The sequence below is a fragment of the Mesoplodon densirostris genome, chromosome 18, assembly GCF_025265405.1.
Source record: "Mesoplodon densirostris isolate mMesDen1 chromosome 18, mMesDen1 primary haplotype, whole genome shotgun sequence".
NCBI classification, from domain to species: Eukaryota; Metazoa; Chordata; class Mammalia; order Artiodactyla; family Ziphiidae; genus Mesoplodon; species Mesoplodon densirostris.
Genome location: NC_082678.1, coordinates 41,616,190 through 41,687,899, shown reverse-complemented (window position 1 = coordinate 41,687,899; position 71,710 = coordinate 41,616,190). Strand labels below are relative to the sequence as shown.

The following is a 71,710-nucleotide window of genomic DNA, read 5'->3' as shown; positions in this document are numbered from 1 at the left end:
TTAAGGGGGTATAAAAAAGGATAAAGACAGTCTCTACCCTAAAGGAATGCAAAATTTAGGAACAGTTAAGAGAAATGCTCAAATAAATCTTTGAACAAGGAAGAATAATACAAATTCTGTAAGCATCTAAATGAAGTGTTATGGGGACTTAGAGAGATGATGCTTCCGGCTGAGGGTAGGGGGCTGTGAGGGGTCAAAAAACAAAGGAAGGAGGGAGGGGATGATCCGGATTGTAACTTGGATGCTTTTAGACCAGAAGTTGAATTCTTTGGCAATGAGAGAAAAGTTGTGAATTATGGGCAAGACTTCTTTAAGAGGTCTAGGAAGGGCACTCTCTTAAATATCCTATATTCTCTTGGAGAAGATGAAGGTAGGGTAGCTGATAACTGATTTGGGACTAAGGAATCTCAGTCCAGAAGTTTGTAACCTACATGAAGATCTCAGGATACCATAAGAGTCTGAATAATTTTCAATATCAAATTTAACTTAAACTTCCCATTTACCACACAGTACTTTTATGGAACCTGGGGAACATGTCGTGAAATACCATTTAGTCAGGAAGAGACATTTCAACACTTGCTTTCCTACTTTGGTTGCCTACTCTTGGTCTCTTCGTTTTATGAGTCTCTAATAATCTCCAGCTATATCCTAAAATTCTCACAACTTTCTCAGGAAAAGATTAAATGATTAAGTATCATATTCTGAATCCTTGGTTCAAACGAAATCACACTTGGAGGCAGAACCTCAGTTTTCTAATGCCAGCTCTGTAAAGTAGCTGTTGTAATTTCTTTGAGCTTTGGTTTCCTTCTGTAAAATGAGGCAGATGGACCAGAAAATCCCCAAGATTTCTCTTAGCCCTGTGAATGTATGACAGAAGGTATTCTGGTGAAGATGGTGGCCAGAAATCAAAGCATCACAAGTCTCCTAAAGCTATAGAGTCCCTCTGGGGGATGCTCCTGCAGTGTCAGACATGATCCAGCCCCAAGTCCACAAGGCATGCCATGCATGAGCAGTCTGGAAACTGGTCATTAATAAGCAAACTAGGATGCATTCTGAGATGGATAAAATGCATGAGAGAATTTCTTCCCGCAATCATCTCCCAGAGATCCTGACATAAGAAAAAAATTTACATAACCACAAAAATTTCAAATAATACTTCAAGGCAATCACAGAAGAGATATCACAAATTAGCATGTTTATTAGCTAACTGCAGTTATAATACTGACCTAAACAATTAGAGGGCTAAGTACGCATTATATTCAGCTTTATATCCTGCAGGTTAGTTTTTTTTTTTGGTGTCATAATTGCTTATATTCTTGTCTTTTTACTCTTTGTAGAAGCTTCTTGAAAGGCCTTGCCATCTTGTCTCCCATATTGCCCTTAACACAGTTCCTTACGCTTAGTAGGCCCTCAGCAAAGCCTGCTGTGTTGCCTTCTCTCCTCTCCAGGTAACCTGATCAGGTATAATCACAGCTACATGGAGTAAAAAAGCAGGCACTTGTGAGCACTTACCTTGCGATGCTGCGGTCGAAGCAGTTTTGAAAGTGTGGCCCCCCCAGCTCCCTTTACACTCTCAAATGTGCAAGCCCAGCACTCTAACTTGGCTGTATTTGGGGGATCACCATTTACTCCTTAGATGTAAATGCGTCGTAGCCCTGATCTCTCACTCTTGTTAAGTTACTTGGATAAATGACCAGCGGAGGCTGTAAAATGCCAAGTCAGCTGCGTAGGGATTTTGACGTTGGACACAGATCTTTGAGACTTAGAGAGTCCTAGAGACCGAGCAGAACTGGGGCAGATTGTGCTAAGAAGGTCAGTGAAGGGCAGAGCCACAGGGTGGATTGTCCAGCGATGGGTGATCAATAGCATGGATACTAACTACATCTCCTTTACCCAGCATCGTAAACGTGAGGTGGTGTGCGCCTCTGCTCAGAAATCTCCGGAAAACATAAGATTGGCCATTTAACACATCCATTCTTTTTTTTTTAAACGTTATTTTTTTATTTTTTTTTTTTTTGCGGTACACGGGCCTCTCACTGTTGTGACCTCTCCCGTTGCAGAGCACAGGCTCCGGACGCGCAGGCTCAGCGGCCATGGCTCACAGGCCCAGCCGCTCCGCGGCATGTGGGATCTTCCCGGATGGGGGCACGAACCCGTGTCCCCTGCATCGGCAGGCGGACTCTCAACCACTGCGCCACCAGGGAAGCCCTAAACGTTATTTTTTAATTGAAGTATATTTGATTTACAATGTTGTGTTAGTTTCAGGTGTACAGCAAAGAGATTCATATACACACACACACACACACGTATATATCTATATATTCTTTTTCAGATTCATTTCCCTTATAGGTTATTACAAAATACTGAGTATAGTTCCCTGTGCTATACAGTAGGTCCTTGTTGTTCTTCTATTTTATATAGTATATATATATAGTAGTGTGTATATGTTAATCCCAAACTCCTAATTTATCCCCCCCTCCCTTTCCTCTTAGGTAACCATAAATTTGTTTTCTATGTCTGTAGGTCTATTTCTGTTTTGTAAATAAGTTCATTTGTGTCATTTTTTTTTAGATTCCACATATAAGCGATATCATATATTTGTCTTTGTCTGGCTTACTTCACTTAGTGTGATAATCTCTAGGTCCATCTAACACATCTATTCTTATCCATTAATTTATTTTGTTAAAAAATCCATTGTAGATGGAAAACTTTCTAAAATGTATTATATAGTATCTTGATTTATTTAATCTAGTATCTTGAGTAGACTTTAACTTTTCCTTGATCACTCAGGGGCCTGGGAGGTGATGTAATAAAGTTGTCAGGGATATTATAGTTTCTTCGTGGATTTTACCCTGCACTAATTGTTCCTAGGTTGCAATGAATTTTTGTCACCTTTCTAGTTTGTTTGTTTGTTTTTTTTTTTTTGCGGTATGCGGGCCTCTCACTGCTGTGGCCTCTCCCATTGCGGAGCACAGGCTCTGGACACGCAGGCCCAGCGGCCATGGCCCACGGGCCCAGCCGCTCCGCGGCACATGGGATCCTCCCAGACCGGGGCATGAACCCGTATCCCCTGCATTGGCAGGCGGACTCTCAACCACTGCGCCACCAGGGAGGCCCACCTTTCTAGTTTTTATATCTATACCTTCACGGCAAGATACTCAGCTGTATTCTGTCTGCGGTTAGTGTGTTTGCCTCTGGGAGCCCAATCTTCCTTTTTCTAATCTGCTATAGAATGGGAAACAGATGAGCAGGCTAAAAGAAAAAAAAAAGAAAAAGAAAAAAAGGAATCATAATTTCCATGGGAAGTTCTAGAAGTTCTAATGAAAATACGTGGCCTTTGTGACAACTCTTATGGTTGCTTGGGGTTGTTTTTTGGCTGAAACATAAGTAATGTTTGACTATGTAGGAATTACCGTACATTTAAGAAGTTAGAGCCATTTACAGCAATACAGTCTGACTTGTTTATGTTGTATATGATCAATGTGTACTGAATTATACTCAATATTTTGTAATAACCTATAATGGAATATAATCTGAAAACAATATAACTGAGTCACTTTTCTGTACACCTGAAACTAACACAATGTTGTAAATCAACTATACTTCAATTAAAAAGAAAAAAGATACTCTAGTCTTCCAGTGGGTAGTCTCATATAGGTGAGGCATTCCTAAGGACAGTTTGCATTAAGTCAAAATGAAATTGTGGACAAAGGAGAAACAGATAGGAATAGGACTTCCACGTAGCATTTTCCAAAGTAGATTTGACAGAATGCTGATTCTGAGAGAAACTGTGAAATCAAAGGTCCCGTGGCTAAATGAGTTCAGGAAATGTGGCCAACTCTATTCCCTGTTGTTGGAGATTCACCATAAATCCTAGCATGTTAAGGGGCCTGAGAAGCCTTTCAGTAAAAAAATATGAAGACCTTTTTTGTACCTGGCAGTTTGATATTGGAACACCACCTTACTCCCTGCTTGAGAAAACAAGAGGAGAAGGCTGAAGGCTGCAATCCACAGAGAACTTGTCTCATTCTTAGTACCATTTGGCCCAGAAGAAAGCAACAGAGAGTGATCAGGCATAAACACAGCTGCTTTTATTCAAGGGACAGTCTTTTGTATGTAACAGATGCTCAGTAGATTTTGTTCCTGTGTATAAATGAATAAGGACGGTTCATGGGGAATCTGCGTTGAAAGAGGGCTGAAGTGATAAGGCAGAAAAGAATGGAATCAGACTCAGTCTCACTTAATAGTAATAGTTTATATTTATTAAGAACTTACTACGTGCCAGGCTTTATCCACATTGGCTCACTTAAGCATCATAATAGTTTTGTGGGGTAGGTGCTAACATCATTCCCATTTTATGGCCGAAGAAATTGGGCCACTGAGAGTTTAAATAAACTGCCTAAGGCCAGACAACTAGTAAGTGGCAGAAATGGGATCCAAATCCTCTCTGGCTCTAGAGCCAATGCCTATGACCTTTCACTTTTGCAAGCCCATCACTTTTGAGTGCTGGCAGTGGGGAAAGGAGATATGAAATAGGGGCATTGCTCCAAAGGAGGTGATAATGGACATGGGAAGAGAGTACATAGACACAAAAAGATAAATTACTTTTCCAAGGTTAAGTGCCAAGATGAGTGAGATGCACAGTGGACTAGATGTACGGACAAGGTATTTGAAACCTGTAAGGTATGTTGTGTATGTAAAATATTCTCAGAATTGTTATTAATGATAATGATACTGCTTTGGAGGAGAGAAGAGATCTGAAGGGGGTGGTGACTGTGGAGATAATAATAATACTGCTTTTTGTAGTTTTTTTCAGTTTACATAGCATTTTTGTATATTTTATTATGTTTATTTTTCTCTGCAAGCCTTAGGGGGTTATACTGTTTATATTCGTATTATTCCCATTGTCCATATGGGGAACTGAGGCCTAAGGGAGTTAAGTGATTGACCAAAAGGCCCCACAGCTAGTAGGCAATGGAGCCAGAATTGGGATCCCAGGTTGCTGATTCCAAAGCCTCACCTTTTCCTCTATCCTCCACTCTCTCTTAAAGGAGGCAGATTTTTAAGAGTACAGGGAGGAGGTTCCAGGCTTAGGGAACTTAGGGACTGTGGTTAGAAACAAGACTTCCCAGGGTGTGTTTCAGGAAGGTGGACTGGGCAAGCCTGGATGGAAGGGTTGGGGGTAACGTGGAGGTGAGGCTGGAGAAGTGGGCTGGGCTTGTCTGTGATGGCCTCCCAATGCCCATGGAAGGAGTCAGGACATTATTCTGAGATCACTGGGGAACCTTTCAAGGTTTTAAGCAGAAAAGTGAACATGTGTGTGTGTGTGTGTGTGTGTGTGTGTAGACACACACATATATCTGAAGATTAGTATAGAACTGATGGTAGGATATAACGGAGAGGGAGAACCTGAGGTCCTAGAACCACTTAGCAACTATTTAGGAAATCTTGGTGTACAACTTGCCAAGATGATTATACAGGCTCTGATATGATTTATGGGAGTAGGTGGGCAGTTAGAATTAACCCCTGGATGACCCTATAAATTCAGATCTGTGTTAAAACTCTTCATAGCACCAGAGGGCTGGCTTTCAAAGTGATTGTGCCCTGGTATCTCTGGGTCCATCCTGTAGATTCAAGAAGAGTATTGTGTGGGCTTGAAGTTGTCTGCCTCACTGTCCCGTTTAGGCCTGGCAAAAAGAGAACCCCAGGAGGTGAAAGGAATATGTTTAGCTCATTTAAGACCTCTCTGAGCTCTAGACATTATTATTTTTTAAATATTTATTTATTTATTTAGGCTGCTCCAGGTGTTAGTTGCGGCATGTGAGATCTTCGTTGTGGCATGCGGGATCTTTAGTTGTGGCGTGCACATGGGATCTAGTTCCCCGACCAGGGATCGAACCCGGGCCCCCTGCATTGGGTTCGCAGAGTCTTACCCACTGGACCACTGGGAAGTCCTTTAGACTTATTTTTTGAGGCCCTATCCCACATTATTATATTTAAATCCTCTCAACATATATTAAACGTGCAAGTAATATCTATTTGCATTGAATATAAAAATAATCATGGTGTAAAATGAAGAGGGCCTTGATTAAGCAGTACAGAAATGAGATGTAAAAGGAAAGAGAAAACCCAAGGGATACCCTAAAGGCAGGATCCACAAGACTTTGATGATGCTGCGTTTGCGGAGGAAAAAGGAATCAGAGGATCCTACCTTTCGTCCAGCCCTCATTGCAGCCTAGAAATCTAGGGGCATGATACCAGCCCAGGAGAAATACTGAAGGGGGGGAAATATGAATTTAGATTTTGGACAGATTGAGATTGAGATGATGGTGATATCCAGCTAAGTAGGTAGAGATAAGGGTTCAAAGTTTACAGGAGACATTAAGACTGAAGATGTAGGTCTGTGAGTGTGAGGGTGTTGCCTGTACACCGTTGATAGTTGAACTTATTAAGGAAGTTGGGTTCTCAGAGAAAGGCTGCATGTTGAGGAGGTGAGAGGCAGAAATGAAGACAAAAAGAGTAGAAAAAAAAGGTTATTCTTCAGGTAAACAGATACCTGAGTGAGATCTTGTTGGAGTCAAAAGAGCCACGTGGATCTATATTTTACTTCTGTCATTTACTGCCATGAATGGCAAGTCCCATCACCTCTCTTCGCAGCTGTGATGTTTCCCCTTCCGCTGTAAAATCAGAAACGTAATTCTGTTTCTGCCCAAGTCATGAGGATAGTGTGGGGATCAAATGAGATACTGTCAAGATGTGGCTGTCTCCGCAGGCAGTCTGTTTCCAGCCGGTGCCAAACAGTATGCTTCAATCTGTAACAACCTTGACACAGACCTTGGCAGATAATCCGCTAGCACAAAAAACATAAGTGAGCAATGCAGACTTTACTGAAGATTTTGTAGAGCAGACTAGAAGAGGATTATATTACATCCCCTAAAGTATTCAGTTTCCATCAGCAATGACTTCCACGAAGTCCATTTTCCTTCACACTGATGCAGGTGGTTGATTTCCTTTCTTCCCCTGAGGTGTCTGCCCGACCCCTACAGGTACTCAGTTGTTCCTCTGTTACATGGGGCCATTTAGCTCTGCCATTGACCTGTATTCCTACTCATCTGGTTACTCAACAAAATAAAAGTCGTCAAGTAAAGAACACCACTTCTATCCTTAGAAAGTTTGGTGATCACCTATTTTTACTCACACATTCCCTTTTGGAGCTTCATCTTTATGCCACCACTATGCCCTGTAGTCCACAGCTCACACCCCACACCATCATTCCATCTCTCCCAACCCTGAGAGGACTTCTGTCAATGAGGGTTTTCTCCAGTCTTGTTACAAAATCATTTTGTCAACTCCAAAGTGATGGGAACTTTATTATTAGTGTCAGAAGAAGTCAAGGGAGGTGGTATTTTTGAGAGGGTGGTATTTTCAAGAAAGAGGATATAGTAAAAAGCTCTACAGAGAAGATGGAGAAAAGGAGGACCATGAAAAGGGCATTGGGTCAGTCAGAGAGGTGATCCTGACATTAATGTCAGCAGGATGGTGGGGGTGGAAGCTTTGAAGCCAAGGATTAAAGAGTGAGCAGGTGTTAAGGAGGAGGAAAAAGTTTTCCTGATTTCCCTGGGAGCAAATCTCTCCACCAATCACTGTATAAGGGGCATTCAGAGGAAATGCAGATTTGGACAGAGAAAGCAGCAGCAGGGCCAAATAGAGAGAGAGGCCCAGGAAACAAGTGTAATCAATCAAGTTCATTCTGCTGCAGAGGGCTACTTGAGAAGAAAGGGCAATTAATTGTGCTGATAGGAGGATCATCCCTTACCTGTTACAACTATCAAAGAGCTTATGTAACAGACGAAATTTCCAAAAGCAACAGGAAGTTCCCCAGCCAGAAACAGAAATTTCTGGGCAAAAGTCACAGGACAGGTACATTAGTGAATGATGCAAATTTATATTTAATCGCCTAATTAAAAATATTGAGTGAGAATATTAGATTCCAGAACTAGAGGGGAACCTTGAATATTACCTAATCTAACCCTGATGTTACAGGATCAGAAACTGAGGTTCTGTACAGGTTACCTAATTAATGCTAATTGATTAGACAGACCCCCTTCCCATTCTACTCTCAGATCCAAGAGCGCTAGTTCAGAACCCTTTCAAGTGCAATACATAACCTTCCATACTGCTGGCATTTATACACTACAATTTTGCAAAGCAAAAAGTTGATGGGGGATTATCCAGAGAATTATTTAACCTGATTTTCCTTCAATCAGTGAGGACACATAGATTTATCAGTTTTACAGGTTGGAAAACTGAGGCTTGGCAAGATTAAGTGACTAGTCATACAGCTAGTAAGCGGCAGAATGGGAGCTAGAACAATTCTGGTTTGACTCCAAGTCCAGTTTGTGTTTTCACTACAAGACAGCTGTTTCTGGCTTTGCAAGATCCTATTAAGACACTAACGCTCTCAGTATTATACATGCTTCTCAGAATTACACACAAACGAGACATCCTTCTCTGAAAACATCATGGAGAGAGTGTGTGCATGGCCTGGGAACACTGTGTTCAGAGAAGAAATTCTACCAGTTAGGTCTGGCCAGTAAACTGGAGACTTTCTTATCTGGCCTCATAATCTTGACTGATGCCTGTGAGAGTTAGGGTCTATGTCATTTGCCCTTTTTTGTCTAGTAGTTGTATTTTGGTTTCTTCAGTGCTTAAAGCCTCATTAGAACTTAGAAAAGCGTGATCAATTACTTTTAATTTCAACTATTGGAGTATGAAACCACATAGCCTAAAAAAAAAAAAAAGATTTTATGCCCTTGGCTAGGCATAGCCCAAATGTATATTTACATTGTTAAGAGCTGCATGATAGTGTAGTGACTAAGAGTGGTATTTTTTTTTTTTTTTTTTTTGTGGTACGTGGGCCTCTCACTGTTGTGGCCTCTCCCGTTGTGGAGCACAGGCTCCAGACGCGCAGGCTCAGTGGCCATGGCTCACGGGCCGAGCCGCTCCGCGGCATGTGGGATCTTCCCAGACCAGGGCACGAACCCGTGTCCCCTGAATCGGCAGGTGGACTCTCAACCACTGCGCCACCAGGGAAGCCCTAAGACTGGACTTTGAGAGTCAGAATACTGAGGTTCAAATCCTGACTTCACTATTTAAACTATTTGAATTTGCGCAACTTATTCTACTTTTCTGAGCCTCAGTTTCTTCATCTGTAAAATGGGGATAATAACAGTGCCTAACTCATGGGGTTCTTGTGACAACTGAGTTAATAAATGCATGATAGGCTACTTTTTGAAAGTGACATGGAGTGGGTGAGGCCATGTCAACAGCAGAGCCTGAGACTTAGAAGCCAGGAACTTTCTCTAGAGAATGTACCAACCATTGCCTGTGCCAGAGGGCTCTGGAAGCCAGGACAGCATCTTCTATGTTGTTCTTTCATCTCTTTTTTGTTGCTGTTTGGTAAGGCCCATCAGCTGACCACAGCCTGACTACTGTCCATCCAGTCCTCCCATTCTACCCACTACATATAGCCAATTTCCTCTCCAGATGGCCCAGAACACTCTTAAGTCACTGCCACCCCCCCACCCCCTCATTCCACACACTCACAACAATAAAACAAGACGAGGAAGATGGAGCCTAGATGCCTCAAAGCAGGGTGACCAATCTTCCTAATTTGCTTGGAATTGAAGAGATTCCTGAGACTTCAGTTTTAATATTAGGACAATCCTGGGCAAACCCAGATAAATTTATCACCCGACCCAAAAGGTGGTTGGGGGTATGATGGCAAAATCCTCAAACTTGACCAAGATGAGGCTAGATGGAACCAGCTTGAGATCTCTCACAAAACCAGGATGGTGATGAAATTCACATGTGGAATTGCTAATTTTGAAGCTGTAATGCACAGAGCCTGTAACAGGGAGCATGCACTTATTCAATTGTTTATTCCTCAAACATTCATTGAGGGCTTACTACATGCTGGGAAGATTTTAAGCACTAGGGAACAGAACAGGCAGTCTCTGCCCTCATGGAAATTCTATTCTAGTGTGTGCCTATGTGGGGACAGACAACAAACAAAGATATCAAATGTCAATTAGTGATAAATTCTCTGAAGGAAAGGAAAATTAGGATAAGGAAACAGTGGCTGTGTGGGTTTGAAATAGATCAGTCAGGATAAGTTTCTCTAAAGAGATGATATTTGAGCACTTAGAGAAAGAGAAGCCAGGAGAATATCAATGGGGCACAGTATTCCAGGCAGAGAAAACAAGTGTAAAGGCTCTGGGAGGGGAACGTGCCTGCACAAGAACAGAATAAAGGCCAGTAGGGCAGGGATGAAAGGAGCCAGGGATACAGTAGCAAGGAATGAAGTGGCAGAAGCGGCTAGGGGCCAGATGCTTAGAGCCTTGCAAACTAAGGTAAGGATTTAGGGTTTTAAATGCCAGCTGTTATTATAAAGGTAACGCTATTCTTCCATATTCTCTGCTGAGGGTTGACTCTGTTATCTGCTGTTTTTCTACTCAGCTTTGCTTCGTTCTGTCAAACAAAAAGTTTAGCATCTGCTCTTCATTTAACAAATGGCTTTTAAAGACACTGTTCCAGGCATTGGGGGTTAGAAGTTGGTTCTCTCAAACAGCTTACCATCTAGTTAGGGGAGGGTGGGTGGATCACAGTATTGAAAACACGTGAAAGAAATCAGCAGCCGTGGGCTTCCAAGGAAACACCTGATAACTACCGAGAAGAAACCAGGTTGCAATTTCCCAGAGAGGTGAGGAGTTGCTTCCGGTGCGCCCCAGGGCATCATGGGAGGAGTGCGCCGCGGGGGAAGGAAAGGCTGGAAGGGATTCCGCTATGGTTGGGACCAGCCTGGAGACGGTGAGGGGCCCTAGTCGGTGAGTGTAGGTTTGGAGTTTGTGAGAGAGGCAGGCCTTCCTCGTCAGCTCCGCGATTCCAGAGCGTAACTGTGTGTGTGGTGGGAGGGTGTGAAACCGGAAGTGGCGAGGGAATTCGAACCCCCGGCTCTTGATGTGACTGGGCCACAGGGAAATTTCTGAAAATTCTCAAGTAGCCAAATTCCATTTGAAGTTTTTCAGTACGTTTAGAGGCATTTTATTACATTGCATATACATATACTTATGTAATATATAGGGCTAAATCCATTTTTGGGTACTAAAAACTGTGGGTATCAATAGAATTATTTTTCAGAATATACCGGAAAAAAATATGATTCTGTTGCTCCAAAGATACCACCTTTCCCATCCATCCTCTTAACAACATTTTTCGTAATTTGAGGGCTCCTTCTGTGTTGTACCTCAGTTTCCCCGAGAGAGAGCCATAAGCCATTGTTTCTGTGAGGAGCTGAGAAAATAGCCCGCCCTCTTGGGAAGGTCAGGCTACTATAATATAAGAAAAGCCCTGTTTTGGGTGTGTTCCCCAAGGGGAATGTTTTTCTCCTTCATCAGCGAAGAGGCTTTCTTTTTCTCTCGTGGGCTCCGGAAGCAGCATCTTGGTGGCGCTTGGAGCCAGGAGGGAGGAATCAGGCTGGTAAATTCCATCCTTAAGTAAGTAAGGTTCTTTTCATCTGCCCACAGCTGATTCTTCAGCTTCCCACTTAGGAAAATGTGACCGACTAGGTCCGCAGTGAAGGTGCCTGGGGACACTGGTGTCAATGTAACATGTGCCCAAAACTCTGTCACAGCCAGGAGGCAGAATTTAAGTTTGCTCACTGACAGCTGCTGTGTTAGCCCTGGAATGTTAATGCTTACCGAAAACTTGGATGAAAGGCAACAGCTTTTAGTAGTTGTGCTAATGGTCTCATCCATCAAATGACCCTCTCCTCTTCACCTTTCTATTGTCAGTTATACCTATGTCTTTGATGAGAATTGGATATGAAGTCCTCTTAAGAAGCACGTTCCTTTTAGTTATTGTATTTAAAAAATATGAGCCTTTAAAAAAATTCCCAAAGTGAGGTACACATTGCAGAAAGATCGAAAAACGTAATCAAACATACTGAAGGAAAAATTTAAATCACTCCTAAGATTTTAGCATAGAAGTAATCTCTACCTAAATTTGGATTAAGTCCCTTTACACCTTTTTTTCAAATGTTTGTAAACACATACACACTTTTGTTTTTTTTTAAACACGTGCTTTAAACAAATACACAATTAGGGTATCAGCCTGTAAGCATGGTTTTGTGTTCTGCCTTTACAACTTAACAGATTATGGGAAATTTTATCATGATATTAACTCTTCTTCTACATCATGAGTTTGTTTTTTTTTTTTTTTTTTTGCGGTACGCGGGCCTCTCACTGCTGTGGCCTCTCCCGTTGCGGAGCACAGGCTCCGGACGCGCAGGCTCAGTGGCCATGGCTTACGGGCCTAGCCGCTCCGCGGCATGTGGGATCTTCCCGGACCGGGGCACGAACCTGTGTCCCCTGCATCAGCATGCGGACTGCCAACCACTGCGCCACCAGGGATGCCCTACATCATGATTTTTAATAGTTACATATCGTTCCATCCTATGACTGTACTCAGTTTTCTATTTTGGGGCATTTATGGTGCGCTAAATTTTTTTTCTTTTAAATATTCCTGTAAACATATGTGTGCATATGTTTATGCATATCTTTATGATATTTATAGAATAGACTCTCTGGACAAAGGCTATGACTGTTTTAAGGTTTGCAGTAGTGTAATGCCTGTTATTAGAGTCTCCACAGTAGTGATGTGGCATAAGAAAACAATAAGTATCCTCTAATGATTGTTACGGAGCCCAAGCTCATATTGCTTGCCACACAACAGGTCAACAAATCGAGAGATGAGTTGTTGGGGCAGGGAATAGTGACTTTATTCGGAAAGCCGGCAGACCGAGAAGATGGTGGACTAGGGTCCTCAGGTAAGATGGACTAGAACCATCTTCCCGAGGTAGAATTCAGGCTTTTTTTATACTAAAAAGGGAGGGAGTGTTGTTAGCTGTTGCAAACTTGGTATCGGAATCCTTTTTTCTCGCAGCTGTCCAGGTAGGTCAGGTCATGGTGTTCCTGTAAACCTCCAACAAGACAAATGTTATTCTCTGTTCTGCAACTTTTTATCTCTATATGAATGGAAAAGTGTTACACCTGTAAAGGCCAGAGCCTTGAGAATTGGCTATCCTGTATATTTCAGGCTATAGGCAACATTAAGTTGTAGCAAAAACAATAGAGTACAAAGGTTAAAGTAAAAGAAACAGATCTAATATGGAGTCAGTTTTGTTATTCCCTAGTACATGAGCATGCTGATTATCAAATGTGGTAAATATGCAATAGTCAGTGCAACAGGACTGCAAAATAAAATGACAAATACTGCAAAATTTTCAGAATTTAATGAAGTTGATGAAAGTGGTATTAGAAATCTGCTTGAATTTTGCAAAGCCACTGGTCAGGGTGATGCAGCAGCACTGAACTAGTTAATAATTAAAGTTCTGAACATGGACAATGATGATGATCCAATAAGTGCTTCAAGAGAGTGAGTTTAGGGGCTTCCCTGGTGGCGCAGTGGTTGAGAGTCCGCCTGCCGAGGCAGAGGACACGGGTTCGTGCCCCGGTCTGGGAAGATCCCGCGTGCCGCGGAGCAGCTGGGCCCGTGAGCCATGGCCGCTGAGCCTGCGTGTCTGGAGCCTGTGCTCCGCAACGGGAGAGGCCACAACAGCGAGAGGCCCGCGTACCGCAAAAAAAAAAAAAAAAAAAGAGAGTGAGTTTAGGATCAAAGGATTAGGAAGACCTTTAAAATATCAATGAAGACATCATACAGTTTTTGCAAAAAAGGACATTCTTTATGATTGCATTGCAAAAGTTAAACATAAAGGGTGCCACATCATACAAGACTGTGAGAACGATGTTCCTTTCCTCTCAACTCCAACACTGATTCATTCTTTGTTCTAAGAATTAACAGAGATGCAGTTATAACGTAAATCTTGTGAAGTATAAGAAAATAAATTGATTTCAGTACTTCTGGCTTGATTTTTTTTTACATCTTTATTGGAGTATAATTGCTTAACAATGGTATGTGAGTTTCTGCTTTATAAAAAAATGAATCAGTTATACATATACATATGTTCCCATATCCCCTCCCTCTTGCGTCTCCCTCCCACCCTCCCTATCCCACCCCTCCAGGCAGTCACAAAGCACCAAGCTGATCTCCCTGTGCTATGCGGCTGCTTCCCACTAGCTATCTACCTTACGTTTGGTAGTGTATATATGTCCATGCCTCTCTTTCGCTTTGTCACAGCTTACCCTTCCCCCTCCGCATATCCTCAAGTCCATTCTCAAGTAGGTCTGTGTCTTTATTCCTGTCTTACCCCTAAGTTCTTCATGACATTTTTTTTCTTCTTAAATTCCATATATATGTGTTAGCATACAGTATTTGTCTTTCTCTTTCTGACTTACTTCACTCTGTATGACAGACCCTAGGTCTATCCACCTCATTACAAATAGATCAATTTCATTTCTTTTTATGGCTGAGTAATATTCCATTGTATATACGTGCCATATCTTCTTTATCCATTCATCCAATGATGGACACTTAGGTTGTTTCCATCTCCGGGCTATTGTAAATAGGGCGGCTATGAACATTTTGGTACATGACTTTTTTTGAATTATGGTTTTCTCAGGGTATATGCCCAGCAGTGGGATTGCTGGGTCATATGGTAGTTCTATTTTTAGTTTTTTAAGGAACCTCCATACCGTTCTCCATAGTGGCTGTACCAATTCACATTCCCACCAGCAGTGCAAGAGTGTTCCCTTTTCTCCACACCCTCTCCAGCATTTACTGTTTGTAAATTTTTTGATGATGGCCATTCTGACTGGTGTGAGATGATATCTCATTGTAGTTTTGATTTGCATTTCTCTAATGATTAAAGATGTTGAGCATTCTTTCATGTGTTTGTTGGCAGTCTGTATATCTTCTGTGGAGAAATGTCTGTTTAGGTCTTCTGCCCATTTTTGAATTGGGTTGTTTGTTTTTTTGTTATTGAGCTTCACGAGCTGCTTATAAATTTTGGAGATTAATCCTTTGTCAGTTGCTTCATTTGCAAATATTTTCTCCCATTCTGAGGGTTGTCTTTTGGTCTTGTTTATGGTTTCCTTTGCTGTGCAAAAGCTTTTAAGTTTCATTAGGTCCCATGTGTTTATTTTTGTCTTTATTTCCATTTCTCTAGGAGGTGGGTCAAAAAGGATCTTGCTGTGATTTATGTCATAGAGTGTTCTGCCTATGTTTTCCTCTAAGAGTTCGATAGTTTCTGGCCTTACATTTAGGTCTTTAATCCATTTTGAGCTTATTTTTCTGTATGGTGTTAGGGAGTGATCTAATCTCATACTTTTACATGTCCCTGTCCAGTTTTCCCAGCACCACTTACTGAAGAGGCTGTCCCTTCTCCACTGTACATTCCTGCCTCCTTTATCAAAGATAAGTTGACCATATGTGCGTGGGTTTATCTCTGGGCTTTCTATCCTGTTCCATTGATCTATCTTTCTGTTTTTGTGCCAGTACCATACTGTCTTGATTACTGTAGCTTTGTAGCATAGTCTGAAGTCAGGGAGCCTGATTCCTCCAGCTCCGTTTTTCGTTCTCAAGATTGCTTTGGCTATTCGGGGTCTTTTGTGTTTCCATACAAATTGTGAACGTTTTTGTTCTAGTTCTGTGAAAAATGCCAGTGGTAGTTTGATAGGGATTGCATTGAATCTGTAGATTGCTTTGGGTAGTAGAGTCATTTTCACAATGTTGATTCTTCCAATCCAAGAACATGGTATATCTCTCCATCTATTTGTATCATCTTTAATTTCTTTCATCAGTGTCTTATAATTTTCTGCATACAGGTCTTTTGTCTCCTTAGGTAGGTTTATTCCTAGACATTTTATTCTTTTTGTTGCAATGGTAATTGAGAGTGTTTTCTTGATTTCTCTTTCAGATTTTTCATCATTAGTGTACAGGAATGCCAGAGATTTCTGTGCATTAATTTTGTATCCTGCTACTTTACCAAATTCACTGATTAGCTCTAGTAGTTTTCTGGTAGCATCTTTAGGATTCTCTATGTATAGTATCATGTCATCTGCAAACAGTGACAGCTTTACTTCTTCTTTTCCAATTTGGATTCCTTTTATTTCCTTTTCTTCTCTGATTGCTGTGGCTAAAACTTCCAAAAACTATGTTGAATAAGAGTGGTGAGAGTGGGCAGCCTTGTCTTGTTCCTGATCTTAGTGAAAATGGTTTCAGTTTTTCACCATTGAGGACGATGTTGGCTGTGGGTTTGTCATATATGGCCTTTATCATGTTGAGGAAAGTTCCCTCTATGCCTACTTTCTGCAGGGTTTTTATCATAAATGGGTGTTGAATTTTGTTGAAAGCTTTCTCTGCATCTATTGAGATGATCATATGGTTTTTCTCCTTCAATTTGTTAATACGGTGTATCACGTTGATTGATTTGCATATATTGAAGAATCCTTGCATTCCTGGAATAAACCCCACTTGATCATGGTGTGTGATCCTTTTAATGTGCTGTTGGATTCTGTTTGCAAGTATTTTGTTGAGGATTTTTGCATGTATGTTCATCAGTGATATTGGCCTGTAGTTTTCTTTCTTTGTGACATCCTTGCCTGGTTTTGGTATCAGGGTGATGGTGGCCTCGTAGAATGAGTTTGGGAGTGTTCCTCCCTCTGCTATATTTTGGAAGAGTTTGAGAAGGATAGGTGTTAGCTCTCCTCTAAATGTTTGATAGAATTTGCCTGTGAAGCCATCTGGTCCTGGGCTTTTGTTTGTTGGAAGATTTTTTTTTTTTTTTTCGTGGTACGCGGGCCTCTCACTTTTGTGGCCTCTCCCGTTGCAGAGCACAGGCTCCGGATGCGCAGGCTCAGCGGCCATGGCTCACGGGCCCAGCCGCTCCGTGGCATATGGGATCCTCCCGGACTGGGGCACGAACCCGTATCCCCTGCATCAGTAGGCGGACTCTCAACCACTGTGCCACCAGGGAGGCCCTGTTGGAAGATTTTTAATCACAGTTTCAATTTCAGTGCTTGTGATTGGTCTGTTCATATTTTCTATTTCTTCCTGATTCAGTCTTGGCAGGTTGTGCATTTCTAAGAATTTGTCCATTTCTTCCAGGTTGTCCATTTTATTGGCATAGAGTTGCTTGTAGTAATCTCTCATGATCTTTTGTATTTCTGCAGTGTCAGTTGTTACTTCTCCTTTTTCATTTCTAATTCTATTGATTTGAGTCTTCTCCCTTTTTTTCTTGATGAGTCTGGCTAATGGTTTATCCATTTTGTTTATCTTTTCAAAGAACCAGCTTTTAGTTTTATTGATCTTTGCTATCGTTTCCTTCATTTCTTTTTCATTTATTTCTGATCTGATCTTTATGATTTCTTTCCTTCTGCTAACTTTGGGGTGTTTTTGTTCTTCTTTCTCTAATTACTTTAGGTGCAAGGTTAGGTTGTTTACTCGAGATGTTTCCTGTTTCTTAAGGTGGGATTGTATTGCTATAAACTTCCCTCTTAGAACTGCTTTTGCTGCATCCCATAGGTTTTGGGTCGTTGTGTCTCCATTGTCAATTGTTTCTAGGTATTTTTAAATTTCCTCTTTGATTTCTTCAGTGATCACTTCGTTACTAATTAGTGTATTATTTAGCCTCCATGTGTTTGTATTTTTTACAGCTCTTTTCCTGTAATTGATATCTAGTCTCATAGCATTGTGGTCGGAAAAGATACTTGATACAATTTCAATTTTCTTAAATTTTCCAAGGCTTGATTTGTGACCCAAGATATGATCTATCCTGGAGAATGTTCCATGAGCACTTGAGAAAAATGTGTATTCTGTTGTTTTTGGATGGAATGTCCTATAAATATCAATTAAGTCCATCTTGTTTAATGTATCATTTAAAGCTTGTGTTTCCTTATTTATTTTCATTTTGGATGATCTGTCCATTGGTGAAAGTGGGGTGTTAAAGTCCCCTACTATGATTGTGTTACTGTCGATTTCTCCTTTTATGGCTGTTAGTATTTGCCTTATGTATTGAGGTGCTCCTATGTTGGGTGCATAAATATTTACAACTGTTATGTCTTCTTCTTGGATCAATCCCTTGATCATTATGTAGTGTCCTTCTTTGTCTCTTGTAATAGTCTTTATTTTAAAGTCTATTTTGTCTGATATGAGAATTGCTACTCCAGCTTTCTTTTGGTTTCCATTTGCATGGAATATCTTTTTCCATCCCCTTACTTTCAGTCTGTATGTGTCTCTAGGTCTGAAGTGGGTCTCTTGTAGACAGCATATATATGGGTCTTGTTTTTGTATCCATTCAGCCAATCTGTGTCTTTTGGTGGGAGCATTTAGTCCATTTACATTTAAGGTAATTACTGATATGTATGTTCCTATTCCCATTTTCTTAATTGTTTTGGGTTCGTTATTGTAGGTCTTTTCCTTCTGTTGTGTTTCTTGCCTAGAGAAGTTCCTTTAGCATTTGTTGTAAAGCTGGTTTGGTGGTGCTGAACTCTCTCAGCTTTTGCTTGTCTGTAAACGTTTTAATTTCTCCATCAAATCTGAATGAGATCCTTGCTGGGTAGAGTAATCTTGGTTGCAGGTTTTTCTCCTTCATCACTTTAAATATGTCCTGCCAGTCCCTTCTGGCTTGCAGAGTTTCTGCTGAGAGATCAGCTGTTAACCTTATGGGGATTCCCTTGTGTGTTGTTGTTTTTCCCTTGCTTCTTTTAATATGTTTTCTTTGTATTTAATTTTTGACAGTTTGATTAATATGTGTCTTGGCGTATTTCTCCTTGGATTTATTCTGTATGGGACTCTCTGTGCCTCCTGGACTTGATTAACTATTTCCTTTCCCATATTAGGGAAGTTTTCAACTATAATCTCTTCAAATATTTTCTGAGTCCCTTTCTTTTTCTCTTCTCCTTCTGGAACCCCTATAATTCGAATGTTGGTGCGTTTAATGTTGTCCCAGACGTCTCTGAGACTGTCCTCAGTTCTTTTTTTCTTTCTTCTGCTCTGCAGTAGTTATTTCCACTATAACTATAACAGATAAAAATCTTCCACGTCACTTATCCATTCTTCTGCCTCAGTTATTCTGCTATTGATCCCATCTAGAGTATTTTTAATTTCATTTATTGTGTTTCTAATTGTTGCTTGATTCATCTTTAGTTCTTCTAGGTCCTTGTTAACTGTTTCTTGCATTTTGTCTATTCTATTTCCAAGATTTTGGATCATCTTTACTATCATTATTCTGAATTCTTTTTCAGGTAGACTGCCTATTTCCTCTTCATTTGTTAGTTCTGGTGGGTTTTTATCTTGCTCCCTCTCCTGCTGTGTGTTTTTCTGTCTTCTCATTTTGCTTATCTTACTGTGTTTGGGGTCTCCTTTTTGCAGGCTGCAGGTTTGTAGTTACCGTTGTTTTTGGTTTCTGTCCCCAGTGGCTAAGGTTGGTTCAGTGGGTTGTGTAGGCTTCCTGGTGGAAGGTATTGGTGCCTGTGTTCTGGTGGATGAGGCTGGATCTTGTCTTTCTGGTGGGCAGGTCCACATCTGGTGGTGTGTTTTGGGGTGTCTCTGGACTTTTTATGATTTTAGGCAGCCTCTCTGCTAATGGGTGGCATTGTGTTCCTGTCTTGCTAGTTGTTTGGCATAGGGTGTCCAGCACTGTAGCTTGCTGGTCGTTGAGTGAAGCTGGGTGCTGGTGTTGAGATGGAGATCTCTGGAAGATTTTTGCCGTTTGATATTATGTGGTGCTGGGAGGTCTCTTGTGGACCAGTGTCCTGAAGTTGGCTCTTCCACCTCAGAGGCACAGCACTGACTCCTGGCTGCAGCACTAAGGACCTTTCATCCACACGGCTCCTCAATTTGGGATGATTCGTTGTCTATTCATGTATTCCACAAATGCAGGGTACATCAAGTTGATTGTGGAACTTTAATCCGTTGCTTCTGAGGCTGCTGGGAGAGATTTCCCTTTCTCTTCTTTGTTCTCACAGCTCCTGGGTCTCAGCTTTGGACCTGGCGCCGCCTCTGCGTGTAGGTCGCCGGAGGGCGTCTGTTCTTCACTCAGACAGGACAGGGTTAAAGAAGCAGCCGCTTCGGAGACTCTGGCTCACTCAGGCCGGCGGGGAGGGAGGGGCATGGAGTGCGGGGCGAGCCTTTTGGGAGGTCTGAGGTCTTCTGCCAGCGTTCAGTAGGTGTTCTGTAGGAGTTGTTCCACGTGTAGCTGTATTTCTGTTGTGTCTGTGGGGAGGAAGGTGATCTCTGCGTCTTACTCTTCCGCCATCTTCTGGCTTGATTTTTATGATCAAATCCCAATCAGACTTTTCCCCCACAATTTACCGTGTAATTTCGGACTTCATTTTAATTAATTTAGGTTCACCTTAAGTGGTTGTTTTCTGAGGTACGTGATTGTTGATGTAGAAAATTCCAAAGAATTTCCCCCCAAACTCAGAACTATGAAGTGAGTTCAGTAGGGTTTCAGGGTATAACCTAAACATACAAAAATCAGTTGTATTTCTTTATGCTGTATGCTAGCAGTGAACATGTGGACACCAAAATTAGAAATACAGGGACTTCCCTGGTGGTGCAGTGGTTAAAAATCTGCCTGCCGTTGTAGGGGACACAGATTTGATCCCTGGTCCGGGAAGATCCCACATGCCATGGAGCAACTCACCTCGTGCACCACAACAACTGAGCCTATGCTCTAGAGCCCAAGAGCCACAACTACTGAAGCCCACACGCCTAGAGCCCGTGCTCCACAAGAGAAGCCATGCAACGAGAAGCCTGTGCACCACCACAAAGAGGGGCCCCTGCTCCCCGCAACCAGAGAAAAGCCCATGCGCAGCAACAGAGGCCCAATGCAGCCAAAAAAAAGAAAAAAAAAGAAATACAATACAATTTACAATTACTTAAAAAGAAAGAAAAAGAGTTTAGGTGTAAATCTAACAAAACATGTACAGGACTTGTATGCTGGAAAGTGTAAAACAAGGAAGAAAGAAATTGAAGAGGATCTAAATAAATGGAAAAACATACCTTATTCACGAATTGGAAGAATCAACATAGTAAGTAAGCTAATTTTCCCCAAACTGGTAAATAGATTTAATGTAATTCCTATCAAAAATTATAACTCTGGCTTTAAAGTTTGACGTACAGTATCCTAATTATTATTTTCCCAAAGCACTATAATTGTATTTCCCCCAATGAAAATTTTAACAGCTTTATGGGGATATAATTGATATATAACGAACTGTACATATTTAAAGAGTCTCGACATATGTATACACTGTGACACCATCATCTGAATCAAGATAATGAACATGTCCATCACCCCCAAAGTTTCCTCCTGGTCCTTTGTAATACATCCTACCGTCCTTCTGTGCCTCCCATAAATCCTGCCTTTCTATCCCTAGGCAACCACTGGTCAGCTTTCAGTCACTATAGATTCATTTTTTTTTTTCTAGAATTTTAGATAAATGGAATAATAGAGTCTACACTTTTTTGGTCTGACTACTTGCAATCAGCATTATTATTTTGAGATCCATCCATGTTTTTGTGTGTGTTAATAGTTTATTTTTATCATTTAAAAATTATTTATTTTATTATTTATTTACTGTTTCTGGCTGCGTTGGGTCTTCATTGCTGTGGGCGGGCTTTTCTCTGGTTGCGGCGAGCGGGGACTACTCTTCGTTGCAGTGCTCAGGCTTCTCATTGTGGTGGCTTCTCTTGTTGCCGAGCACGGGCTCTAGGTGCACGGGCTTCAGTAGTTGTGGCTCCGGGCTCTAGAGCGCAGGCTCAGTAGTTGTGGTGCACAGACTTAGTTGCTCCGCGGCATGTGAGATCTTCCTGGAACAGGGCTCAAACCCGTGTCCCCTGCATTGGCAGGCGGATTCTTAACCACTGCACCACCAGGGAAGCCTAATAGTTTATTTTTATCATTTTGTAGTATTACATTATATGGATTTACCACAATGTGTTTATACATTCACCTGTTAATGGCCATTTGGGTTGTTTTCAGTTTGGGGCTATTACAGATAAATATGCTGCGAATATTTGTGTTCAAAGTTTTTGTGTGGACATATGTTTTCATTTCTTTTGAGTAAATACCTAGAAGTGGAACGACTGGAACAAATGGGTAATTTCTTAACTTTTTAAGAGGCTGCCAAACTATTTTCCAAAATGGTTATGCTGTTTTACATGACCACTAGCAGGTGTGAGAAGTCCAGTTCCTCCACCTCTTGGCCAACACTTGGACTTTTAGTCATTGTAATAGGTGTGTTGTGATATCTCATTATGTTTTAATTATTATTCTCCTAATGATTCATGATGAGCATTTATCATGTGCTCCGTGTATATCTTCTTTGGTGAAATGTTTGTTTAAATCTTTTGGCTCTTTAAAAATTGGGTTATTTGTTTTCTTTTTAGTGAAGATATAGATTTCTATATGTATTCTGGACACGAGTCCTTTATCAGGGGTATAATTTGCAAATACTTTTTCTCAGTCGGTGGCTTGTCCTTTCATTCTCTTTAACAGTGTTTTTCAAAGTGCAGAAACTGAATTTTGATGAAATCCAGTTTATCAATTTTTTCTCTCATGGCTTGTGCTTTTGGTGTTGGCATCTAAGAAATCTTTGTGTAAACCAAGGTCACAAAGATTTACTCTTATGTTTACTTCTAGAAGTTTTTGTGATTCTACTTTTGGTTTGCTCTTTGATCCAAAGTTTAATTTAGGAGAGTATTTTGAATTTTTTTGTTTTAAACTGTTATTAATTTTAGACATTTTTGCGATTGAGGCCTGTGCAGTTTATACTGTAAAGGAATGAGGCTGATAGGGGTTGGGAGGCAGGGGAGTGTGGATGGTAGAAGGTGGAAGAGGGACAGGAGTGCATAAAGTACAATTTTTGTCTAGATTGCATTTTTGTTCTACTGCTTCCTCTCTTTCTAGATACCAAACTCCTCATGTTTATACTGCACTAAATCTTTCTTGTCTTATTCTTCCTCTTTTCATAAGTCCTTTCTCTCTCTCTCTCTCTCTCTCACCCACTCATCCATCCTGTGTCAGAAATATGTGCGCTACCTTCACAGTACATCTAGAATCCATCTGCTTCTCGTCATCTCCCAGTGCCTATCTCTTTGGTCTAAGCCACTGTCATATTTTATCTTTTATTTTGCAGTAGGCTCCTAAATGGTCTCACAGTTTCTACCTCTGCCCCCTTCAGTGTATTCTCAATGCAGCAGAGTGATTCTTTTTTTTTTTTTTTAAAGACTTATTTATTTATTCATTTTGGCTGTGTTGGGTCTTCGTTGCTGCACATGGGCTTTCTCTGGTTGCGGCAAGAGGGGACTATTCCTTGCGGTGCAGAGGCTTCTCATTGCGGTGGCTTCTCTTGTTGTGGAGCATGGGCTCTAGGCGTGCGGGCTTCAGTAGTTACAGCATGCAGCCTCAGTAGTTGTGGCTTGCGGGCCGTAGAGCGCAGGTTCAGTAGTTGTGGTGCATGGGCTTAGTTGCTCCGCGGCATGTCGGATCTTCCAGGACCAGGGCTCGAACCCATGTCCCCTGCATTGGCAGGCAGATTCTTAACCACTGTGCCACCAGGGAAGTCCCCAGAGTGATTCTTTTAAAATGTGTGTTAATATCACTCCTCTGCTCAAAACACTCCAAAGATTTCCCATCTCACTCTGAGTGAAGAAAAAAGTCCTCAGGTGGCCCTGAAGCCCTACGTGATCCCTGGGGTCCCAGGTTCCTCTCTTATGCCGTAACTATCTTGCTCATTCTCCTCTAGCCCTGCTGGCCTCCTTCCTGTCCCTGGGACATGCCAAACTGCCCCTGCCTCAGGGCCTTTGCATTTTCTTTTGTTCCCTCTGCCTGGAATACTCTTGCTTCCTTCAGGTCTCAGCTCAAATGTCTTTTTATTAGAGAGCCCTTGCTTGACTCCTCTCTACAAATTACTAACTGCCTCCCTCTTACTTTTTTTATTTCTCATGAGCACTTATCTGACACATTACACAGCTTCTTATTCTTTTTATAGATCTTTTAAAAAATGTTATTTTATATTGGAGTTGATTAACAACTATAGTTGATGTGTTAGTTACAGGTATACAGCAAAGTGATTCATTTATACCCATACAAGTATCCATTCTTTTTCAAATTCTTTTCCCATTTAGGTTATTACAGTATACTGAGCCGAGTTCCCTGTGCTTGTAGGTTCTTGTTGATTATCTATTTTAAGTATAGTAGACACAGCTTCTTATTTGTTGACTGCCTTTCTTTCCTTGCAGAATATAAGTTCCCAGAGGGAGGGAACTATGCTTTGTTCACTGCTATTCCCATAGTACTGAGAGCAGTGCCCGGTGCATAGTAGCTGCTCAGCAACCACCTGTGGAGTGGGTGCATGAGTGTGCCCTGTCTGAAGGGGTAACCTCAGTGAGTGTTTTCCTTAGTAATTTGTAACAATCTAGAGAGATTTAATAAAATTAAGTCCAGTGAAAGATAATTGAGTGTGTGTGTGGTGCAGCTGGAGATGGGAAAGGGGATGCTGGGTGGTGAGGGAGGTACAAATATTGAATGTTCCACAAAGCCATATATAATGTTAAAAAAATAATAGCTAAGTGAGAACTGTGTTTGAGAATAAATAATTTTGGAAATAACTGAGTCTGGTTCAGTTTATCAGTTCACTGTAGTTTTTATTTATTCAACCTGAAGAGAAAAATATCACAAAGCAAGTGACCCAAAATAGCACATTTTGTGCATTTCTTCAGGCCCTTGGCAGCATCATGCACATGTGTTCACTCTTGGCTGACTTTTGTGTGAACCTCCCGGCTCTTCACCCGCAGCTTGTTGACCTGGGACTCGGCAATGTCAGCCCGTTCCTCGGCCTCCTCCAGCTCGTGCTGGAGCTTGCGGAATTTGGCAAGATTAACATTGGATTGTTCCTCCTAAGAATAAAGTTGTGAGAGTTAGACTTTGTGGTTCTCATTGCACTTGTCACAAACAGGATTATTTCCTCAACTCAGATATTTCCTTCTTATGGTTTGTTTGTCATATCTGATTTCAAATCCAGACAGAACTTGTAACTTCAATTACATTTTTTTTTTTTTTTTTTTTTTTTTGGGTACACGGGCCTCTCACTGTTGTGGCCTCTCCCGTTGTGGAGCACAGGCTCCGGACACGCAGGCTCAGTGGCCATGGCTCACGGGCCCAGCTGCTCCGCGGCATGTGGGATCTTCCCGGACCGGGGCACGAACCCGTGTCCCCTGCATCAGCAGGCGGACTCTCAACCACTGCGCCACCAGGGAAGCCCTCAATTACATTTTTTACTCTAAAGAATGAAAGAAGAAACAGTTTTGAAATGGAAGAGACAAGCTCATTATGTCAAACCCATGTATACGTGAAATCTATTTACGATGTATGGACTGGGTGGAAAGGAGGAAGAGACCCGTGTATGCTTGCTCACAGGGGTTAGAAAGTAAATGTAAAGTCAAATTCTAACTTTGGGAAAATGCCAGTTGAAATGTTTTTGCCATATATTTTGACGCTGGTATACAGAGACGCTGCGGGTGGGGGGATGGGGATAGGAAGAAAGTATGCCCTCTGTTGGTTGGACTTACTATCATTCGTGCCTCTCCCTTTCGTGTTCCCTTACCTCTTACCCACTACATTGTGTCTGGGAGAGTGGGGAACAACCAGGAAGAGTGAAGCTGGAGAATCTTCCAACACATCCTAATTTGCTACAGCGAATGTGCAGGGATAAGTCCCTGCTGATGACACTGGTAGCGAGGGAAGGAGTCAACTGGGGTAAAAGATTTCTGTTTGGCTTTTGGGAACAATTGATTTTGTGCATTTCTAGAGGGAGAGGAATATTTATCATGGTGTTAGATTTTCTGCTGGATATTCTTTGCAGCTATCAAGTAAGGTGGGTTATTTGGAATTTTCTTTTTTCCCTCCAACTCCTACAAATTGCTTAATAATAAAAACATCTCGTCTTGAAGTCGTATTCTATAATTAGGATTTGGGGGTAAATTCATATTCATATCATCTCTCTTAAAATAAGAATGACATATTCTTACTTGGTCTCTTTCTTTCTCATTAACACATTCTCTTAATACACTTTCTACCCCCAAAGAAGTTTTCTTCTTCCCTCAGGGGCTTAAAGATACTTACAGCCTCCTCAGCTTGTCTCTTGTATGATTTCACCTTCGCCTGTAATTTATCTACCAGATCTTGCAGCCTGAGGACATTCTTGCGGTCTTCCTCAGTCTGGAAGTTTGAAAAAAATGGTCTGCATTGAATCCAACAAAATAAACCCACTACAGGTGGTGAAGTAAATCACTTTGATATGATGGCAGGTGGGCCTGGCGTAAATGTGGTCAACTCTGAGGCTTCCTTCATAGTATTAACAGTAGCCACTCTTGTTAAATGTCCACTGTGTGCAGGCACTATGTTGGAGATTTATACATGTCTCTAATCCTTACCTCCCTACTCTGGTGAGTAGGTGTTTTTATTCTATTTTACAGGTGATGAATTAAAGTTTACAGTATTAGGTAACCTATCCAAGTTTAAAAAGTAAGAGAGGCCAAACCAGGACTAATACCAGTTTATCTGTCTTTGAAACCTGTATTCTTTCCTCACTTACACTATTTTCTTTCTTTTTTTTTTTTTTTTTTTTTTTTTTTGCATTACACGGGCCTCTCACTGTTGTGGCCTCTCCCGTTGTGGAGCACAGGCTCTGGACGCGCAGGCCCGGCGGCCCTGGCTCACGGGCCCAGCCGCTCCGTGGCATGTGGGATCCTCCCGGACAGGGGCACGAACCCGCGTCCCCTGCATCGGCAGGCGGACTCTCAACCACTGCGCCACCAGGGAAGCCCACTTACACTATTTTCTAAAGGCCTTCCTGATTTTCCTAGCTTAGGAAAGGGTCTGTGATAGGTGATTGGGTCATTTGCCCCTTATATATATATCAAGTTAATATGTAGCTATTTGTGAGTACCACCTAGTCACCAGGTTTTCAATTTCCCTTTGTGCAGGAAGTCTGGATATTCTAGAAAGCTCTTCCCCTTACCTGGTAGGTGAGTTCCTTTACTCTTCTCTCGTGTTTCCGCAAACCTTTAACAGCCTCAGCATTACGTTTCTGCTCACTTTCAACCTCTCCTTCAAGCTCACGTACCTACAATCAAGAAAGATATTTATATAGTCAGTTTTGGGGGATGTTAATTAACTCAGGACCTACTGAAGATACTGGGTGGCTGTCCCCAGCCATAGGATAAGGATGGGAGTCAATATACAAGAAGAGAGAAGGATGGGGGAGTGCCGTTTTCACTTCCCGGATTCAGAGAGATTGGGAGACCCACCCTGGCCTCCAGCTTCTGGATCTGCTTCTTCCCGCCCTTCAGGGCCAGCTGCTCAGCCTCGTCCAGGCGGTGCTGCAGGTCCTTCACCGTCTGCTCCAGGTTCTTCTTCATCCGCTCCAGGTGCGCGCTGGTGTCCTGCTCCTTCTTCAGCTCCTCGGCCATCATGGCCGCCTAATTAGTAAATAAACCAGTATAACAAACCTGGTAATGGCAGGTAACACACAGTTTCATTAAACAAATGCTCATTTGCTCACATCAGTGATGGCCTTCTTGGCCTTCTCTTCTGCATTGCGCGATTCTTGAATTACTTCTTCCACTTCACTCTGGAGTTGTGAAACATCATTTTCCAATTTTTTCTTGGTGTTGATCAGGCTGGTGTTCTGTTAAAAGTAGTGGAAATTTACAAGACCTGCAGTTTGCACACTTGGGATTTTACAAATGTCTTACTCGTCGTTGGCTTATGCAGGGGACCTAATGGCAACATTTCACTGAACTTTAAATAGTTGTTCAGTGCAAAATGTTAATCATTTGCAAGGTTGGTTCCCCCTGCACCTCCACTGCCCCAATGTCCATCTGATTTATGCATAAGGACGTGGAGGTTCAAGAATGTCCATATTAGTTAATTGCTCTTTCAATTAGATGTCAACCAGACATCACTAGTGTTCTGTCCTTAAAAGGTTGGAAATATTAGAAAAGAGTAGATTCTTTCTGTGAGAGCCTGGCACTGAGAGTTTCTCAGTTGGAAGGAATCTATTCTCTGTTAACTTGAATGGTTTGCTCCCTTGGGGAATACTGAATTACTCTTAGGAAAGCATTTTCTTAAAATTTCAACCCAGTGGTTCTCTAAGGGAAGCAATATCACCTCAGTGGGTATTTGGAAATGTATGGGGGTGGATATTTTTGGTTGTCAGAATAACTAGGGCGTGCTACTGCATTTAACACCCAGGCTGGTCAGTGATGCTAAATGTCCTGCAAGGCACAGGGACTGTAGACATAGCAATGCTGAATGCTGAAGTGCTGCTGATGAGAAACACTGTGTGGAACATTTTCAGATTTTGGAGTCAACAGATATCTTTATTCAAGTTTATTCCACACCATGGTTTTCAAAATAATCTAGAGTCAAATCTTATTTTTAAATAAAAAAAGTAATACCTTTGCCCCGTTTTGGTAGAAAATCTTAAAAAGAACACACAGCAAAAAATCATCTATAATCGCATCACTTCAGGGTAATTGCAATTAATATTTTAAAGCATCTCCCCCATCCTCTTAAATATACACATATTTATAAAAATAGAGTACTTCTATATTATAATTCTGATTCATCACTTTACAGTACACCAGCATTTGTTTGGTGTGAGGGTCTCACCTGGGTGTGCAGGAGCTGGACACGCTCGCTGGCGTCCAGGAGCTCCTGCTCCACCGTCTTCCTGCTCCTCTCCGTCTGCTCCAGGGTGGCCCGCAGCTCCTCGATCTCGGCCTGTAGCAGGTTGGCTCTGCGCTCCGTGATCGCCAGCTGCTCCTTCAGGTCCTCTTGGCCCCGGAGAGCATCATCCAGGTGGAGCTGGGTATCCTGTTAAGTTAATAAAAAGGCTTAGACACCCTGAAGAGGATGCGAACATCCCAGGAGATGAACTGGAAGAAAGGGTTGGTGCCAGGAACAGGAAATGACAGGCCTGTCATTTGAATGAGCATGAAAATGGGGATGTCACCTGCTTAGGTGAGAGAGGATTATCAGGAGACTGATTCTTGTTGTGTTTTATGCCATCAACTGGTTATTTTTCATGTGTGAGTCACCAGTATCTATAATTTATGGAGCATTTTCCATATGCTGTACCCATTACTTGACATCTGCCTTCTCACTTCATCCTCACAAGTAACCCTGTGAGGTGGGTAGTTTCATTCTTAATTTGTAGAAGAAACAGAGGTTCTGAGAGGTTATAATAACTTGCCTAAAATCAGGCAGCTAGTAAGTGACAAAACTAAGACTCAACCTCAGGCCTATTGGTGCCAAAGTCTTTTAATTTCTCTCGTATCATAGCTTATCTCTGGGCTTCTGTTTGTTCTTTTATATAACGTTTCTTTAAAAATAATATATTCGGGGCTTCCCTGGTGGCGCAGTGGTTGAGAGTCCGCCTGCCGATGCAGGGGACACGGGTTCGTGCCCCAGTCCGGGAAGATCCCACATGCCACGGAGCGGCTGGGCCCGTGAGCCATGGCCGCTGAGCCTGCGCGTCCGGAGCCTGTGCTCCACAACAGGAGAGGCCACAACAGTGAGAGGCCTGCGTACCGCAAAAAAAAAAAAAAAAAAAAAAGAATCTGCTTACTAATGCAGGGCACACGGGTTCGAGCCCTGGTCTGGGAAGATCCTACATGCCACGAAGCAACTAAGCCTGTGCACCACAACTACTGAGCCTGCGCTCTAGAGCCCGTGCTCCACAACAAGAGAAGCCACCGCAATGAGAAGCCTGCACACCGCAACAAACAGTAGACCCTGCTGGACCCAACTAGAGAAAGCCCGCGTGCAGCAACAAAGACCCAATGCAGCCAAAAATAAATAAATATATATTCTATGTGTATTTATTTTTAGCTACCTCCATACTACGAACTGTATAATTTGTTAAAAGAAAAAAAAATGGATGGTGTAACAAGAAGGTGTTGTGATGAATGGGAGACGGGTCACTTCCCTGACTTGTCTGGGCTGTTAATGTGGACCCATCTACCTTCAGGATCCCTTGGGTGTTCCTGTAGTTCCTCAAGCTCTCTGCTGCCAAGCGGTTGGCGTGGTTCAGCTGTATTTCCATTTCATTCAGATCTCCTTCCATCTTCTTCTTGACTCTCAGAGCATCATTCCTGCTCCTGATCTCAGCATCCAGTGTGCTCTGCATGGACTCCATGACTCTAATGTGGTTCCTCTTCAGCTGGTCAATTTCCTCATCTTTTTCGGTAATTTTCCTATCAACTTCAGACTTGACTTGGTTCAACTCCAGCTGGATACGCAGGATCTTTCCCTCTTCATGTTCAAGAGATGCCTTAACAAAACAGTGATCAATTAATTATTAATCAATTAATAATGGAAAATGAATATTTGGAGGGTACTCCCTTGTGAGCCAAACTCTTACTAATATCAGTTTGTCTAACATTACAAAGTACAATAAAAGAGCTCTAGGACCCTACTAGGTAAATCATCCTTTAATTTATTCAGTCATAGACTTTATTGGGCAACTCTGTAATAAGGGTGCTTTGTAAAGTATAAAGTGCTATACAAATATTATTCATATGAGTAGTAACAAAAATTATATGATTAAACTTATGTGTAGTGAACAGGAATTCTCTCCCGTTCTATAAATTAAAATGTTCACGTGATATACTAATTCCTGTTGTAGAAATTCTCAGTTTTAAAACATATATATATTTTTGATTACAAAATATGTGTCCATTGTAGAATGTGGGGTAATTTATAAAAACAAAACCTTCCTATTTTGCCTCCACTTAGAGGCACAATTTTAATGTGGTACATTTTTTTCTAGTTTTTTCCTATTTATATATATTTATACATGATAAAGTTATATTGTATATGCAAATGTGTCTTGCTTTAAAAAATTATCCTCTACCATAACTATTTCCCCATATTAACTACATTTAATGGCTGTAGAAAATTGCATCCCATGGATGTTCTATAGTTTGCTTTACCTTGTTTTTGGATTGGAGATCTTGTGTTTAAACTTTGCCTCCATTTAGGATAATTTTCTTGGGATAGATTCTTAGAAATAGAACTGATAGGTCGTATTATTAAATTTTTAAGACTTTTGATAACTATTGCCAAATTGCCCTTCATAAAGGTTATATGAGTTCAGATTCTCACCTGCTCTGTAATAATGGATCCATCTCATAGTACCATTGCCCAATGAAAACAGTGGTGTTTCCACCAATGTTTATCTTTGATTTTCCCCCCACAACATCAATATACATACCTCTGCTTCCTCTAAGGCAGCCTGAATTTCACATTTCTCTTGTTCCACTTGCTTCTTTATCTTCTCCAGTTCATGGATTTGCTTCCCTCCCTCAGCAATCTGCTCAGTGAGGTCAGAAATCTCCTCTGTGGGTGAACAGAAGAGAGAAGTGGTCAGACTGATATAACATGGAAAGGTCTTTCCAGGGCCATATAGGGTAGGGAAGTTCAAGAGCACTCACGCTGCAAGTTCTTATTTTCTCTCTTTAGCATTTCAAGGTGTTCCAGGGATTCCTCGTAGGCATTCTTGACCTTGAACAGCTCAGTACTGAGAGAACGGGACTCCTTCTGGGAGCCCTCAAGTTCAGCCTGGGTTTCCTCATACTTCTGTTTCCATTCTGATAGGAGCTGAAAAGCAGTAAATTGTCAGCTAATGGAAGGAGAAAGGGAGACTAAGTAAAACATCGATGGAGTTTGAGCAGGCTGGGCTACCTTGTCAAAGTTCCTTTGCTTCTTATCGAGAGCCGCGCAGGCAGCGTTAGACCTCCCCACATCAAGCATGAGGTCCTCCACTTCATTCTGGAGCCGCTGCTTGGTCTTCTCAAGGGAAGCGCATTTGGCGTTCACGGCTTCTGCATGTTCCTCAGCTTCCTGCAGACGCTGGGCCAGCTTCTTCCTGAAAAGTTAGCCAGGCAGTTAAGGAGAGAGGTCAGGAACAGGGGCAAGTGCTAAACTCCTCAGCCCCCTTTCATAGTCCTTTTTCTACAATGTCAAGTAGCATGGTTTTCAAAACTGTGGTAGCCAGAACTGCTTTCTAGATGGATTAAACTGTGAAAAGGTCCAAAGTGGTAAACAACTGGACTCAAGTCCTTTTTGTTTCTGAATTGTTGGAGGCCATTGTTGGAGCTGACATTGTATGTATGTATCTTACAGCATATGATTTCAGGATTTTCAGGGCTTCTGATTGAGTATGGTATGGAGAATGATTAGCCAGGGCAATTCTATTGATTTATATCTCATCTCATTCCAAAAAGGATTTGAGACTAACTAGATATTTTATTGGTCACAGATATACTGGGCATATTCTTTTGCTTTCTCTGACTTTCCATTTTATTTTATATACTTTTCTTCCTAGAGAAAAATAGCCAGTTTCTTCTAATAATATATATTTGGTCATTCTCACCTGAGGAATGGATAAATAAATCAGGATAATTCATGTAGTCTAAGCAAAGGCAGGGTTTTTCTTTTTATTCCTTCTGAATTGTCTACATTCTTGCTTTACTCCCAATTGTGTGCCAACTATATATGCCTAATGTACACAAAAACCTTTAGCCCTAATGCTCTAGAAGATCTACCTGAAGGTCTCCTTTGGTGTGTACCCAGACTAAGGCTTTACTTTATTCAGACTAACTCTGAACATTATGCACAGTTCAGATGGCCTCCAACATGAGTTTTAAGAGATCTGTCTTTGTACTACAATACTTAAGAAGGTGATCTCTGGAATCAGAATGTCTGGTTCTAATCCCAGCTGTACTATTTATTAATCATATGCTCTTGTGTTAGTTGGTTAACCTCTCACAGTTTCAATTTCCTCATCTGTAAAACAGGGATACAAATAATAATGCAATGTAATGTTGTTAAGAAAACTAAATGAGTTAATATAGGATAGTATTTGACACAGTATGCACTTAGGGTAGCTTCTGCTTTTGTTATCATCATCATCACAGCTGTTTTCTGGGAGTTGCTGAGCTGGGCAGCTAGGAAACCATGTCATGTCCCTCCTCTAGAGTTCACAGCACACACTTGGCCTCCTCCAGCTCCTCCGTGCGCTGGATGGCGTCCGTCTCGTATTTGGTCCTCCACTGGGCCACCTCGCTGTTGGCCTTGGACAGCGCCCTCTGCATCTCGGCCTTGGATTCCTGCTCCTCCTCATACTGTTCCCGCAGCAGGTCACAGTCGTGGCGGGCTGACTGCAGGGCGTGGGCCAGGGCGTTCTTGGCCTGTGGAAGTATGAGTTCAGTGACTTAAATTCATTTCTTCAGTGATATTTAATTTATACACTTAAAGGAGAACCTAACTGAATATGTTTAGATTTGATCAGTCAAGAATACTTTTGGTAAAACTTACTTTGGTTTCTTCCTCTAGCTGACGTTTCAGCTCCTCAACCTGCTGCGTAGATGCTTGTTTGGTCCTTGAAAGCTGAGAGACCAAAGCATCTTTCTCATCCAGTTGTCGGGAATATTCACCTAAGAATTACCGAAGTAAAGGAATAATGGCATAAACAAACAAGCCTAAAGTTTGTATATATAATTATATGTACATGACAAATACATACTTTATCTAATTATAAATATTGTTACAGAACTGGCTAGATTAAAAAGCAGCATCGCTATTGTAGTGTAACAAATAAACTAGGCTGCTGATTCTTTCTTGCTTTTTAAAAATTTCTTCTAACCCGCTCAGCAAATTCCTATAGTTGATTACTCCCCTCTAATATGGAAGTATTGCTATTAATTCAGAACCCCCGGAATTGCTTTTGTCTAGGCCATAATTGCGGGACTGAGGGAGATCTCTACCCGCTTCCGTCTGCAGGCGTGCCCTCTGAGCCGTCAGGTCACTGAGCAGCCGCTGCTGCTCCTCCTCCTTCGTCTTAAGTTCACTCACTTGGTCTTCTAGAGCGCGGCACATCTTTTCAAGGTTTCCCTACGGCACAGGTACCCATGAAATATGAGACATTGAATACAGTAAAAAAAAAAAAAATTACCACTGGATTCTTAAAATATTTTTAGAGAATAAATTTATGTCAAGTGTGAGTAGAAACTTATGGCACCAACTCTATGGAACATGCTAGGATTCAAGTATGACGGGCGCATAATCTCCCCAAAGTGCTCATTGTTGGAACTCACTCATTTATCCCAATGATACTTGACACTGACAAAGTAGATTTTGAAATAATCTTAACAGATTATATCCAGCATTAAAAAAAAGAAATAAAATGGAGTATATTAGAATACAAAATTTTAGATCAGTGCTATAAACTGCCTACAAACAATGTTGAATGCCAGAGAACAATGAGGGTTCTCATAGGTTATTAACTATGCTCATCTGAAGACAGTATTGGGTACCTTGGCTTTGGAAATGGTCTCTGCATTACTGCTAAGGTCGTCGATCTCCATCTTCAGCTCACTCTTCTCCTTCTCCAGCTTCTGCTTGACCCTCTGCAGGTTGTCAATCTGCTCCCCCAGCTCGGCCACACTGTCCGCATGCTTCTTCCTCAGCGTGGCCGCCGTGGCCTCGTGCTGCAGGGTGGCCTCCTCCAGGTCCCGGCGCAAATTCTGGAACTCGGCCTCCCGCTTCTTGTTCATCTCAATCTGGGCCGAAGTGGCCCCTCCAGCCTCTTCCAGCCGCTCGCTGATCTCCTCCAGCTCCTGGGAGAGGTCCGAGCGCTGCTTCTCTGCTTTGGCGCGGGAGGCCCGCTCTGCCTCGATCTCCTCCTCCAGCTCCTCGGTGCGGGCCTGGCAGTGACACAGCACATTAACATGAACTCACCTCAATTTCAGTTTTTTTGGGTGCAGAAACCAGTGGAGGTGAGATGACTCACCTGCAACTCTTTGATTTTCTTCTGTAGTTGAATTTCTACTGCCTGCTCATCTTCAACTTTGCTTAGCAGATTGCTGATTTCAAATTCTTTCCTTTAGACAGAAGAACAAGGCATATTAGTACCCATAAGAATTGAAAGATGATGTCACATAGAATTTTTTTTCTGGAGTTCCTACTTTTTAAGTTTCTCATCAAGTTGCTGTTTGTCATTTTCTATATCTACTATGGATTCTTGGGCCAATTTTAGGTCACCCTCCAGTTTCCTCTTGGCTCTTTCTAGATCCATTCGAAGTTTCTTTTCTTGTTCTAGAGACCCTTCAAGCTAATGAGAAAATAAGCTTTGTTAAAAATTGAAAGTATATTAAAAAAAACTTTCAAATGGATAAAACTTTCAAATGGATAAAAACACACATCGTCCACTTGCTGTTCTAGCTTGGCTTTAGCTTTGGTCAGGGTGTTCACTTTGTCCTCTTCTGCCTGCAGGTCATCCAGGGTTTGCTGGTGGGCCTCCTGGAGGGCCTTCTTCTCCTTGGTCAGCTTAGCTATGACTTCGTCCAGGCCTGCCATCTCTTCTGTGAGGTTTTTCACCTAGAAAGGTTAAGGAAGAGATTATCTCTAAAGCAGCTTAGTTAGATGGCAGAGTCTCTATATGCTGTATACAAATATATTTCATACCTTGTTCTCTGTGGCATGTTTCTCCTTCTCAATCTTGGCCAGTGTCAGCTCAAGGTCATCTATGTCTTTCTTCAGTTCCGAACATTCGTCCTCCAGTTTCCTCTTCTTGGCCGTCAGCTCAGCATTGAGCTCTTCCTCATCCTCAGCTCTCTCAGTCACTTCCTTGATCTTTGCCTCCAGCTGGATTTTGTTTTTAATCAGTTGCTCACACCTTTCCTCTGCATCAGCCAAGGCGTCAGCTTCCTGTGGAGAGATTTGCTGAGCTGTTTAGAGAATTTGTTACTTATTTTGAACTTGTACTTTGCACAAAATAGTAGTGTTTACTGAACGCTAATGAATTTTTCAGTATGAATACAAATTAATTGAACATCATTCCATTGTCTGGAGAAACGTAGCTAATTAGATATGGCACTATAGATTTAGAAGCAAATTAGCCTGAAAAATGACTGGATTGAAGCAATTGACTATTTTAAAAAGTATTGTGTAGAAGAGTGGAAGGACCAAAGGAAGCCTGGGTTCTTGTCCCAAATTTGCCTCCATATGTATGACCTTGCGCAAATTGATTTACTCCTCTTACCCTCAATTATCTCACGTAATTAAGAGGATTGGAATAAATGATTACTAAGAACATTTCAACTATAATATTCAAAGGTTTTTGACTTAAGTCAAATTGGTTAGTTTTGGTTTTGATCATTCCCTACTTGCCTCAAACAACTAGTTGCTACATTGAATTTTAAAAAGAAAAACTATGAAAAAAAAAAAAGAAAAACTATGTAACATTATGCCTATAAATACATTTCCATGAAGCATTTTTCATATACTCAAAACCTCTCTGATAGACCATAACAGTGCTGTATAATTGTCCAAGGCTTCCATTTCCATTTTAAGAATTACCTATTAGTCTCAAAATGAATATTAGACTATATAAGAACTTGTAATTTTGAGAAACTACATAACTCAATGAAGTTTTTATAAGTGATTAAAGGACTCATAAAAATCAGTTCAGCCATGACCTTATTACTCTGGGCTGGGGAATTTCTTTAACTTCTCAGTGTTTTAAGTTTTTAAAATGCTTAAACGTTTGATAATGAGGACTTCAGGGTTCCTTTGCTTTTATTTATTTATTTTTTTTTGCTGTACGCGGGCCTCTCACTGCTGTGGCCTCTCCCGTTGCGGAGCACAGGCTCCGGACACACAGGCTCCGCGGCCATGGCTCGCGGGCCCAGCCGCTCTGCGGCATGTGGGATCTTCCGGGATCGGGGCACGAACCCGTGTCCCCTGCATCGGCAGGCGGACTCTCAACCACTGCGCCACCAGGGAAGCCCTGCTTTTATTTTTAATAGTCATACACTCAGTATATATTTACTCACTGACTAATGATAATACCTATGAAAAGAGGTTAAGATGAATAGGCTATGATTGGGACAATGTAACCTTTATATAAGTGAACTTATCAGAAGGAAAAGTTGAAAATAGCTTAAACATTTTAAGAAAACTATCCTTTTTTTTTACAGATTTCTTCATGACATTGTTGGGCTTGTTGGACCAAGGAAATGGGAGGTTGTATTTGGCCAGAGTGCTGATGCCAAGCCTACTCCCACTCTGATTACAACTTCTTTAACCAATAAACAGAGGCCTTGAGAACTCAGGATCAGTATCAAAGGAAGAATCACAGAGGTCACTAGCTCTGTCTTCCACCGTGGTAGTTCAGTTCAAGCAACTGCAAATGAATTTATTGAGCTAAATCCTGGGGGTTGAGGAAAAGAGATACAGAGAGAAATAAGAATAACTGTCTTTTATGAGTTTAAATACAATCTCATACACTTTTATTCAGGAAATAGGGCTCTTAAGACTGGCATGAAGCAGGCAAGGCAGATGAGTAAAATGACAGATTTGGGGGCTTGCCTTTAAACTGCTTCCTTCATGCCTATTAAATTTGTGATATTGTTAAATAAATTCTTCAATCTCCCATTTTCCATTTGCAATTTGGAAGTAGTTGGTGCCTTGCTTCTTCACAGGAATATTGAAAGTTAAGTGAAATACTGAAAAAAGCAACTAGAAATTTTCTTTTTCAAGAAAAGGCCATTTGTAAATCCAGAGTGTATGTGAATTCCAGAAAAGCTTCCATGACATGCATTCAGCACACAGAGTACTCACAGATTGAACCTGGAGCTGCAGCTCATTTTTCTCTTTCAAGAGAGTCACCATTTTTTCCTCCAGTTCCTTCCTTTTTGCCTCTGACTTGGCAAGTTCATCTTTGGTTTTCTGGAAATCTTCCTTCATGGTGGCCATCTCCTTCTCGGTTTCTGCACTCTTGAGGAGGGGCTTGATCTTGAAGAAGAGTTTCATCCAGGGCCAGTGCTTGACGTTCATGAAGGCACGTATGTTATACTGGATGCAGAAAAGGGCTTCTCTGAAATGACAGAAAAGTATCAGTGTAGATCGATCCATTAGAGACAATGTCATTGTTAGTATTATTTTTTTACATACAAACTCCCCTTTTTTTTTTTTTTTTTTTGCGGTATGCGGGCCTCTCACTGTTGTGGCCTCCCCCGTTGTGGAGCACAGGCTCCGGACGCGCAGGCTCCAGACGCGCAGGCTCAGCGGCCATGGCTCACGGGCCCAGCCGCTCCGCGGCATATGGGATCCTCCCAGACCGGGGCACGAACCCGTATCCCCTGCATCGGCAGGCGGACTCTCAACCACTTGCGCCACCAGGGAGGCCCCAAACTCCCCTTTTAATGACCCCCCCCACACGTAAGTGATGTGTCAAATTCTGTATATTTTATATGCAGGACACACACGTGCACACGCACACACACACACACGTGTGCCCTCACACTCAGAGCGGTCCTCAGTGTGACCACTTTGCTCATGTGCACTGCTCATACGCACTGCTCATACTGAACAATTGTGTGTTCTCAGGTCCCTGTCACGTTAGCAAAGAAGCTGACTTTAGAGGAGGACTACTTTGTATATATGAGCACACATACCATTTTAAGAGTATTTGAGAAATCACAATATTAGTGACTTGGTATTGGGTGTGGCAGGTGTACGTTAATTGTGCTGCTTGGCCCTTGGCACACTGACGTGACCTGTGAAAGGGCATGGCTTGCTTTCCTAATTGCCCACTGAAATTGAGCTTATGGTTTATCCTGTTTTCCTTGAAACCTCTCCTCTGATTTTAATCGCTGCCGAATTATCTACTCCATAAACAACTTTTGTTAGTTTCTTCACATAATAGACTGGCTTTTCTCAAGTCCTTTCAAATGCCTACTTCTTACCTGCTCAGTTAGATTGTTAATGTCTGCAGAGCATTTAGCATGGATTGAGCTACGAAATTTGTTTTATTTAAATAACATTTTAAAATAGTAATAAAAGATATTCCTTTTGCACACTGTAGCAATAGACTGGCAAGGTTTACCTGCCTTATAACAATGTGTTTGCCTCTTCAAGCTTGTTAAAATGGAGATTCTGTTTCTATAGGTCCAATTTATAAGAACCATATCTCTGAGAAGGCAGATATCATGACATAAACCATAATGTTGACACATGGAAAAGACTTGGGAACACTTATACCACAGAAGTAAATAACTACAGATGAGCAAAATGAATGCAAAACGTGTGTGTAAGGACAGGGAATGCAGTAGTGCTGGGTGGATGGGTTGGATGAGGTTAATTAGAGGAAGCGGAAATGGAAGTCTTGAATTGGTAAAGAGATAAATTAGGTTGAGGGGGAGGGCTTGTGCAAACAGGAGAGAAGGAGATAAGCAAATTGTTTAGCCTGGCTGGAAAAGGCTGTGCGGTGGGAGATGATAGATGAGGTGGGGAATAGAGAGTGGCCTTGACAGACACACAAGCAACTTGGATTTGATGTGGGAGACCGTGGGGAACCGCAAACAGATACGGCATGATGAAAATAGTGTTTACTGCAAATGATTCCTGCTGCTGTATGTGAGATGAATGAAAGGGAGAAACTGAGGGAGGAGAGACGTGTTGAAGGGAATCCCAGTGTGAGGGGTTAAGCAGAGGCTGATGTGTTGTAAGAGTGAGTTCGGAACTGGGTGAGAAGTGCATATTAACCACAAAATGAAAGAGTTAATAAATAAGGAAGACGGATGTAAAGTCCCTAAGAGACCTTACAGTCCTTATCCTCTGCATGGTTACCTCCTTTGCAGCATCTTCTGATATTCTACCCTCATTAGGAATCCCCTACAGATGGCTTGAGTTCTTGTTATAATCTGGGCCAACTTTTCATCTCTCATTTCTTCCAGAAGACCCAGCAGGCCAGCTTTGAAGAAAACCTGGAGAGAGAGAAAATTACAAATCATCCCAGACTACAGGAGATACAACTATGGCAGAGGACTTGGATGAGGTGTAAGTAATAGCCATACCTTTGTATGTCCAAATTTGTACTGGGTGTGATCAATATCAATAGAGGCAAGAAGTTTCTCAGAAGCCTTCTTGCTGTCAATGAACTGTCCATCTGGAATAGCACTTGCATTTAAAACTTTGTATCTGTTCAGTCGAAGAAAGAAAGAATGATTAGGAAGGTGTGATCATATATGAAAACCAAACGACACCAAAAAAAAGTCAGTAAAAAGAGAAAAAGCAAAAGTAGAAAATCCAACTGTCCTTTTAGGTTCAGATAGTAAAACAATATGATTTTCCACAAGCTAATGCATGCTTCCGTCCTATTTTTAAGAAATGCCACCTTCTCTAGCCTGTATTCCGTTTTAGCACCACAAGACTATATTATTTGACTTAATTTCATAGTATTGACGAAGCAGGATACATAAAAACAGTGAACAGAGGACAACAGTGAAAATGGTTAATTAGTCACAGCATTCAGTGAAATGTGACAGAGGGAGACTGGCCTTTGTTTAAAATCCCCATATAAGATTCTGCTTGGGAAGCCCTTCCTGCAGATGCGGATGCCCTCCAGCACACCGTTACACCTCAGCTGATGCAGGACAAGCTCATGCTCCATGGCGCCTAAAAATAAATCAGAGTACTTACTACTGGGCACTGAATTTTCAAACTTGTGCCTGTGTGATTATTTCATGCTCTTAGATCTTACCAGGAGTTTTGGTTTCGTTGGGAATGATGCACCGTACGAAGTGAGGGTGTGTGCTCCTCAGATTGGTCATCAGTTTACTTAAATTTTCCTAGAAAACCAGGTAGAAGGGACTTGATGAGAAAGTTCTATTTCAGATTTCTTTTTTTTTTTTGGTAATTACATGGAACGAACCTAGGCACTTTCTTAACTATATTAGGTAAAAGTCTATGAGGCTTCAGTTGCTCTGTGTTTTAAAGGTCTCAAGAGTTCTAGCCTGCCAAAAAACTGGAAGGCTAAAGTGCTGGGAAGAAATGCAGCTCTCCCTCATATTCGTTTATGACACCTAGGATCTATCCTGTAAACAAACTGCAAATTCAGTAGCCTTGACACACAGGAAGTATTCTTGACCGGGAATCAGAAGACAAAGGACTACAGTCTCGCTTTGCCACTAATGAGCTGCTTGACTCTATAAAATCCCTTTTCTCTTTCTGGGCCTCATCTGAAAATAGTTGAGATTACCTCTAAGGCCTCTTTCATCTCTCTCAGTGCTAATATTTTTCACAGTAGTAGTTTACAGTGGTAACCTAGGTTAGCCACTGTCCCAATGTTTGCCAGTCCTTCTTTGAGTGTATTATTCCCTGGGACCTGTAACCTCTTGTTTTTTGTTTTTTGTTTTTGTTTTTTTTTTTAGAAGAGTCTAAAATCATAAGACTGTATGACCTTGTGTGAGTGGATCTTGAGTACCTGAGTATGATCACAGTCTGAAGCATATGGGGGGAGTTATTCCAGAAATAGAGTAACTGATTATGACAGACAGTGGTGTTTTACTCCACCACAGAAAACTAGCAAGTAGCTATTTCTCAGTATTTCTTAGGTATATTTATTGAGAAGGCAGAGTTGCTTTATTTTTCATATCTCAGTTAACTATTAGGAAATAAAATAAGTAATGTGAGTTTCTAATCTTGCAATTATATACAAGGATAAGTTGAAACAAGGGCATATTTGGTGAAATAATGCAAATTGGTAGTGAGAAAAAAAGAACAGGGCTATTTTCTTGTTTAGGTCATACATAGTATCTGCATTTTAGTTTTAAAAAGAACGAGACTTAGCCATAGAAATCCTGACAAAGCAGCCATTAGACCAGATGCTCCATATGTTCCCCTTTAGAAGAGCCAGTTTTTAAGCCATCTAAGAGAATCACATTATTTGTAGTAATGTTATTATTACTGTTATTCTTAAGAGATATTTTTCTATCTTAATCATCCATCTAAATCACTAGGTTTGGCTTTAGCTAATTTTCAGCTATTACAAAAAATTAAATCCACCTCAGAGGACAAAGATGTGATTTGGTAGAAGGATGTCCTAAAGGGTGTGTCTCGGGCTCAATTCTCAAAGGGGAACTCAGGAACATTCTCAAAGGGCAACATTGGTGGAATAAAGATACGGCTTTCAGGGCTTCCCTGGTGGCGCAGTGGTTGAGAGTCCGCCTGACAATTCAGGGGACGCGGGTTTGTGCCCCGGTCCGGGAAGATCCCACATGCCGCGGAGCAGCTGGGCCCGTGAGCCATGGCCGCTGAGCCTGTGCGTCCGGAGCCTGTGCTCCGCAACGGGAGAGGCCACAGCAGTGAGAGGCCCGCGTACCGCAAAAAAAAAAAAAAAAAAGATATGGCTTTCCACAGGGAGACCTTTGAAGTTCAGCTGTGCTTCCTTAAAAATCGGCCTTATTATATAACGAGAAAGCTTCTAAGGGTATTTTGGAATTCCTGAATACATTAGATGAGCATAATAAGGAATAAGAGGTAAAACATTCAGCCCTACAGGAGGAGTATTGCTTTGGCTGTACCCTGACAAGAAGGAATATTTGAAGTAATTCCTATTAACATTCCATTCCCTCCTAATTTATTCTAAATCCTTTATTCTTATCCTAATTATGATAAGTCATAGAAACTGGATAGATTTTTCGAACTAAATTTGTACTTTACCCTGAAAAGGGCTGACACAGTCTGGAAAGAAGAGCCCTTCTTCTTAGCACCTTTCTTTGTGCCGCTGTCTAAGATAAAAAGAAAACCCATCAACGAAAGTAGAATCCCAGAGGCTGGATTGGTATGTGAACATTCTATGGGGATAGGTTAATTTAGATCAGGGGCACAGAAAGTACCGGCTTCCGCAGTAGCATATGTGGAAAAGAGACTGGTCAGAGTCTTCATTGCAGACTTCTGGTACAGCCCAACCACAGTGTCATTCAGGGGGTCCTTGTTCTTGTCCAGCCAGCCGGTAATGTTGTAGTCCACGGTGCCCGCATAGTGGACCAGTGAGAAGTGGGCCTCGGCCCTGCCCTTGACCAGTTTGGGCTTCTGGAAGTTGGCAGACTTGCCCAGGTGCTGGTCATACAGCTTGTTCTTGAAGGAGGTGTCTGTGGCCTTGGGGAACATGCACTCCTCTTCCAGGATGGAGAAGATGCCCAGTGGCTGAATTCAGAAAAGCAGACATTGGTGTCAACCTATCTTGTCTCAAAATATATAGACATAGTGGCTGTCATTTGATTGAATTATGAGCACTCCTAATTAAATATATTTATAAAGTAAACCAGGGTCATAGCTCAAAGAGGTCCTTTTGTTATCATTAGAATGACTTTTCCACCATTCTTTCTCACATTCAATCCATAGCATTATTTTCAATTAAAAGAATAGCTGGATATAAACTCCAAATGTCAGCACTGCATAAGTGCGGGCGACTTATTAAAATGTTCTGTGATTACCACATTTTCCCCTGTTTGGTGAATTAATCTATTGTCAGTTTTATTTTTCTATGAAAAGGACTTACTGACTTAGAATGATATTTACTTTATATGCAATAACTTAACGGTATAAATAACTCAAACCTTATTTAAGACATTTTGGGCATTTAATCCCTTAAAGATAGATTATGAAGAAGCGTAGCAATTTGACTCTTGACTTCCAAACAGATTACCTTTGATATAAGCCCTAGCTGTGTTACCTGTGCATTAATTTTGATCTAGAAAATAGTTATTTCTATTGTTGACATCTTGGATCATAGTGGAGGTAGATTTAGAACAAATGAGGTAGCTCTTCTAGTGAAGCAGACCATCTCAATAGAGATGCTGCTTTAAACCTGGATCTGAGTCGGTGTTAGAACAGAACTTGTTATGACAAAATGAAGCTAAACACTCTCTGATTCTTCTTACGTAAAAGTTGAAAAGAGAAAGTCATTTCTAAAGTAATTTTCTAACTTGTTCTGATCAGTCTATTTAAGATTACAGTAATACATTCTGGAGTTGCTTAAGGCACTTGGGAAAGTTATCCTTTCAGTTCGGGTTTCCTTTAGAAGTCAGGCGGACCTTCTCGATGAGCTCAATGCAGGCGGCCAGGTCCATCCCGAAGTCAATGAACTCCCACTCGATGCCCTCCTTCTTGTACTCCTCCTGCTCCAGCACAAACATGTGGTGGTTGAAGAACTGCTGCAGCTTCTCGTTGGTGAAGTTGATGCACAGCTGCTCCAGGCTGTTGAACTGCACAAAACCAAATTTCCAACATTAAGCGGATTTTTATAGCAGTAGAATTCATTACTGAAAAATTTTTTATTGAAAATATGTGGAATACAGTAATGAAATCAAGTTTAAACTGATTGTTGTCTCTTCAGAAATCCCAGGGAAAAAATGATCATTTTTGACATGAGCCCTTTTCATGATTTCTGAGACTATGAACTGTCACTACGCTTCTACCTCTAGGCCGTTTCTCCTCCATGTGAGGTGCCTTGTGTATGGGCCAAACATTGCATAGCCAGGTTCCTGTTGTGGCTTTGCTTTATATGGCTGCAGGATCTTTAGCGAGTGTTTTGATTTTCTTGCATCTGTTTCTCCACATGTAATTAGAAGTAATATTAGTTACTCCTTCATGGAGTTGTGAAGATTAAATGAGGTAACATTCTGAAGAGCTTAGTAGAGTGCCAGAAATACAGCCTTCGTGATAAATGTTAGCTATTATTATTACTTCTGTTATTATCTAGTTACCTCCTAGCTATTTCGTTCTAGGTGCCATGCTGGAGAAAGCAATGTAGACACTACAAGTGTAAATGAATAATAATACTCTGTATATCAAAACCCAAATTGCCTTTCTCCCACTTTTTATTAATATGAAGATAAACTCACATCAAAGATCTCAAAGCCAGCGATGTCCAAGACCCCGATGAAGTACTGCCTGGGCTGCTTGGTGTCCAGCTGCTGGTTGATGCGGGTGACCATCCACAGGAACATCTTCTCGTAGACGGCTTTGGCCAGAGCGCCCACTGCATTGTATACCTTCATGGACAGAGTAATGTTTGTTGGCACTATGAAAGGTCTGGGATGTATGTGATTCATTGAGGTTGTGCACTTACCTGCTGCACAGTCTGGCCTTTGGTGACGTATTCATTGCCGACCTTGACCCTGGGGTAGCAAAGGGCTTTGAGTAGATCAGCAGAGTTCAGACTCTGGAGATAGGCAGCTTTGTCAGCAACTGCAGAGACACAATTCAAGGAATGTTGTTTAACAGCAGATACTTCTTCAAGGTAGTCTTTCCATTTTCCTCCATCCATTTTCGTTATTATTTAAATAAAAAGCTTTAAATAATTCTAGAGAAGATCAGGTGAGGCTCTCTGTTTATTAGAGCATATACTTGCTAATAAATGGTGAGTCAGTTACAACTGGCCTTTGGTGATTTGTTGCAAGCAACTCCTGAGAAATTTAACAACACTAAAAATATGTCCAGTGTTTATGGAAATAATTTATGTAACACAAAAGCCAGAGTCCCTGCTCTTTAGACACAGTACATGGGGGTGGAAGGGAAGATAAATACACCTTATCTCAATTTAGCTCCTCCCGATTTAACCTCAACGAATTAGTTTCTTTATCTGAAAACGTGAGGATTAAATTTTAGTGCATGATTCCTACAGAGTCCCCTTGTAAAATTTTGTCAATGACTATGATGTAAATGAGGGAGAGAGAATGTCGAGCCAGGGTGGTCAGGAAAGGCTTAAAGGAGCAGATAACTTTAGCTTCCATGGTAGATCCTGTAAGTTCCATGTTCTTTCCATACATAGAGTCTATGATTTTTCTTTCTCAGTTTCTTTTTTGTCTTGTTGCCTAGATTGTCTGAGGGTAAATGTAGACAACACACACACACATGTGCACAGATGTCCTCCAACCCCAGCTCTGTGTTTGGGCAAGACCCTGTATCCCTCCACTAGGTTTGTCCAGCTGGTGCTGAAATAGACCAATATGCCAAGTTATCCTATCTACCTTCTCGCCATTGCTAAGGCAAAGCAAGCTCACGGTTCTGTCTCATTCCCTCTCTAATGATCTGGCCCCAGGTTGTGCTTTTTAGATATATCCTTACAAGTGGCTGTTAGGGTTCATTTGGGCTACATAGAAAGATGGAGATATGGAGATGTGAGGAGGGAAAGGGGGTGAGGAAAGCATGCAGTGTGTGTAAATGTGTACATGCCCCTCAGAAGTCCAGCTACAAAGGAAATGTGAGTTTAGAATAACTGTTTTTTTCTTGCCGTATTCTCTAATTTAAACCCTGATGGAGGTTCATTTGGTACCTTCGGTGCCATCTGGCTCCGCTTGCTCCTCACGCTGCTTTTGCTTGAATTTCATGTTCCCATAATGCATTACTGCCCCTGTGAGCTTATAGATGGACACTTTCTCCTCAGGAGTAAAGCCCAGGATGTCAATGGCTCTCTGCCAGGAGAAATGACAGGACAAAGTTAGGGCAGAAGAGACTAACATATTTTGGAGAATTTACACTATATTCTAAGGTAACCACACTTATGGTGTGGTTGCTATTGTCATTGCCATACATAATGGATTTTTTTTTTTTTTTTTTTTTTTTTTTTTTGCGGTACGCGGGCCTCTCACTGTTGTGGCCTCTCCCGTTGCGGAGCACAGGCTCCAGACGCGCAGGCTCAGCGGCCATGGCTCACGGGCCCAGCCGCTCCGTGGCATGTGGGATCTTCCCGGACCGGGGCACGAACCTGTGTCCCCTGCATCGGCAGGTGGACTCTTAACCACTGCGCCACCAGGGAAGCCCCGTAATGGATTTTTAAAAAGTGAGTGTGTGTCTTACATCAGTGGCCATCAGCTCTTCTTGGTCATCAATGCTAGGGACTGTGATCTCCCCTTGACTGACGAAGGCAAAGTCATATGGGTTGGTGGTGATCAGGAGCATTTCTGGATACATAGAATTCAGGATGTATGTTTTACATTAGAAGTTGTTAACAAAAATAGTAACTTTTGTCTGTGAATTTAAGTTCATCCTTACCAATCAGCTCTGGCTTCTTATTGGAAGTGATCTGATAAAAAATATGGTAGCTTCTTTCTGCCTTTAACTGGAAAGTAACTCTAGACTTTTCTAGAAGATCTGGAAAGAGAGGGAGATAGACATTGAATTAGAAAAAATATCAATGCTGCTGAGATATTAAATGAACTGCAGTGTCTTTGGCTAAAATTGGGGCCTAAATTATGTTAGGCTCCATTGAGATTTCAACGTGATGATCGATCCTGTTGGTACTACATGTAAGAATTCCAAATACATATGACAATTACCCAAGGTTCTCACCGTCTAAGAGCAGAGAGTGAAGTATGCATGCTCTAGTAAAAATCAACTTTGCATATGGATGACCTGTGACCTCTGTATTATAATTGATCCTAATATCCCCTCCTTCCTCAGATCACCTTAGATTCTTTGGTGGGGGACTACCTTGGAAACACCTACCAAAGCTCAGATTAAGAGCAAATCACAGAAATGTATTGTAAGCCTATAGATAACTCATAGAAGTCCATAGATAGTCCTACTGTTTTTCCTGGAGAAAATGTCATAGTTGCTTCTGGGGCGGGAATTGCAGAATGTGTTATAGAGCCATCAGTCTGAGACTGAGGTGAATAGAGCACACAGCGATTATGGATAAGTCTGGCATTAGCTCACGGGCAACTCTGCCAGCAGGCTCAGTGCTCAACAAGTGTTGCAGGATATCCCTGCAAATGACATCACTTGTTCCTCTGTTTGATTTTCAATGGTCCTGTTACTTACATGTTTCAATATCAGCAGAAGCCAGTTTCCCTGTGGTACCGAAGTGGATCCTGATGAATTTACCCTTGCAAGTGAAAAAGATGATGTTATATACAAAACTGTTAGCACACGAGTAAGAAGAGATTGAGTTAATAACCCAGACATGCCTTTTTGGGCATTTAAAGCCTGAGAAAACCCTTCTGTGACCCAGAGACTCACAAAGCGAGAGGAGTTGTCATTCCTCACGGTCTTGGCGTTGCCAAAGGCCTCCAGCAGGGGGTTGGCACTGATGATTTGATCTTCCAGTGTCCCCTGCAAAGGCAAGAGCAGTCCTCACACCTGGGGCTTCCTGTGCGCCCTGCCAGTCTTGATTCTGACACGCCGGTCAGACCCACCTGCATTTTGCTAGTTTCATCCTTCTTCTTCTCTCCAGTAACTGCAATTGTTGCAAAGTACTGGATGACACGCTTCGTGTTCACAGTCTTTCCTGCCCCAGATTCTCCGCTGTCAAACAGAAACCAGAGATGAGATCAGAACTACAGCTCACGTTGTCGACATCTAAGACAATCACCACAAACCAAAGAAGAAAAAAATCACATACGTGATCAGGATGGACTGGTTCTCACGATCTGTAAAAAAGAAATCAAGACCATCAGTTTTTAAAAATAGTACACATTCGGGCTTCCCTGGTGGCGCAGTGGTTGAGAATCTGCCTGCCAATGCAGGGGACACGGATTCGTGCCCCGGTCTGGGAAGATCTCACATGCTGCGGAGCAACTAGCCCCATGAACCGCAATTACTGAGCCTGCACGTCTGGAGCCTGTGCTCCGCAACGAGAGGCCGCGATAGTGAGAGGCCCACGCACCGCGATGAGGAGTGGCCCCCACTTGCCGCAACTAGAGAAAGCCCTCACACAAAAACGAAGAGCCAACACAGCCATAAATAAATAAATAAAATTTTTTAAAAAGGCAAAATTCCTTAAAAAAATAGTACAGGGCCTCCCTGGTGGCGCAGTGGTTGAGAGTCCGCCTGCCGATGCAGGGGATACGGGTTCGTGCCCCGGTCTGGGAGGATCCCATATGCCGCGGAGCGGCTGGGCCCGTGAGCCATGGCTGCTGGGCCTGCGCATCCGGAGCCTGTGCTCCGCAACGGGAGGGGCCACAACAGTGAGAGGCCCGCATACCGCAAAAAGAAAAAAAAAAAATAGTACACATTCAATACAAAGATTATTGACTCTGTAAAGATTAATCAGTTTATCCTTTTTAACATTTTGAAGATGTTGCCTGTGATCTTGGTTTTGTGTGTAGCTCCCAGATAGTACTTGCCTCTTGGAGTAAAATTTGTGAAAATGAGAGGCAAAGAATCATGTGTTTCTTCTTAAAATATTATTAATTTTAAAACTTATGGGAAGTTTCAAACGTATACAGAGGTAGAGGCAATAACGTATAAAGAGCTCCTATGTACCCATCATACAGTTTCAACAGTTATTATTTGGCCAACTTTGTATAACCTGTACTCCCATCCTAAACTCACTTGGTTATTTTAAAGAAAATTCCAGGCATCGTATAATTTCATCTGTAACTACTTCAGTAAGAATCATAAAATTCTGAAGTTTCATTTAACAGATGAAGAAACAAACCCAGAGAGAAATAAGTGACTTTTCTAATAGTTACATAGCTTATCAAGATGTTTAGGTCTGTTTGACTTCCAGTTTATATATTTTTCTGCTACCTGGCCTCCTCCCGGTTTTTCATTTTAATTTGACAGCTGGTAATACTAAAAAAGGAAGGGATCTGGAATTGTAAATGTTGGTGTTCATTTACTTTTATTTTCCTTTTTATTTTATACACATTTCTAGGTAATAAAAACAAAAATTGTCACTAGTTATATGACTGATATGTTGGATATATACCAATTTTCTGATTTGTTAAATCTTTAATTCTATACTGATACAGATTTTAGAGCATTCTCAAATCTAAAAAAATCTATTCAGAGAAATAGATGCTAATTTGGGTGCTATTTAGATGTGGATATAGACTTTAGAGAACTTCAAGGCTCTATTCAGGGAAGTAGAGACAGATTTTGGAACATACTCAGATTGATTTCTTTTTCCAACAGAAGAAAAATCAAGAAAGAGCATATCACATCTAGTGGGAACATAGATAAGAAAACAATGTTCTAGTCTCTAACCTGGTCAAATGCCACAGTTTTGGGTGTTTTGTTTTGTTTTTTTTTTTTTACAAAAATCATGTTTGGAGATAAGTAATCTTGAATTTGGAGCAACCCAAAAACTTGGGGGAGTGGGGACCTCTGTAGGGATGGTGGTGTACATAGCAGTGTAAATGCAACTGCTAAGTGTTAAAACCTCTGGAATGAGCCCACATTTGGATAATTTCTGGAAGGTAGCTAGCTTCTGCTGACAACCAAAGAACAGTTTCCTGGTATGATATCCTTGTAGAACTGCTGGCCAATTTGTAATGGAAGATTCCTATTTTATCCCTTTCTCTTCCCTCTTCTCCTTTAAAAGACAATTTAAAAACAGTGCAAAAAACAAACAAATAAAAAAACAAAAAGGAACAAAATCTTCTCCAGTTTTTAATATCTCATGGAAGAACAGGAAACTCAGGAATTTAGAATATTTCCAAAGGCAATACATTTGGTGTGTGCCGATAAAAGGTTTTCATGCTGTGTTTGGGCCTACAATTCGCATCAAAGCCATTTGTTTATGCTTTGATAAGACAGGAATAACAGACTTTGATATAATTTTAAAAAAATATTTTCAGGACTTCCCTGGTGGTCCAGTAGTTAAGACTTTGCCTTCCAACGCAGGGGTTGCAGATTTGATCCCTGGTCAGGGAGCTAAGATCCCATATGCCTCGCAGCCAAAAAACCAAAACATAAAACAGAAGCAGTATTGTGACAAATTCAATAAAGACTTAAAAAAAATGGTCCACGTCAAAAAAAAAAAAATCTTAAAAGTATTTTCAAAGAAAGAGAGATTTCTATTTTCTTCTATTCTTCTAGGAAAATACTTCAAAATCTTTGAGAGGAAAGTCATAGCTCTTTCTTTACTCCTGTTCTACCCCAAAGGCTAGTGATATTAGCTGTGTCTTTTAAAGATAAGGAATTCACAAAGCTTTCCCGCTATGGCTGGTAACTATTTTCCTTGATTGCTGTGGATGTGGATATTTTAAAAAAATCTACTTGAACTTTTTTTCTGTCCAAATCAGAAAGTAATAAATGTGAGAAAGCAACAACAAATATGTTTATGGAGGTCTACTAATGATTTCAACGAGGCTTCTGGTTACCAGCTGGGTTAGCTTGGGTAGGTCAATGAATTCAGTGAGCTTCACTTTACTCATCTATAGAATGGCTGCAGGGAAGAATATGTGATATTACAGCTCTGAAAGTTTCTTGAAAGCAGTGAAGCCCCATGTGGCTGCAATGTATTATTGTAATCAAAGCCCCAAATCTGTTTGTTTGTTAAAGATTCTATTTCCACATTTTTGTAAATAGATGCGTCACTCACTCACCAGTCAGCATGAACTGAAAGGCGTTGTCAGAAATGGAGAAGATGTGGGGCGGGGCCTCCTGGCGCTTTTTGCCTCGGTAGGCAGCCACCACCTCAGGGTTGTACACCGGCAGCCACTTGTAGGGGTTGACGGTGACACAGAAGAGGCCCGAGTAGGTCTGAGAAAATCAGAATAGTCAACATGTGGGATTTGTTTTTACCTGGAGAGGTAGGTGGAATAAAGAGATACTGAAGGGCACTCACGTAGATCATCCAGGCTGAGTAACGCTCTTTGAGGTTGTACAGCACTGCTGGCTCGTGCAGGTGGGTCATCATGACCATGTCCTCGACCTTGTCGAATTTGGGAGGGTTCATGGGGAAGACTTGGTCTTCTTTGACAGTTAGAGTCTGGCAAGTCAAGTAAGAGACAAGTTTGTGTTAATGGTTGGAGGTAGGATTTATGTTTATCTGCTTTAATTATCAGACTACAGTTGTGGACACTTTCCATTATATTATTCGGTGTCCTTTAAATAAAGGCATGAAAATACATTCATCTTAGCATGTGATGGTAAGAAAATCTGTTTCCTCTGATGAGCTAGAATACATACTACTCTTTTTTTTTTTTCTTTTTGCGGTATGTGGGCCTCTCACTGTTGTGGCCTCTCCCGTTGTGGAGCACAGGCTCCGGATGCGCAGGCCCAGCGGCCATGGCTCACGGGCCCAGCCACTCCGCGGCATATGGGATCCTCCCAGACCGGGGCACGAACCCGTATCCCCTGCATCGGCAGGCGGACTCTTAACCACTGCGCCACCAGGGAGGCCCCATACTACTCTTTAAAAAATACTTTTTTCCTCCCACATTTCCTCGTCCCAGGTTTATTTATCAGTTTATATCATTTTACTTAAATGGGTTTAATTTTTCATTTTTCCTGGCCATTTATTACAAGCAGCTTCAATTTGGGGGGAAGTAATGGGGATATTAATACATTGTTTATCTAAATAGATAGTAATTGTTTTGATAGGAGAAGCTAGTTTTTATTTCTCCCAAGTTTGGGGATTTAGACTGGGAAGTGAGGAATTGAAGGAAGATGCTGGAGGCCAAGCCTAGTGGCTTTCAAGTCCTTTGGGTAGTTGGGAAAGGGAGAAATGAGGTTACTGCTGAGAATTTCTTTTACCTTCCAAATCTGATGTCTGTTAATGGACCAGAAGGGTGTCTGTATTGGCAATAGGCTTAGAGATTCTGAGCAAGGAAGGCTTCAACTTGAAGCAAGGAGGTGGAGGAATAAAGCGGGGAATATTTTCTCCTTATGTTTTTACTTACTGCTCCACTTTCTGTCTTTACAGTTACTTTCCCTCCTTCTTTGCTTTGTATGATGCTCTTCACATAGGATTCCTTGGGCTCCACCACAAAGACTGATGTTTTAGCATCGAAGGGCTTGTTTTGGGCTTCAATCCGCTCCTTTTCCGATTTTCGAAGGTAGGGAGCAGCTTCGCCAAAAACAGCCATCTCACCGTCCAAACTCGCACTCATGGCTGCGATTTATTTAGAGAGAATTTTGCCTTGGGGAAAAAATGAGGGAGAGGAGAAATAGAAACCGTAAGTTATACATGTGAGCTAGGATTTGAAATGAAAGAAATGTTGAGGCTCCATCGCCTGCCTGGGCTGTAACTGTTCTTGCAAGCTGTTGCTGACCAGTGTTCTCATACAGTAACCCTAGCACAGGGCTGGTTTGGAATGAGACTGCAGTTTGAGGCTTCGTTTTTAGGGCTTTGAAAATTTCCTTCCCAGATGGCATATCTTGATCTTCAGGGCTAAGGCATCTACAACTGAGTGAGAACGGAATCCTTGCATGTTTTATTCTCTAAACTGTGACAATATCTATAGCTAAGACTGTTGTTGATGGATTGTTTTATAGCAACTGTCATTCTTTAATCCCCAGTTTTCCTTCTGCATAATGTTTGCATCTGCCATTTGCTAGGACAATTATAGAGTTAGGAGGGAAAGTTTGTTTTGTGCAAATGGAGATTGATATTTTCCAAGCTATCAAAAACATCTTTGCCTTTTAGATGGGCATTTTTTCTCTCATAAGACAAATAATTATTTTTAACATCTACTTTATGTTAATATTTGGTGTTAGATCTCTTGGTGGGTCATTAAAAACCCCATAATAAATTCTTATCATTCTAGGTTTTTTGTTTTTTTTTATCATTTGGCTTGTTACCAAGAGACTTAGCATTGCCTTAATTCCAAAATCTCTTTTAACATTCTCCTTTTGACATGAGAGATTTCAACTGTCAGTTAACAGATCTAACCACAGAGAAATGAGAGTTTCAGCACGAAGAAGTTTCTTCATCCCACATAAATTCCACAGGCTTCTTTTCTTTCCGTCCAGAAGAAGAAAAGAGACAGAAATTTAAGAGTTCATGGCATGTATGTGAGCCATTGTCCTCCATTGATAGCTATGTCTCTCAGTGTTGGCGTGTTACTTCGGTTAGGTCTTTCCTTTGCTCTCAGGCAGTGAATTACTTGGGGGGAGGGCCAGGATCTCTTCTAAACCAGGTACGATATTTAGCCCTCTGTGGGTGTAATACTTGTGATTTTTTAAACGAACAATAACCTTTCTAAAAACTACAGTGAATCATGAAAAAGTAGCTAAAATACCATGGTTTTAACAAGATGTTTGTTTTTGTTTACATTTTTAGATTAAGAATTTTTCTGGGTATTTAAAAAATATTGGTAAAGTGTATAAGTATTCAGTGCTTGTCAGGAGGGGGAGGTTGGCATGGAATAGTCCATTGCCCCTGGACAGTTCTAAGTGCAGCTGAGAACTCACTGTCAAAATTCATTCTTTCCTAAATGGTCCTTTAATCCTGGAATTCAGATGAGGGTGGTCTCTGAGAATAAGACATGCTGAAAAAATGATTTCCCAGCATTTATAAGCAGACATTTGGAAGCACAATCTATTTACATAACTGCAAAAATATGGAAATGGTGTACAGTGAGGAGCTGTTCCCAGCTGCGTTAGCCTAAATAAATGCCCTCTGTCATCAATAAATGAATAAAGCAGAGTCTTACCTCTGGATTCCAGATGAAGATGCAGGTTCAGAAGCGTCTAACACTGTAAAACAACAAGTTTCTTACTAGTGAAGCTCTGAAATTCCAGTAAGCTAGTTACAGAATTAAAATATTTCCCTGGTCTAAAACTTGTCTGTATGAAAATAAAAGTCAAAGTTGGGAGGAACAGTCGCATGCTCAGAGATGGGCCACGGGGTAAGCTGTTTCTGCCCCCCGAGTCCTTCAGGTCCCAAGGCCCCCATCACTTACCTCTGGGTTCTTGGTGGAGATGAAGCAGGAGGGCTCCTTCGTGCTTATATAGGGGCTGATGTGCTGAGGCTGCAGCTACCTCCTCTTTGTTAGAGCAAGACATTTGGCAGCATGAACCCTCAGAGTAATCTGTACTGACATCTGTCAGGTTTGGATATAATTAGAAGTATTCATATTATTTTGAGTATGTGAACCAATCTCCTATAAATAACGTGACAGCGACCAATCTGCTGGCAGAGAATGCTTTCTAGTGTGCTGCGAAGGTAATCTTCGACAGTGCCTGGTGGGGCCTCCTAAAAGCTATATTCGTTTTGGCAAACTCTCTCGCACATGCCTGTGGTGACCCAGTGATCACATACTCAGCGACGCATTGCTTTCAGGGCCCTATAACCACTTTTCCTTCTTTGGTACCACAGGAACCCCCACCTCCTCCACACCCTTGGGCCGCTTCCAAGGCTCCCCCTTGGAGTCTGGGCTCGGGCAGCAGGGCCAAGGTGAGAGGAGATGCTATCCTGAGTCTCTACCGTCGGGTCAGTGTCCATCCACTCAACACTGAAAAAAATGATTATTTACTACAAAATAATAGGTATTCATGGTAGGAAAAAAATACAGATAAGCAAAGAGGAAAAAATGTCTATAATCCCAATATGCAGAGATAAGATATAGACATGTAAGTACATATATGTCTTACAACCTATTTTAAAAATTATATCACAGGTAATTTTCATACCACTAATGAAATTTACACCCTTATTCTTTCTTTTTTAAAATAATTAATTAATTAATTTTGGCTGCGTTGGGTCTTCGTTGCTGCGCGCAGGCGTTCTCTAGTTGCGGCGAGCAAGGGCTGCTCTTCATTGCGGAGCACGGGCTCTAGGTGTGCGGGCCTCACTAGCTGTGGCATGTGGGCTCAGTAGCTGTGGCTCGCGGGCTGTAGAGCGCAGGCTCTGTAGCTGTGGTGCACTGGCTTAGCTGCTCTGCGGCTTGTGGGATCTTCCCGGACCAGGGCTCAAACCTCTGTGCCCTGCATTAGCAGGCGGATTCTTAACCACTGTGCCACCAGGGAAGTCCGTACACTCTTATTCTTTAAACAAATTATATTATGATCATTCTTTTAAAGTTAGAATCTTTTCTTCTTTTAATGGCTAGGGATATTGAGGTATAATTTATATACAGCAAAATTGACTCTTTTTAGGTGACGGTTATATGAGAGTTTTTCTGCTGCTATTTAAAAAATATTTTTAAATTTACAATAAAATTCACTTCTTTTGTTTTATAGTTCTATGAGTTTTTGCATGTGCACTCTTTCTTGTAACCACTGGCGTAGACAGGATGCAGAACTTCATCTCTGTGAGTTTCGATAAACGTGCTGTTGTGTAACCTCTTATTATATAATTATAATTATATGAAAAATTAAAGCCTTGTAGATAAGACTAAAATTAATTGGATTGCATCTAATGTCTCATCAAATACGATATTTGATGTATACTTTATATCTGGTTTTCTAATAATTGTAATCATAAATGTGAATTAAACTGTTCCATTCGTAGATATAAGGCCAAGAGAATTGAAAACATACGCTTATACAAAAACTTGCACATAAATGTTCATAACAGCATTATCCATAATAGCTAAGTGGAAACAACCCACATGTCCAATAACAGACAAATGGATAAATAAAATGTGGTATATCCATACAGTGGTATATTATTCAGCCATGAAAAGGAATGAAGTACTGATACATGATACAACATGGATGAACCTTGAAAACACTAATGCTAAGTAAACGAAGCTGGATGCAATATGTTCATATTTGAATAACAAGAACAGGCAAATCCACAGAGACAAAAAGTAGGTTAGTGGTTGCCAGACAATGGTCTGGAGAGGAGAGATTGGGAAATGACTGCTAATGGGGTTTCTTTTTGAGGTGATGAAAATGTTCTGGAATTAGATAGTGGTTATGGCTGCATAACTTTGTGAATCTACTAAAACCACTGAATTGTTCATTCAAATGGTGAATTTTATAGTATGTGAATTATATATAAAAAATGCATTGGATTTTACCACTGTTTTTTCTGTATCTATTGAAATTATATTTTTTTCTCCTCTCACTTGTTAATATAATGAACTGTGTTAGATTTCCTCACTTTTACTGTTCTGCAATTCATGAAATAAAACCTATTGATGTAATGTTTAATTTCCTGCTGCTTTAAGTTTACGCATTTTTTTTGTAAATGTGGAATTTCTGCATCTGAGTTCATATGGGATTAGGCCGTAGTTGTCTTTTCTTGTGCTATCCTTTTCTGGTTTTGATACAGGATCGTGCTAGTTTTGTAAAATGAGTGCCTCCCATTTGTTTCTATTTTCTTCAACAGTGTGTTTAGGATGTGAATAATCTGTTCCATGAAGTCTTGGAACAGTTCCTTCAGGAAACTCGTTTTGCCTGTAGCCTCTTTGGAGGAGAAATCTTTCAATCTAATTTAAGTTTTTTCATGACTATTGATTAGTTTGTTCAGCGTTTCTACCTTTTTTTTGCCCATTTGGAGAATTTATATTTTCCTAGAAAATTGCCCATTTCACGTGGGTTTTTAGATTTTTTTTGTGCCTATCTTTTTATAGTTAAAAAAACTCCTGTGTAGGCATCTATTCCTTTTAATTTTTTTAACGTATTTTAATTTTGTTCTTTTTATTTTAAACCGTATTTGCCAAAGTTTTGTCTTTTGTGTTGGTCTTTTTAATTTAGATTTACCAAATAAGTTTTCTTCTATTTTATTATTTTCTGCTTTTAATCTTATTCATTCCTTTATTTCTTTAGTTTTTTTATATTGGTCTTTAATCTAGCATCTTGAACTGAAAGCTAACTTCATTTACTTTCATTCTTTCTTATGATCTTGCATGTTTATTTATGGTTATAATTTTTCTTTGGTTACTACTTTGGCTAAATCCCATGGGTTGATATGTAGTACCCTTGTATGATTGTCCTTCAATTATAATTATTTTAAAGCTTCTATTTCCATTTCAACTCCCAAATTATCTAAAGTATTTTTTTTTTAATTTCCAGATGTATAAATTTGGGCTTCGTGGGGAGGATTCTCTTTTAGCTGATAGTTCTTTTTATTGTATGTGTGTGTGTGTGTGCACGTGTGCGCGCGCATGCACATGCAGTTTATTTCCTAGTAGGCCCACTAGGAATGAGGGATCTCATGTGTTTATTTTTGTGCATGTAAGTAATACAATAATTCAGATAGCATCCAGAGCAGAATATTATCAGCACCCCATAAACCTTTCTTGATCCTCCTCATTATAACTCTTATTTCCCTCTCCTAAAGGTAACTATGATTTTTACTTTATTTTTTATTAAGAAAAAATTTTTTACCATCTTTATTGGAGTATAATTGCTTTACATTGTTGTGTTAGTTTCTGCTGTATAGCAAAGTGAATCAACTATATGTATACATATATCCCCATATCCCCTCCCTTTTGCGTCTCCCTGCCACACTTATTATCCCATCCCTCTAGGTGGTCACAAAGTACCAAGCTGATCTTCCTGTGCTATGTGGCTGCTTCGCACTAGCTATCTATTCTGCATTTGGTAGTGTATATATGTCAATGCCACTCTCTCACTTCGTGCCAGCATACTCTTCCCGCTCCCCATGTCCTCAAGTCCATACTCTACATCTGCGTCTTTATTCCTGTCCTGCCCCTAGGTTCTTCAGAAGCATTTTTTTTAAGATTCCATATATATGTGTTAGCATACAGTATTTGCTTTTCTCTTTCTGACTTCACTCCGTATGACAGACTCTAGGTCCATCCACCTCACTGCAAATCACTCAATTTCGTTTCTTTTCATGGCTGAGTAATATCCCATTGTATATATGTGCCACATCTGCTTTATCCATTCATCTGTTGATGGACACTTAGGTTGCTTCCATGTCCTGGCTATTGTAAATAGTGCTGTAAATGAACATTGTGGGTACATGGCTCTTTTTGAATTATGGTTTTCTCAGGGTATATGCCCAGTAGTGTGATTGCTGGGTTATATGGTAGTTCTATTTTTAGTTTTTTAAGGAACCTCCATTCTGTTCTCCATAGTGGCTCTATCAATTTACACTCCCACCAACAGTGCAAGAGGGTCCCCTTTTCTCCACACCCTCTCCAGCATTTATTGTTTGTAGATTTTTTGATGATGGCCATTCTGACCGGTGTGAGGTGATACCTCATTGTAGTTTTGATTTGCATTTCTCTAACGATTAGTGATGTTGAGCATCCTTTCATGTGTTTGTTGGCAATCTGTATATCTTCTTTGGAGAAATGTCTATTTAGGTCTTATGCCCATTTTTGGATTGGGTTGTTTGTTTTTTTGTTATTGAGCTGCATGAGCTGCTTGTATATTTTGGAGATTAATCCTTTATCAGTTGCTTCATTTGCAAATATTTTCTCCCATTCTGAGGGTTGTCTTTTTGTCTTGCTTATGGTTTCCTTTGCTGTGCAAAAGCTTTGAAGTTTCATTAGGTCCCATTTGTTTATTTTTGTTTTTATTTCCATTTCTCTAGGAGGTGGGTCCAAAAGGATCTTGCTGTGATTTATGTCATAGAGTGTTCTGCCTATGTTTTCCTCTAAGAGTTTGATAGTTTCTGGCCTTACATTTAGGTCTTTAATCCATTTTGAGTTTATTCTTGTGCATGGTGTTAGGGAGTGTTCCAATTTCATTCTTTTACATGTAGCTGTCCAGTTTTCCAAGCACCATTTATTGAAGAGGCTGTCTTTTCTCCATTGTATATTCTTGCCTGCTTTATCAAAGATAAGGTGACCATATGTGCATGGGTTTATCTCTGGGCTTTGTATCCTGTTCCATTGATCTATATTTCTGTTTTTGTGCGAATAACATACTGTCTTGATTACTGTAGCTTTATAGCATAGTTTGAAGTCAGTGAGACTGGTTCCTCCATCTCTGTTTTTCTTTCTCAAGAATGATTTGGCTATTCGGGGTCTTTTGTGTTTCCATACAAATTGTGCAATTTTTTGTTCTAGTTCTGTGAAAAATGCCATTGGTAGTTTCATAGGGATTGCATTGAATCTGTAGATTGCTTTGTGTAGTATAGTCACTTTCACAATGTTGATTCTTCCAATCCAGGAACAAGGTATAGCTCTCCATCTGTTTGTATCATCTTCAGTTTCTTTCATCAGTGTCTTACAGTTTTCTGCATACAGGTCTTTTGTCTCCTTAGGTAGGTTTATCCCTTGGTATTTTATTCCTTTTGCGGCAGTGGTAAATGGGAGTGTTTCCTTAATTTCTCTTTCAGATTTTTCATCATTAGTGTATAGGAATGCAGGAGATTTCTGTGCGTTAATTTTATATCCTCTTACTTTACCAAATTCATTGATTAGCTGTAGTAGTTTTCTGGTAGCATCTTTAGGATTCTCTATGTGTGGTATCATGTCATCTGCAACAGTGACAGTTTTACTTCTTCTTTTCCGATTTGGATTCCTTTTATTTCTTTTTCATATCTGATTGCTGTGGCTAAAACTTCCAGAGCTATGTTGAATAAGAGTGGTGAGAGTGGGCAACCTTGTCTTGTTCCTGATCTTAGTGGAAATGGTTTCAGTTTTTCACCATTGAGGATGATGTTGGCTGTGGGTTTGTCATATATGGCTTTTATTATGTTGAGGTAAGTTCCCTCTATGCTTACTTTCTGGAGAGTTTTTATCATAAATGTGTGTTGAATTTTGTTGAAAGCTTTTTCTGCATCTGTTGAGATTATCATATGATTTTTATCCTTCAATTTATTAGTAAGGTGTATCACACTGATTGATTTACGTATATTGAAGAATCCTTGCATTCCTGGGATAAACCCCACTTGATCATGGTGTATGATCCTTTTAATGTGCTGCTGGATTCTGTTTGCTAGTATTTTGTTGAGGATTTTTGCATCTATGTTCATCAGTGATATTGGCCTGTAGTTTTCTTTTTTTGTGACATCTTTGTCTGGTTTCGGTATCAGGGTGATGGTGGCCTCAGAGAATGAGTTTGGGAGTTTTCTTCTGTCTGCTATATTTTGGAAGAGTTTGAGAAGGATAGGTGTTAGCTCTTCTCTAAATGTTTGATAGAATTTGCCTGTGAGTCCATCTGGTCCTGGGCTTTTGTTTGTTGGAAGATTTTTTTTCTTTTTTTTTTTTTGCGGTACGCAGGCTTCCCACTGTTGTGGCCCCTCCCATTGTGGAGCACAGGCTCCGGACACGCAGGCTCAGCTGCCATGACTCATGGGCCCAGCTGCTCCGCAGCATGTGGGATCTTCCCGGACCAGGGCACGAACTCATGTCCCCTGCATCAGCAGGCGGAATCTCAACCACTGCACCACCAGGAAAGCCTGTTGGAAGATTTTTAATCACAGTTTCAATTTCAGTGCTTGTGATTGGTCTGTTCATATTTTCTATTTCTTCCTGGTTCCATCTCGCAAGGTTGTGCTTTTCTTAGAATTTGTCCATTTCTTCCAGGTTGTCCATTTTATTGGCGTAGAGTTGCTTGTAGTAATCTCTCATGATCCTTTGTACTTCTGCAGTGTCAGTTGTTACTTCTCCTTTTTCATTTCTAATTCTGTTGATTTGAGTCTTCTCCCTTTTTTTCTTGATGCGTCTGGCTAATGGTTTATCAATTTTGTTTATCTTGTCAAACAACCAGCTTGTAGTTTTATTGATCTTTGCTATCGTTTCCTTCATATCTTTTTCATTTATTTCTGATCTGATCTTTATGATTTCTTTCCTTCTGCTAACTTTGGGGGTTTTTTGTTCTTCTTTCTCTGATTGCTTTAGGTTTAAGATTAGGTTGTTTATTTGAGATTTTTCTTGTTTCTTGAGGTATTGCTATAAACTTCCCTTTTAGAACTGCTTTTGCTGCATCCCATAGGTTTTGGCCATCGTGTTTTCATTGTTATTTGTTTCTCGATATTTTTTGATTTCCTCTTTGATTTCTTAAGTGACCCCTTGGTTATTTAGTAGCATATTGTTTAGCCTCCATGTGTTTGTATTTTTTACAGTTTTTTTTCCTGTAATTGCTATGTAGTCTCATGGCGTTGTCGGAAAAGATACTTGATATGATTTCAGTTTTCTTAAATTTACCAAGGCTTGATTTGGAACCCAAGATATTGTCTATCCTGGAGAATGTTTCATGAGCACTTGAGAAGAAAGTGTATTTTGTTGTTTCTGGATGGAATGTCCTATAAATATCAATTAACTCCATCTTGTTTAGTGTGTCATTTAAAGCTTGTGTTTTCTTATTTATTTTCATTTTGGATGATCAGTCCATTGGTGAAAGTCAGGTGTTAAAGCCCCCTACTATTATTGTGTTATTGTCGATTTCCCCTTATGGCTGTTAGCATTTGCCTTATGTATTGAGGTGCTCCTATGTTGGGTGCATAAATATTTAGAATTGTTATATCTTCTTCTTGGATTGATCCCGTGATCATTATGTAGTGTCCTTCTTTGTCTCTTGTAATAATCTTTATTTTAAAGTCTGTTTTGTCTGATATAAAAATTGCTGCTCCAGCTTTCTTTTGATTTCCATTTGCATGGAATATCTTTTTCCATCCCCTCACTTTCAGTCTGTATGTATTCCTAGGTCTGAAGTGGGTCTCTTGTAGACAGCATATGTACGTGTTTTGTTTCTGTATCCATTCAGCCAGTCTATGTCTTTTAGTTGGAGCATTTAATCCATTTACATTTAAGGTAGTTATCGATATGTATGTTCCTATTACCATTTTCTTAATTGCTTTGGGTTCGTTATTGTAGGTCTTTTCCTTCTCTTGTGTTTTCCTTCATAGAGAAGTTCCTTTGGCACTTGTTGTAAAGTTGGTTTGGTGGTGCTGAATTCTCTTAACTTTTGCTTATCTGTAAAGGTTTTAATTTCTCCATCGAATCTGAATGAGATCCTTGCTGGGTAGAGTAATCTTGGTTGTAGGTTTTTCCCTTTCATCACTTTAAGTATGTCCTGCCACTCCCTTCTGGCTTGCAGAGTTTCTGCTGAAAGGTCAGCTGTTAACCTATGGAGATTCCCTTATATGTTATTTGTTGTTTTTCCCTTGCTACTTTTAATATTTTTTGTTTATGTAATTTTTGATAAGTTGAATAATATGTGTCTCAGCGTGTTTCTCTTTGGGTTTATCCTGTATGGTACTCTCTCTGCTTCCTGGACTTGATTGACTATTTCCTTTCCCATGTTAAGGAAGTTTTTGACTGAAATCTTTTCAAATATTTTCTCAGACCCTTTCTTTTTCTCTTCTTCTTCTGGGACCCCATAATTTGAATGTTGGTGCGTTTAATGTTGTCCCAGAGGTCTCTGAGACTGTCCTCAATTCTTTTCATTCTTTTTTCTTTATTCTGCTCCCTGGCAGTTATTTCCACCATTTTTGTCTCTTCCAACTCACTTACCTGTTCCTCTGCCTCAGTTATTCTGTTATTGATTCCTTCTAGACATTTTTAATTTAAGTAATTGTGTTTTTCATCACTGTTTGTTTGCTCTTTAGTTCTTCTAGGTCCTTGTAAATGTTTCTTGTTTTTTCTCCATTCTGTTTCCGAGATTTTGGATCATCTTTACTATCATTACTCTGAATTCTTTTTCAGGTAGGTTGCCTATTTCGTCTTCATTTATTTGGTCTTATAGGTTTTTACCTTGCTTCTTCGTGTGTAACATATTTTTTTGTCATTTCATTTTTTTTGGATGGGTGGTGCTGTATTCTTGTCTTACTGGTTGTTTGGCCCGAGACATTCAGCCCTGGAGTTTGCAGGCAGTTGGATAGAGCTGGGTCTTAGTGCTGAGATGAGGACCCTGGGAGGCCTCACTCCGGGGTCTCCCTCCAATTGATATTCCCTGGGATCTGAGGTTCTCTGTTAGTCCAGTGGTTTGGACTTGGAGCTCCCACCACAGGAGCTCGGGCCCAACCTCTGGCCTGGAACCAAGATCCCGCAAGCGTGCAGCAGGTGAAGTAGTGGTCCTCCAAAGACATAGACATCCAAATCCCTCGAACTGCCCGGCTGATGCGTGGCGATGGGGACCTGGAGCCACTGGAGGGTCAGGGCGGTGGCCTGAGGCACACAGGGTAGCCTGGTGTCCTTGGGGTCAGAGTCGGGCCATCTGTGCCACCCATGCTGACTGGCGTGCCAGGAACTCTGCCTGAGCTTGACAGGAATCTGAACCCCAGATTCACGTCCAATGCCCTGGATTTGCTATTAACATTTTCTTAATTGTTTTGGGTTTGTTGTTGTAGGTCTTTTCCTTCTCTTGTTTTTTCTGCCTAGAGAAATTCCTTAGCAGTTGTCGTAAAGCTGGTTTGGTGGTGCTGAATTCTCTTAGCTTTTGCTTGTCTGTAAAGGTTTTAATTTCTGCATTGAATCTGAATGAGATCCTTGCTGGGTAGAGTAATCTTGGTTGTAGGTTTTTCCCTTCATCACTGTAAATATGTCCTGCCACTCTCTTCTGGCTTTCAGAGTTTCTGCTGAAAGATCAGCTGTTAACCTTATGGGGATTCCCTTGTGTGTTATTTGTTGCTTTTCCCTTGCTGCTTTTAATATTTTTTCTTTGTATTTAATTTTTGATAGTTTGATTAATATGTGTCTTGGTGTGTTTCTCCTTGGATTTATCCTGTATGGGACTCTCTGTGCTTCCTGGACTTGATTGATTACTTCCTTTCCCATGTTAGGGAAGTTTTAAACTATAATCTCTTCAAATATTTTCTCAGTCCCTTTCTTTTTCTCTTCTTCTTCTGGGACCCCTATAATGCGAATGTTGGTGCATTTAATGTTGTCCCAGAGGTCTCTGAGACTGTCCTCTGTTCTTTTCATTCTTTTTTCTTTATTCTGCTCTGCTATAGTTATTTCCACTATTTTATCTTCCAGGTCACTTATCCGTTCTTCTGCCTCAGTTATTCTGCTATTGATTCCTTCTAGAGAATTTTTAATTTCATTTATTGTGTTGTTCATCATTGTTTGTTTTCTCTTTAGTTCTTCTAGATCCTTGTTAAACATTTCTTGTATTTTATCCATTCTATTTCCAAGATTTTGGATCATCTTTACTATCACTACTCTGAATTCTTTTTCAGGTAGACTGCCTATTTCCTCTTCATTTGTTTGGTCTGGTGGGTCTTTACCTTGCTCCTTCATCTGCTGCATATTTCTCTGTCTTCTCACTTTGCATAACTTACTGTTTGGGGTCTCCTTTTTGAAGGCTGCACGTTCGGAGTTCCCGTTGTTTTTGGTGTCTGCCCCCAGTGGGTAAGGTTGGTTCAGTGGGTTGTGTAGGCTTCCTGGTGGAAGGTATTGGTGCCTGTGTTCTGGTGGATGAGGCTGAATCTTGTCTTTCTGGTGTGCAGGACCACATCCAGTGGTGTGTTTTGGGGTGTCTGTGAACTTATTATGATTTTAGGCAGCCTCTCTGCTGATGGGTGGGGTTGTGTTCCTGTCTTGCTACTTGTTTGGCATTGGGTGTCCAGCACTGGAGCTTGCTGGTCGTTGAGTGGAGCTGGGTCTTAGCGTTGAGACGGAGATCTCTGGGAGAGCTCTCACCAATTGATGTTACGTGGGGCCAGGAGGTCTCTGGTGGTCCAATGTCCTGAACTCGGCTCTCCCACCTCAGAGGTTCAGGCCTGACACCTGGCCAGAGCTCCAAGACCCTGTCAGCCACATGGCTCAGATGAAAAGGGAGAAGAAAAAGAAAGAAAGAAAAATAAAATAAATAAAGTTATTAGAATAAAAATTTTTTTTAAATGTTACTAAAAAAAGAGCAACCAAACCAATAAACAAATCTGCCAATGATAACAAGCACTAAAAACTAAACTAAGATAAACATATAAATCTGAAAGTAGTCAGTCGCATACAGCAAACCCCAAGTCTACAGTTGCTCCCAAAGTCCACCACCTCAGTTTTGGGATGATTTGTTGACTATTCAGGTATTCCACAGTTGCAGGGTACATCAAGTTGACTGGAGATTTAATCTGCTGCTCCTGAGGATGCACGGAGAAATTGCCCTTTCTCTTCTTTGTTTGAACAGCTCCTGGGGTTCAACTTTGGATTTGGACCCACCTCTGCATGTAGGTCGCCCTCTGGTGTCTGTTCTTCGCCCAGACAAGAGGGGGTTAAAGGAGCGGCTGATTAGGGGCCTCTGGCTCACTCAAGCTGGGGGGAGGGAGGGGTACGGAGTGCGGGGCGAGCCTGCGGCGGCAGAGGCCATCGTGACGTTGCACCAGCCTGATGCGCGCCCTGTGTTCTCCCAGGAAAGTTGTCCCTGGATCACAGGACCCTGGCAGTGGCGGGGTGCACAGGCTCCTGGGGGCAGGGATATGGATAGTGACCTGTGCTTGCCCACAGGATTCTTGGCTGCAGCAGCCGTGTCAGCATTTCATGCCCGTCTCTGGTGTCTGCGCTGATAGTCGCGGCTTGCTCCTGTCCCTGAAGCTCGTTTAGGTGGTGCTCTGAATCCCCTCTCCTCACGCACCCTGAAACAATGGTCTTTTGACTCTTAGGCAGTTCCAGACTTTTTCCTGGACTCCCTCCTATCTAGCTGTGGCGTACTTCAGGCTGTGTTCACGCAGCCAACCCGGGTCCTCTCTCGGGGATCTGACCTCCGAAGCCCGAGCCTCAGCTCCCAGCTCCCAGCTCCCGCCCGCCTCAGCGGGTGAGCAGACAAGTCTCTCAGGCTGGTGAGTGCTGGTCGGCACCGATCCTCTGTGCGGGAATCTCTCCACTTTGCCCTCTGCACCCCTGTGGCTGCGCTCCCCTCCATGGCTCCAAAGCTCACCCCCACCCACCCACCCCCCATCTCTACCAGTGAAGGGACTTCCTAGTGTGTGGAAACCTTTCCTCCTTCACAGCTCCCTCCCAGAGGTGCAGGTCCTGTCCCTATTCTTTTGTCTTTGTTTTTTCTTTTTCTTTTCCCCTACCCAGGTACGTGGGGAGTTTCTTGCGTTTGGGGAAGTCTTGAGGTCTTCTGCCAGTGTTCAGTAGGTGTTCTGTAGCAGGTGTTCCACATGTAGATGTATTTGTGATGTATTTGTGGGGAGGAAGGTGATCTCCACATCTTACTCCTCCACCATCTTGAAGTTCTTCCCAATTTTTACTTTTATGATAATAGTTTCTCTGCTTTTCTTTATAGTTTATAGTATGCTTCCATAAACAATGCATATACATTTTCCTTGCCCCCACCCCATGCAGATACATTTTTTACCTGTTTTTAAGCTTCATATGAAGACAACTTTATTTATTCTTTAGTGTCTTGCTTCTTTTGCCCAACATTATTGTGAGATTTTTTTCCATGAAGTTACATGTAACTGTATTTTATTTTCATTACTGTACAGTATTACATTGTGTGATAATGTAATTTATTCATTCTACTGTAGACAAAATTTGGGGTTGTTCCCAGTTTTTTCTATAGTTTAAATTTTATTTACATTTTGCAAGATGAATAGTGACCGTCATGTCTGTGATATCTTGTTCTAGAAATAGTTGATACTTCTTTTGTGGCTTTGTATGTGGGTCAGGTGTTGTTCCTCCCCTTCGTCCTTCTCCTACTCTTCTTCTTTTAACAGGTTCATTCAGGTAGAATTTTATATACCTTAAAAGTCATTCATTTTAAGTATATAGTTCAGTGAGTTTTAATAAATTTATGCAGATGTGCAGCCATAACCACAATCCAGTTTTATAACACTTCCATCAACTGAAAAAGTTCCCTTTGCCCATTTGTAATCACATTCCAGCCCAGACTCCAGCCAACAACTGATATGCTTTCTGTTTCTATAGTTCTGCCTTTTCTAGAAATTTCATATAAATGGAATCCTACAGTGTGTAGTCTTTCCTGTCTGGCTTCTTTCCCTTAGCATGCATTTGAGTTCATCCATGTTGTTGCATATATCAGTAGTTCATTCATTTTTGTTGCCAAGTAGTAGTCTATTGTATAGATGTGCCACATTTTCTTTATCCATTCAAGTTGATGGACATTTGAATTATTTCTAGTTTTGGCTATGATGCATAATGCTAGTGATAATATTCCATACAAGTCATTGTGTGGACATTTGTTTTCATTTCTCTTGGGTAGATAACTAGGAGTTGAATTGCTAGATTGTATGTGGCTGCTTTCTTAAGAAACTGCCAAATTCTTTCCCACCGTGGCTGGACCATTTTACATTTCCACCAATAATATGAGGCTTCCAGTTTTTTTACATTTTCACCTACACTTGTATTGTCCTTCCTTTTGGTTATAGCCATTCTAGTGAGTGTAAAGTGGTATCTTACTGTGGTTTTAATTTGTATTTCCTTAATGAATAATGATTTTGATTACTTTTCATGTGTTTATTTGCCATTCATGTATTTTCTTTAGGTGAAGAGTCTATCCAAATCTTTAGCCCATTTAAAAAAATTGGATCATTTTCTTACTTACTTATTAGAGGTCTTTATGCATACACACATATATAGATATATGTTTTGATATAAGTCCTTTATCAGATATATGATTAACAAATATTTTATTTCAGTCTGTGGCTTGTCTTTTCTTTTTCTATTTATTTATTTGTTTGTTTATTTGTTTGTTTGTTTATTTATTTGCATCTGGTCTTAGTTGCAGCAGGCGGGCTCCTTAGTTGTGGCATGTGAACTCTTAGTTGTGGCATGCATGTGGGATCTAGTTCTCTGACCAGGGATCGAACCTGGGCCCCCTGCATTGGAAGCACAGTCTTATCCACTGTGCCACCAGGGAAGTCCCTTTATTTTCTTAAGGGTGCCTTTTGAAGAGCAAAAGTTTTAAATTTTGATGAAGTCCAATTTATCAATATATTTTTTTATAGATCATGCTTTTTGTGTCATATCTTACAAATATTTCCTAATGCAGAGTCACAATATTTTTCTTGTATGTTCTTTTGTATGTATGTTATATTAATAGCTCTTACTTTTAGGTTTATATACCATTTCAAGTTAAGTTTTGGGTGTGGTGTGAAGTAAGGGTCTAGGTTCATTTACTTTTATGTATAGATGTCCAGTTGTTTTAGTACCATTTGATGAAAGACTATCCTTTCCTTACTAAATTACCTTAGTATATTTGCTGAAAATATTTAATGACTTTTCTTGTTTTAAAATTGAAACTATTTAGTATGAGAAAACTACTGAGTTTTCCTCCCCAGAGTCAACAACAGTTATCAGATTCTTGTGTGCCCTTGAGAGGTATTTTATGCATGTATAAGCAAATATAGTTATATTCTTTTTCTCCCCCTACATGACTCAATTTTTGTGAATGTTTTAGATCAGTGTTTTTAACCTTTTTTTCATAACTGCCCACTGAAGAGAAAAATTAAATTAAATTTATTAAGTTTAATTTCTCTTTAAGAAATGAATACTAAGTAATAAGATTTTAATTAAATGGATTTAAATTTAAACTTTAATTTCTCCATGACAAAAGAGATTAAGCAATAAGGTTTTTTTCAGATATGCTTGAGCTTTTTTCCTGGGGGAGAGGAGCGGCACAGACTATTATAATACTAAGACATTTTTGCTCCCTTAGGTACTAATTTTTACTTTCTAAGGAGTGATGTCACCTCCACTGAGAATGTATATATTAGATGTTTGAAAAGCATTTATGTTCCCTCACTGTTGGCTACAAAATTTTATTTATCTTTACAATTCAGCTTATTATTTGTTTTTCAAATCATCTGTATTTTAGTTTTGTCTGCTTGATCTGTGATTTTTCTAATAGATGTAAGTTAAAATACTCCACTCTGATTATTCTCAGATTGTTCAGATTTTTGTTTGTGTAATTCAAAGATAGTTGCCAACTCCAGATAAATTTATAATAATTTTATCTTTCTGGTAGATTGTACCTTTTAAAAATGAAATATGAACTATCCCGGCTGCTTTAATATTATTTTGCTTTGAGTTGTGTTTTTGCTAATACTTTGCTATACTGTGTTGCTTTTACTTTTGGGTAGCATATATATGGATTATCTTTTCCCATACCTTTATTTTCAGACTTTCTGAATATTTTATTTTACGTCTAAGTTTAAAAAATCAAGTAGCTACTTTAAAAATTCATTATGCAAACTTCTTTTAATAAGTAAGTTTTAGAGGCAGCAAACTGGCTGGTGTGCCTTTTATGGTGTGCACAGTGTTTTAAATATCCATGTAACTAGCCAGACGTTATTTTTGTATGATTTTAGGCAAGTCACCTAACCTCTGTAAGTTTCAGTTTGTTCATCTGTTAAAGGAAAATTATAATAATTTCCCACCACCTCACAGGATTAATGAGAAATATAATTAATCCTCACAAGATCAGTGAGAAATACATGTAAAGCATCTAGCATAGTATCTGGCACTGTAGAAAGTATTTGATAAATATTGGCTATTACCAATAGCCATCGTGAGCCAATTACCACTCTATTTAAAACCATGTAAAAGATAGGGCTGTATCACTATGGGTCATGGGATATCACTGGAGTCTTTTAAACAAGGAACAGATGTTATAAGATTTGCATTTTAAACACAATTATGGTAGCATCATGGAAGATGGATTAGAGGAGTGAAACAGAGATAAAGAATCTCTGCAGTTGTTGTACTATTTTAGGAAAGAGCTAAGAACCTAAACTAAGCCAGTAGCTCTTGGAAAAGAAAAGAGGTGGGGAGTGGGGAATTGTAGACTTGACTGTGCTTGCTGCTGGTGAAACAGAAATAATTTTAGATGTTTAGGAATCCTTTAAATTTATCCTACCCCAAGACAACGAAAACTAAACTGAATTTCCTGAGATTAGGGTAATGTTTCTCAGTGGAAAGGGAACAGACTTGGAAGTAATAGGCGAAGGATAGAGCTATAATTCAATGGCAAATTGCAATATTGGAGTTTCCAGGAATAATAAACTTTTACCAGATGATGAAGTAGCAAGCTACCCTACCTGACATCAAACATATTTTAGAAATGTGGTGATGAAAACAGTGTGAAGTTAGTGTAGGTGAAGACAAGTAGATCGGTAGAACATAATATAGTCCAAAAATGGGTTCTTGCATGTATAGAAATTTAGTATATGAAAAGGTGGCATTTCAAATCACTTGGAGGGAAAGAAAGGACTATTGAATAAATGGCATTGAAACTTAAAAAAAAAATTAAATTAGGTCCTTGCCTGACACCATTTATAAAAATAAGTTCTAGGGCTTCCCTGGTGGCGCAGTGGTTGAGAGTCCGCCTGCCGATGCAGGGGACACGGGTTCATGCCCCGGTCCGGGAAGATCCCACATGCCGCGGAGCGGCTGGGCCCGTGAGCCATGGCCGCTGAGCCTGCACGTCAGGAGCCTGAGCTCCTCAACAGGAGAGGCCACAACGGTGAGAGGCCCGCGTACTGCAAAAAAAAGAAAAAAAAAAAAGTTGATAGTAGCAAATGATGGTGTGGGGGAGTGGATGCTGTCATATCCTGTGGATAAGGGTGTAAAATTCCAGGGCGATTTGTTACGTCTTTTGAAATTTAAAATTGCAGTAATTTCCCTCTTACTCTCTTTCCTATGGAAGCACAGGGGGACAAGAGGTATGCCAAGATTATGCATTTAGCATTTCTTCTAATAGCAAAACTTTAGAAACAACTTAAATGTCCTTTCATTTACTTTGTAATAAATTAAGTGGCCACCTGTTGAGTGGTGGTGCTCTGGTTATGTGGTGAGTGGTTGAAACCTAACACTTGAATCTGAGATTTGGATCAACATAATGTATTTTCCACTTGTTTTCTTTGAGATATAGCCCTGAAAATGGAAAACCTTATTTAAAATGACAAACAATGAAGTAAAGAGTTTTAATGGGCAATATATAAGAAAACTAAACTATGAGCTATATTTTGCTAAAGCTTATTTATTGGTATATTCCAATCTTTCTCCAATGCAGATCTCTCTCTCTCTTTTTTTAATTTATTCATTTATTTATTTATTTTTGGCTGCGTTGGGTCTTTGTTGCTGCGTGTGGGCTTTCTCTAGTTGCGGCGAGCGGGGGCTACTCTTGGTTGCGGTGTGCAGGCTTCCCATTGCGGTGGCTTCTCTCGTTGCGCAGCATGGGCTCAGCTGCTCTGTGGCGTGTGGGATCCTCCGGACCAAGGCTTGAACCCTTGTCCCCTCCACTGGCAGGCGGATTTCTAACCACTGCGCCACCAGGGAAGTCCGCAGATATCTCTTATATAATTCTTGTGTG

The 71,710-nt window shown here is 40.8% G+C and overlaps 1 protein-coding gene across 2 annotated transcripts; it reads right to left on the bottom strand.

Annotated features, from left to right (window-relative positions):
* Positions 1–24,774: 24,774 nt before the first annotated feature.
* Positions 24,775–52,728, bottom strand: LOC132478962 (myosin-8). Of its 2 annotated transcripts, none has more exons than XM_060082446.1 (38): positions 52,519–52,728; positions 51,462–51,605; positions 51,220–51,376; positions 48,288–48,315; positions 48,082–48,190; positions 47,906–47,998; positions 47,708–47,771; positions 46,940–47,038; positions 46,745–46,848; positions 46,221–46,359; positions 45,015–45,133; positions 44,788–44,937; positions 43,978–44,148; positions 42,769–43,087; positions 42,602–42,669; positions 40,641–40,728; positions 40,438–40,555; positions 39,955–40,078; positions 39,728–39,864; positions 37,718–37,973; positions 35,561–35,803; positions 35,297–35,473; positions 35,062–35,207; positions 34,887–34,977; positions 34,411–34,800; positions 33,862–33,988; positions 33,413–33,531; positions 33,089–33,285; positions 31,778–31,961; positions 31,528–31,693; positions 31,308–31,432; positions 30,057–30,365; positions 28,703–28,906; positions 27,591–27,716; positions 27,337–27,507; positions 27,048–27,152; positions 26,150–26,245; positions 24,775–24,924 (listed from the first exon to the last, which is right to left on the bottom strand). In XM_060082446.1, the coding sequence occupies exons 1-38, from the start codon at positions 52,726–52,728 to the stop codon at positions 24,775–24,777; spliced, it is 5,823 nt and encodes a 1,940-aa protein (XP_059938429.1). The 2 variants fall into 2 exon arrangements, with proteins under 2 accessions (XP_059938429.1, XP_059938430.1); XM_060082447.1 differs by having other exon boundaries at positions 42,778–43,087.
* Positions 52,729–71,710: the final 18,982 nt, after the last annotated feature.

Excerpts from the sequence above, each read along its gene's own strand:
- LOC132478962 (XM_060082446.1), bottom strand. The coding sequence starts at position 52,728 with ATGAGTGCGAGTTTGGACGGTGAGATGGCTGTTTTTGGCGAAGCTGCT. Across the intron at positions 51,606-52,518 it reads TAAAGACAGAAAGTGGAGCA|ACTCTAACTGTCAAAGAAGA; the intron begins GTAAGTAAAAAC and ends TTGACTTGCCAG. Across the intron at positions 40,729-42,601 it reads CTGTGTCAGCCCTTTTCAGG|GAAAATTTAAGTAAACTGAT; the intron begins GTAAAGTACAAA and ends CTGGTTTTCTAG.